The 71,009-nt window shown below is 36.8% G+C and overlaps 7 protein-coding genes across 8 annotated transcripts; 4 read left to right on the plus strand and 3 right to left on the minus strand.

Moving 5' to 3' along the window:
• Positions 1-5,086: 5,086 nt before the first annotated feature.
• On the minus strand, positions 5,087-10,672 carry LOC132293765 (glutamate receptor 3.2-like). 2 transcript variants are annotated; one of them, XM_059791377.1, is made up of 7 exons: positions 10,205-10,672; positions 9,244-9,528; positions 7,751-9,093; positions 7,369-7,646; positions 7,011-7,042; positions 6,515-6,909; positions 5,087-5,842 (listed from the first exon to the last, which is right to left on the minus strand). In XM_059791377.1, exons 2-7 carry the CDS (start codon positions 9,491-9,493, stop codon positions 5,357-5,359), a joined length of 2,784 nt encoding a protein of 927 aa, XP_059647360.1. In that variant the 5' UTR covers positions 9,494-9,528; positions 10,205-10,672; the 3' UTR covers positions 5,087-5,356. The 2 variants fall into 2 exon arrangements, with proteins under 2 accessions (XP_059647360.1, XP_059647361.1); XM_059791378.1 differs by lacking the exon at positions 10,205-10,672 and having other exon boundaries at positions 7,751-9,139; positions 9,244-9,365.
• A 407-nt stretch (positions 10,673-11,079) lies between these two features.
• On the minus strand, positions 11,080-15,672 carry LOC132293766 (probable anion transporter 5). The gene is made up of 3 exons (XM_059791379.1): positions 15,149-15,672; positions 14,861-15,003; positions 11,080-13,182 (listed from the first exon to the last, which is right to left on the minus strand). The coding sequence occupies exon 3, from the start codon at positions 13,041-13,043 to the stop codon at positions 11,715-11,717; it is 1,329 nt and encodes a 442-aa protein (XP_059647362.1). The 5' UTR covers positions 13,044-13,182; positions 14,861-15,003; positions 15,149-15,672; the 3' UTR covers positions 11,080-11,714.
• A 3,004-nt stretch (positions 15,673-18,676) lies between these two features.
• Positions 18,677-32,971, plus strand: LOC132293767 (protein NUCLEOLAR COMPLEX ASSOCIATED 4). The gene is made up of 15 exons (XM_059791380.1): positions 18,677-19,156; positions 19,245-19,337; positions 19,436-19,509; positions 19,895-19,956; positions 20,109-20,160; positions 20,986-21,086; positions 23,485-23,576; positions 23,735-23,836; positions 24,617-24,675; positions 24,771-24,945; positions 25,726-25,899; positions 26,957-27,113; positions 31,397-31,454; positions 31,565-31,670; positions 32,478-32,971. The coding sequence occupies exons 1-15, from the start codon at positions 18,794-18,796 to the stop codon at positions 32,682-32,684; spliced, it is 1,875 nt and encodes a 624-aa protein (XP_059647363.1). The 5' UTR covers positions 18,677-18,793; the 3' UTR covers positions 32,685-32,971.
• A 767-nt stretch (positions 32,972-33,738) lies between these two features.
• Positions 33,739-35,957, plus strand: LOC132285527 (tetraketide alpha-pyrone reductase 1). The gene is made up of 6 exons (XM_059787720.1): positions 33,739-33,865; positions 34,014-34,186; positions 34,746-34,934; positions 35,139-35,301; positions 35,406-35,598; positions 35,784-35,957. Exons 1-6 carry the CDS (start codon positions 33,739-33,741, stop codon positions 35,923-35,925), a joined length of 987 nt encoding a protein of 328 aa, XP_059643703.1. The 3' UTR covers positions 35,926-35,957.
• A 671-nt stretch (positions 35,958-36,628) lies between these two features.
• On the plus strand, positions 36,629-39,860 carry LOC132293768 (uncharacterized). The gene is made up of 2 exons (XM_059791381.1): positions 36,629-38,644; positions 38,747-39,860. The coding sequence occupies exons 1-2, from the start codon at positions 37,310-37,312 to the stop codon at positions 39,560-39,562; spliced, it is 2,151 nt and encodes a 716-aa protein (XP_059647364.1). The 5' UTR covers positions 36,629-37,309; the 3' UTR covers positions 39,563-39,860.
• A 10,192-nt stretch (positions 39,861-50,052) lies between these two features.
• On the minus strand, positions 50,053-57,165 carry LOC132293769 (alpha-1,3-mannosyl-glycoprotein 2-beta-N-acetylglucosaminyltransferase-like). Its single transcript, XM_059791382.1, has 16 exons — positions 56,951-57,165; positions 56,570-56,623; positions 55,912-55,988; positions 55,773-55,818; positions 55,582-55,644; positions 54,584-54,650; positions 54,438-54,506; positions 54,268-54,337; positions 54,082-54,143; positions 53,306-53,396; positions 53,116-53,209; positions 51,773-51,835; positions 51,641-51,679; positions 51,386-51,556; positions 50,581-50,708; positions 50,053-50,397 (listed from the first exon to the last, which is right to left on the minus strand). The coding sequence occupies exons 1-15, from the start codon at positions 57,017-57,019 to the stop codon at positions 50,592-50,594; spliced, it is 1,152 nt and encodes a 383-aa protein (XP_059647365.1). The 5' UTR covers positions 57,020-57,165; the 3' UTR covers positions 50,053-50,397; positions 50,581-50,591.
• Positions 57,166-65,276: 8,111 nt separating this feature from the next.
• On the plus strand, positions 65,277-67,010 carry LOC132293770 (protein EXORDIUM-like 5). Its single transcript, XM_059791383.1, has one exon. The coding sequence runs from the start codon at positions 65,475-65,477 to the stop codon at positions 66,510-66,512; it is 1,038 nt and encodes a 345-aa protein (XP_059647366.1). The 5' UTR covers positions 65,277-65,474; the 3' UTR covers positions 66,513-67,010.
• The last annotated feature ends 3,999 nt before the right edge of the window (positions 67,011-71,009 follow it).

Here is a 71,009-nt window from a genome sequence, read left to right on the forward strand (position 1 = left end):
TATAACAGATATTGTTGGGATTTTATAGCAATGATGTCTAGGATATATATGAGTCTCAAGAGGGTTGGTTGGGTTGTGGTTGTGGTTGACGTGTAATTTTAAATATATATAGTTGCATGCTGTAAGGAGTGGAGGAAGTTCTAACTACTGGGTTATTTTCACCAGTTAAATGGGCTAGTATATTGTACCATTGGGGACTTATATGAGGTACAGTTTGACTTCTCTGTGTTATACTATATCAAGCACAGGTTTTAAGTTGGAGGATTAAAAGGACGTCATATGATGCAAACATAAATTTTATGCCGTCAGGGGGTTAAGGAGGTTTACATTACTAGTATTTGTTTTAATGATTTAAATGAACTAGTATGAGGGTATGGTTTGGGTTGAATGGTATATTGTGCTCGGTTCATAAGTCTGATAATCATTATACCCTGCTATGGTTGTTAATTGATGAACTGATTTAGTTTCTGTTTTGTCAATTGGATGGATGTGGATAATTTAAATTGTTTAACAGTACTATAACAATTTAATAGGAGTTTTATGATTATAATCATATACTGGATGCATAATAGGATCTTAATAATACCTGTTTTCTATTATGCTGGTTCATGGATATACTTGATGTTCTAATGAATGTGCATCACTGGTGGATTATTTGCATTATATGTACCGGTATGGGACGGTGACATATCAGGGATGGATTAGATCAAAAAGCTAAGTCCTACCCCTTCATACATATGGAATGGATTAACTAAAATAGTTAAATCCTACATGGATGCATGTCCTGTCAACTAAAACAGTTGAACGATATAACGGATGTTTGTTTTATCTTTCTGTATTAGGAAGGAATTTATATATATATTTATGGTGCCGTGATACGAGCTTGAGTCTCTTGATCACGGTTAGGGTGCATATATTGCAAAGGTTAGATAGCTAGATATAGCTAATGTTCCCTGGTAGGTCTAGGTACTTGGCCGCTGAAAAGCGTGTTTTATATATCACCTTCTACCCAGGCTGAACTATGTTATAGGCTAGTGAGCATCCTATAGTGTGTGTATATATATATAGACTATTGTAGATATTGCCGAGTTATCAAGGATGTATCTGCGTATCGGGTTTATGTACGGATTGTAGTAGATTGAAACTTGCATGTGGGCCTGACCCACTTCTTTTTTTTTCAGGTATTCGCCAGTACCAGGCTTAGAGTTTGATCGTGTTGATGCAGATACAGACACTCACTCTTCCGGTTACATAGGATTTCCTTTCTATTTTGGTTTTGGATTTTAATTCTGTAAATTTATTTAAAGTTTTGGAATTAGGGGTCCACTAGGTGGATTCCCGAGTTGTATGGATTTAAATTATATTAATTTATTATTTAAGGTTCGAGAATTTTCATTTTAGTTTCTTTCAGCTCATTATTATTTTATTCTTAATTCAGTTTTATTCTTACTTGGTTACATATTAATTGTCTGATATCCCTCGGATCTGTGCTCGGACTTGATCACCCGTGGCTCTAGAATCGAGGGGTATCACATTCATGTTGCCTAGGGTTGCAACTCCTCAAGGTTGGTTGAGTTGGAGGGTTTAATTAGGGGTGCACAAAAGCACCGGAACCGGGACTGTGAGAACCGGAACCGTTTTTTTTTTGTTCTCACGATTCCAGTTCCGATTCCGGTTCCGAAATTAGGAACTATTAACATAATGTTCCGATCCCGGTTCCAGTCCGTGGGAACCGAAACTGTATATATATATATATATATATATATAAAGTAACTATACTAACTTAATAGGCTAAAAACGTAACCAAATAGTACTCTAAGTCTCTAAACACAGTAAACACTGATCAGGTAGCCACGTGGTCCTAAGCTAACCACAAAAGAAAAAGTGAAAAACTTAAATAAAACATTACTTTTTCAGTTTTTGCCCTAAGCTTCAAACTTCAGTCATAGCCTCCAGCCTCCTCTCATCACCTAAACCCTCGCCTCCTCTGAGTCTTCTCACCAGCCATCGCCCTCGCCTCCTCTCATCGGCACTCGCCCTCGCCCTCGCCATCGCCTCCTCTTCAGATTAAGTCTCATCTCAAGCTTCAGACTTCAGATCAAGCTTGATATATATATATTTTTTGATAAGTCTTTTTTGTACACCTGGAGTAACTTCTGCGGCTAGCTACACATCACTGTTTGGTGTGTGTTTGTGTGTGTGTTTGGATCATATAAAAAACAAACATATTTCAGCCACTACATGAATAGCTTTCCCAATGAGATTGAGGAAAAAATCTCAAGCTTGATATAAGTCTCATCTCAAGCTTCAGACTTCAGTCCTCGCCTACATCTTCAGATCTTCATCCTCACTAGTCACTCCTCATCTTCTCTTCAGATCTTCATTAAGAGTCGGTTCCACCCTATACGGTTCCGATTCCGGTTCCAACCGAAATCGTGAGAACCAGAACCGTGTGCACCCCTAAGTTTAATCTTAATTAGGGTGACAAAATTCCATTTGAATGGTTAACATAATTCAAACATAAGTTAATAGTTTTATATTCATCTGAATCATGTTTGTATCAACCTATTTAATTTATTTAATTAATCACATCGTGCGTTTTGGTGCTCAACAATAACCTAATTAGACTCTTCTAATTAATTGTGTTATATTCATCAACTAACCCGTAAACTATTTTGATTCAATTACTATAGATATTTTTATTATTTCTGCAAAGTTTATCGATGTTTCAGGATACCTAAGACCTTCCCCTCACATAATCAAACCCTTAACTCATAAATCTCGATGATGTAGACTTACAAAAAAAAAAAAAAAAAAAAAAAGAAGAAGAAGAAACTATCAAAAATGATCTTTTAAAAAATCATATTGAGAAACACTTCAAAGATTGTATCTAGGTGTGTTATGTTACCTTTAAAACAATTTTCTAACAAAGAACAAGTTAAAGGTTTTTGTTAAAAAAAAATAAAATTCCTTCAAAAATAATTTTTTTTTTTTAGATGTTATTATCATGAAAAATGCAAAATTATCTGCATTAGGATTTCAACTATAATATATAAATTATATTACTGTAGTAAAAGAACAAAGTGCCTCAAATTTTTTATTGTCCTGTCTGGATTAAGGTTTTATTTTGTCACAGTTCAATTGGAGTATTATTTATTTATTTATTTAACAATGGTTAAATCATGGACTGTGGTTGTCTCATCCAGTCTTTTTATTTTTATTTTTTATAGTATCAATGGATGACCAAAAGACCCTAATCTTATAAATTGCACCTATTGAGTGTGAAACATTCAACAACTCAAATTTTATTAGTAGTCGAAGGATTATATTTGTTGGTTTATACATGTATTAATTCAAGTGGTAGGCAAAATTATGGGCATTTTAGAATGGGAGACTAGTGATACTTGCTAGGAAATTTTATAGAAATTCATTCATATATAAAGATATTAATTTAAGAATTCTCATTTTATAAATTGACATGTTCAACAAATATATAAGTTGCAATATGATGTCAAAAGATAATACTAACGGAAATTACAATACTCTCAATAATCAAATAAATAATACTATAATCTAAATAAAAAGAAGTACACCACTTTTTCATAATGAATAAGTAGAATAAATATCATTTAGAGTGAAAGAATTAAAATAAACTGTATACAATCAATTTCAAAAAATAATATTGATATATTAAATAAATGATACAAATATACTGAATTTAAACACAATAAAAATATGATTATAATCATATAAATAAAGTAAAATTATATTAGATAAGAGTAAGGAAGAATAAGCCTTTGAAATTGAGAGACGTGTTATGCATGGTTTTAAAGTCAATACTTTCGCCTAACGAATGTTGAAGACAACAAGAGCGGAGTCAAGAGTTTATTTCAAATGTGCATTGCACTTTGAAATATATGTAAATTATATCTTGACGTGCCAAGAGTGCTTTAATGGATCCGAATCCCCTATGAAGAAGGGTTGAGAGTAATCCATGCCAACAGTGGACCCCACCCATCCCAGCCCCTCCCTGTCCAATTCTTGTTCTTTGATATCCGTGGCGCATCAACAAAATAAGGGACTGCAGATCATGTCAACCGGCATAACTTTAAGCCATGGCCATCCACTACTTACTCAAAAATCAACAGCTCTATTTTCAATTGACAATATGAAAGCACCACTGAGACGTACCTTTTTGTGCTCCCTACCATCACCAACGTACTCTCCAAATTTTGACTCTTTAAATTTGTCACATTATGATTTTGTAGGGTTATGACAACGTTTTGAATTTAAAACTACATCAGTATTTTCGACTTTTCAAATTTTGATTAGGGAAAGCATCACAATGTTCCGATTTTGTTCTCTAAAAATAATATTTTTTTTAATGGTTATATATATATATATATATATAACTTTTTCGGCAAATAGTGCCTAACTACTCTTATTTCAATCAAGTCCAGAAAAAAATTTAAAATCAACTTTTTTTTGTCAATAAAATCGTTTACACACTATTTGTATCAGCCAAACAGTGCCTAAGAGTTGTTATTCAGTCAAGTGCAAACAAAAAAAAAAATGCCAAAAAAATTTTAGGTTACAATATGGCCAAACATGCCCTTAAGACCGTTGCCCAAATTCAAATTTTGGACCCCTGAAAAACATAAAGTGCCTGCTCTTTAAAAACGAAGAGCCCCAACAGTCAAAATTTTGGAGCCCACTTTTCAAGAGCCCATTCGACCTCTGTGGCTCTCCAAATTTGGACTGCACGGTTTGCAAGAGCCTATTGTACTGTTATTAGTGTTATGACCGTTTTACTGCACTTCTGTTCTTACTGCATTACTGCATTGTAATGTGACATCATATATGCAAAACAACCATTTTTCTTAACATAATAAAATATCCCAATATTGTAGTAAAGTGACCACATTTGTGTGATTTACTTTTTGTAAAGTTTAAGCAAATAAACATTATTGAATGAGATTTACACTTTTTTTTTTTTTTTTTTTTGTGTTCCTTAAACAGCTGCTATTAAATCTGTTATTAGTGAGATCTTAAACTAAAATTACAAGAGAAATTGAACAATATAATATAAGATTGCTGTCAGACATTTGTCTTAATACTTTATTCTATATATAATTTGTACATTATCCATAGTGTTGTATATCGACAACCAAATCAGTCGAAACACAATCATCTTGAGTGAAAATTGAGACATTCTCTTTTCTTCAGTAAAAAAACAGCTCATTAACAATTAGCAGCAGCTCAAAATTGCCAAATGTTTGTCAAGTGACAAGTGAATTTTTTTGAGAGATAAATAGGCACACATTGCTATAATTCACAGGGGTCAAAACTAGACTTGTTAATGAAATGAAGTATCATCATTATGCCTCACCTCAGAAATGTCAATCTCTGTTCTTTTAGATCCATTCATTGATTCGTGTTCCTTACCATAAACACTTGATGACATTTCAGTATGTTTTCTCTTCAACTTTCTATTAGATACCTCTTCCTTCTCGTCGGCGAATGATAAGAATGTTTGGATTCGTGCAGGGCGTGTATGGCCACGGATAGAACGATCAGATAGTTCAGGAAGATGCCTGCTGAACTCGCGTAGCATCAAGTACAAATATATAAGGAGAGCGAGAAAGCATGCAATGCCAGAAATGAGAAAAAGCCCCCAGAAGCTCCTTAAATGAAGCTGGTCTGATTCAAGCTGAGAGCTCTCCGAACTACAAGCTTCTCCCTTCAGCCACTTGTCATGTATTTTTTGAAGGTCACCGTTCTCTGATAGTGTGAGGATGGCGGTTGACATGTCAACGGCTAATGGAGAGTCTTTTGGAAATGCCTAATATGAAAAATAAGAATGAGAAAATCATCAGAAGAGTTATCCCACTGCACAAAACCAGAAAAATGGATAACAGAGCAACTCCATATAGATAACTAGACAAATGGTGTTATTTTGGCATATTAAGAGTTTGTCTAAAAGAAATCACTAGTGACAACTATAATCGATCAGCATCCAAACAGAACAAAGACATTAAATCTTAAACAAGCTACTTGGTTTTCGAACTTTAAAGTAACCATTTTTTAGCTGCTTCTGAAAAAGAACCTAGTACCAACTTCTTGGGGAAACCAGCAATGCTCAAACTGCTTGAAGCTAACATGATTTAGGAACTGAGAGTCAACAAAATTCCCTACCAAAAATGCTAAGGTTCTTTGTAAGACCAAGGGTGTTGGGAGGAGCAAATTGAATACAAATCTAACCTTTGGCATTATTTGCACAAAGTGGCTGCCAACTAAATCTACGTTCTCACGATAACATTCCATGCTATTACACTTGGTTCTTGTTTGTCTATAAATTTTAGCCATTTCAGAAATATTTCCCCCCAATGTAGGCTTCGTGCCAATTGAATTGAGTCATCTGATAATTTCTGACTATTGAGTTTGTTAACTTTGATTCATTAGATAACTCAGACAAGAAGATTTTCAACTAATGGTTTACAGTTGAGATACTCACAAATCCCCAACCACTTTTAGTGAACTCTTGACCAACAATTGTGAACTTGCAGTAGTTTGCGAGGAAAAGGTTGACATATGCTTTTTCATCAACCACAGCTGCTACGGTTCCTTTCTCAAGGGCAAAAGCATATTCTTCTGGTGAGCCAAGAGCAACAAGTCTAGATTTCGCAATATTGAGTTCTTTGCTTAAATAGTTTTCAGCAAAAGACCCTATCTGGAACCCAATCCGATCATTGCTTGTTATCAAGCTTTCAATTCCTTTGATGGGTGAGGATAGCTGTTGCACCGTGAGGATTGATGTCAAGCTTGCAGTATAGCTTGAGTTTATTATTAAAACCACAAAAAGCCAAATAAGTAGCACCATGCGACCAAGTGCGCTCACTGTGTTTTCTCCTGAAAATTCGAAGCACCCTTTTGTTAGTGCCACTGGCTTAGTCTATTGCTGAATTTCTTGAAATGAAATAGTCAAGGTGGTTGTGGTGGTGGATACTTACTGTGGGAAAAAAACATGGTTGAGAAGCTAAACCTGCAAGGAGAAGAGAACAAAGGAAGACGAGGAGTTACGAGGAAGCACAGGCAAGTAGCTTTAAACATGGCCACGGATATAAAACAGACTAGAATTTTGAATAAATGGATTGTCGTATCAACATTATTTCTCTAATGATTTTACTTGTAACTCTGAAATAATATAATAGGCCAACAGCCTTCTACTAGTAAGTAGTAACCACAATTTAGGTCATTATATTGAAATAACACACTTATAGTTCTTTCAAGTGAGAATCATAGCTTGAAGCATAAAATGTAATATATATGTGTGTGTGTAGGTGACTGAATGATGTATCAAGTACTAACCACAGGATTGTAACGAACTGTTTCTTAGGTGGCCCCCGGAATTCATCATTTGTTCTGTGTTCTAGAATCCAAACCACTGCCCCCATTATAAGGAAAAAAGCTGCTGTGACTCCCCACATTAACGGAGTGAATGGCCGCAAGAAAGCCCAAGCACTAGAGTTCTGCTTCTTGACTGGAGTCACTATAACTAGCCCTGACTCTATGTATGGCTGAGTAAAATCGACAACCTTTGTCCGGTTTGTGACGATCGCAATGTCACCAACGGCAGCATCAAAGGCCTACAATCATTAGAGATCATATACCGTTGTGTCTTAATAAAAGAATCATTAGAGATCATATAGCTTTGTATCTTTACTACAAGTATTAGTATCTGTTTACTCACATTGGATGCAACCATATTTACAAGTTCACTGTAGCTTGGATTCTTGCGACCATCTCCAAACAGAATAAACTTAAAAGGAACCGCATACGGAAGGAACTTTATGGCAGCAAGGAAAACGTCTATGCTATACCCTTGGATCATATCAGTATCTTTGACCCGTGAGACAAAAGCTTGATAACTAACTCGGTTCGGAACTCCAATTTTTAACTGCCTCCCATTGTTTGGAAAAACCCACCCGCGAGGCTGAATTGTTGTTTCTCCAGGCCATATCACACTATGAAGTTGTTGGTTTGAAGTTGACCGGTTGGGTGGTTTGGCATAAAGTCTCTCTGGGGGCACAACTGATAGCCCCGAATAGTTAGACCAGTATCCTATCTGCCGGAATCCAGTTCCAATTACATTAATAACATCATAGGAAGGATGTATCATAGATCTGTCTGGATTGAATCCAATAGGACCAGTTAGACCTGTCATATTGATTTTCAACATGTTGCTAAGCAACTGCTTCCCCCCATCAAAAATTTTCAATGCACCAAGATTCAGATTTCCTTTCCCTAGACCACTTAAAGTTGAATCATTGGAGAATGAGATAGTGCCACCATGATCCAAAAACGCTTTAATTGCAGTAGCAATAATCCAAACAGTATCATAAGCATATAGTCCATAAGGGTTCAAACCGACAGAGCCATTACTCAACCTGTTCCACCTAGATAAGAAAGCATTTTTCCTTTCTGAGTTGGGTGTATGGGGACGAAGAGCGAGAACTCCTTGGATAGAGTTGGCAATCTTTGGAGAAATTGGTGCAGTAGAATCTAGGACAGTGGATAGCCAAGTAGTAGCAATCCACACATATCCATTCTCCATCATTTCGAGATACTGAGCCACGTCAAAAACCAAAAGACCTGTTTTGGAGTAAGTGTTTAGAACAATGACTCGAGATTCCTCCAATCTAACCTTAATTAACTCATTCATGACCTCGTCTCGGGTCGCTTTAGGGTCAGGGGGAAGTACTGCTTTATAAGAAATTTTACACCGTCTCTCTGCCAGTCTATCACCTAGTGCAAATATACCATTTCGGCTTTGATCATCATCAGTGTAAACTGCAATTACGTCTCTATAACCAAAATAACTGACCATATCTGCAATTGCAGCCATCTGGAATTGGTCATTGGGTGCTGTTTGGATAAAATAAGGGTACTGGAGAGAAGAAAGGGAGGGGTCTAGAGCAGTGAATGACAACAGTGGGATATGGAGCTCATTTGCAAGATGTGAGAGTACATGGGCCATCATGGAATGTTGAGGGCCAACAATAGCAACAGTATTAGTCCCCATGTATTGTAATGCTGTGAGTCACAAATGAAGAAATTGGAATGATAAGAACCAGATCATCTAATCAAGAAAATGAACATTTGAAATATGATAAGAGGGCAATAGGACAGTAACAAAAACAAAGGGAGAATCCTTGGAGCCAATAAAATGGAACACAAAGTTACCCCCAATGATGCCGAGAAATCCACTGTAGTTGGAATCGTGCATAGAGAGAGCCAGTTTTCGACCACCAAGAATGGTAGGATCAGAATTGATATCTTCCACAGCAGCTTTCATGGCAATCCTTGCAACTTTCCCATTGATAGTGCTAAATGTGAAGATAGCTCCAATGTTCACCACTTCAGGTTCCGAAACCCCTTCTGAGAATGCTCCAACAAAGAGAATAGATATAGGCACCAGCAAAATCAAACTCATGATGAAATCAGAAGATTAACCCTGCCACCCTGCTTCTGAAATGAACAGAACACAGAAACAAAGAGAATGAAAAGAAAACTCAAATCCAAACACAATGTTTACTGGAAAAACTCAAATTGATGAATTCTAAATACCAAAAAGAATAAATACTCGATATTGAAACACCAATTAAAGTTCTAACACAAGAAGACAAGAAACAGAAGAATTATAGTGTTAGCTGGAAAAACTCAAATGAATAAATACTGAAATACCCAAAACAATGAATACTCAATATTGAAACTCCAATTAAAGTTTCAACACAAGAAAGCAAGAATAACAGAATAATTAGTAGCAGTTGATGAGAATTTTAAATCCAAAAGAACCAAGCAGACCAAAAAGCCAAAATATGTCCAACTGAAACATCATCATTTTTACAAACAAGAGTTACCCATTAAAGTTAAAAACCACAGGGAGTGAATTTCAGCTTTTTTTTTTTACATAATTGAAAGAAAATTATAATGGAACCGTGGCATAGCAGCAAGGCACTCAACCACCCATTTTAGGTAAAAGGGTGAATCAATGAAGAACAAGTGCTACAAAGACTGAAAAAGAAACATAATTAAAAAAAAAAAAAAAAAAAAAAAAAAAAAGAAGAAAAAAAAAGCAAAAGCAAAAAGAGAAACTCATACAGAAAAGATCAAGTTTCACATGTTAGGGAAAGAAACCACTTACTCAGCAATGATCACTAGCCCTTTTTATATTATGAGAATCCTTCATGACAGAGAAAGAGAACAACTTGGTAAGTTGGGTTTCCTGTTTCTACTACTATAATGGCGTTGAAATCACAGAGATGATGAAAGAGAAAGCAAGTACAGTAGGGGTTAGAAAGGGCACTATTGAACACATGGTTGTAACAAACCACAATATCTGAGCAACAGAACTGATATTTACTAGTAACAACTTGCTTTTATCATAAGATATTCTAATATTATCTCAATAATATACTAATTTTTATCATAATCACCAGCAAAATATGTATTTTATAGAATATATATTTAAACAGAAGAATTACACATCAGTGTATCTTTCTTTTTCTTTTTCCTTTTTAATACGGTAATGTCAGGGAAAATGTTGGGAGTGGTTGGAATATGTAGAGTAATAAATGGAAATGGAATTAAAGTATATAACGAGGATTTATAAATATCTTGGTTTCATCATCCTGAGGTAGGCCATGGATTGATATTTCCTTGATGAATGGATGGCAACTATGGCCAATTGGGTTTTTGCTTGTCTTTCATTGGTTGGATTAGAAATTGTTATTAGAGAGAGATACAGCAACCTTTAAAAGGTTAAAAGTCTCATTCAGGCTTGGTTGGTGAAAGATCAGAAACAACAAATTGTATCCATGTGACAAGCAAATAACTTCTTTAATGGTGTCTTAGCCTAATAAGGTTAACAATGTCATTTGTTAAAGAGTGGCCCTACCTGTCAATTTGCAAAAAATAAGTATCCTAAGTCCATGGTGATAGCAACTCAGTGTTAGATTTGCTAACTTGAGTGCTCTCGCAAAAGTAGGTTGCTGCAAGTGGATCAAATAACACCAACTCTGGTAGGCCACCACTAATTATTTTATCTCTCTAAAGGTTAGAAACATCATTAGTTACTCATAATCCAAAAATCAACATAATTTAAGATGACATCATTCATAAATTCCTCCCGATATTACAAATTAAAATCAAATGTTCCATGATAACGAAAAAGAATTACAGTTCTATGTCAACATGCTTGAAGATAACACCTGGAAAGCCAGAAAGCACTCAGATAGATTTCCTGTACCATCTTAAAGGCCATAGGGCATCACAATCAACATTAACATTTCAACAAGGTTCACAGCTATGCCATTGGTGCCCAAGAATGTCTGTAAAGTCAGTCAGTGGAACCCAAACATCTCAATGATACAATCCTCCATGTGTCGGAACAAAAACCTGACCCATGGTATATATAAGAACGAGCAGCGACCTTTGGCCAATGCGCAACAACAATCAAACAACTATTTTGAAATATCTATCCAAATATGCGGACCACTTTAAATCTTTCTCCCTCAAAAAACCTGAATATATAGTCCTGTTGGGGAAGGGTGATATCAGAGGTCTCTAACAAAACAGGTATGCCTCTTAAATTGTCTATGAGTCAGAACATTGATGAGCCTTGATAAGCCATGGCACATTCACACTACGCTCACCTAGTCAAAAACCCTCTCCCCGGTTGCAAATAGTAAAAACAAGAAAGAACCGAAAATGCAGAGCAAGCCTGGTATTAAAAACACAGCTCTCCAGGTTTCTGGACTTGTAATATCCGAATTAGCAGTTCTAGCAGCTTCAAGAAGCTTGCCCGTAAGGTCAACCCCAATAATGCCAGCCAATGTACCAGCTGTATTAGAAACTCCCATCACGATTCCAGCATACCTCGGAGCGATATCCATGTGATTCACAGCAAACCCAGCTCTCCCTAGTGCCAAGAAACCAAGGGCCACAGAAGAACAAAACACAGTTCCACCAGACGTCCTGAATAGGGGAAGTGTCATCAATGCAATCGAAGCCACTATGAATCCGACAGTGTTCAAGAACTTTCTGGTTTTAGTTACAGATAAGATTCTCCTGGTGATCAAGTAATCCGCAACCACCCCACCAATATTTGAAAATATGAACATGTTGAGATAAGGTATCATCTTAGAAGAACCCATTTCCTGTAGACTAAGCTGGAGACTCTGTTCAAAGTATGTGGGCAACCAATTCATTAGCACATATAAGGCATAATGAAAAGTGAAATTATTCACCACAATTGCCCAAACTGGCAAGCTGAGAATAATTCTCTTCCATGGAATTTTGGCAGGTTTGCCGGAGTGTCCTCCATTCTCCACCTTTACCTTCTGACTCCCCTTGATTGGCAACAAAGATTCCCCAAACCCAGCAGCAGTTGCTTTTGCATGCTCAGAACGAGGTGGGTCACTGGCATATTTGACCCAAAGAAGAGACCACATGGCACCTAAAGCCGCTTCTGCAAGAAATATAGATTGGGGACCCCTGAACTTCACCAGACTTGGTAGGAAAAGCATACCGGCAGCTGCACCTAGATACATTCCGGATGTCGTAAGAGAAACAGATCTTGACCTTTCATGCGGCGGGACCCACTGTGCTAGGACTGTGTGGATGGAGGGGAAGATGAACCCTTGTGCCACTCCAACAAGCAAGCGAGCTAATACCAAAGTCATGACTTTGTTTGGGTCCAGTGGTGCTAAAGCACAAGTTAGAGACCATAATACAAATGAGAGGAGGAGAACACGCCTCCCCCCTATTCTCTGAGCTACCCATCCTCCAGGCACCTGTGAACAGGCATACCCATAATAGAATGTTGAGAGTATAGTGCCTTTGCTTGATTGATTTACCCCAGCAGCATCAGCAGCAACCGTATACGCAATCGAGAAGCCCAAGCGTTCTATATAGCATACACACGTGCAGATGAAGGTTAGAATGACAATCACATAGCGCTTTGGAAAATTCATCCCCCTCATGCTTCGTTTATATTTTTATGTATAAAAATCATAATCCACGTCACTTTGTTGATTTTCTTCTGATGAGCCCACTTTCTCACACTTTTTTGGTGTAAGTCACTTCCTGGCGCTTCTTTTTCTTCAACCTGTACTGCCAAAGCTGGAGAAACCAAGACAAATAAAGGTCAATAGAATTTTTTACTCATGCTTTTCACATACACAAGAAGATGGACAACGCAAAATTAACTTGCGAACCAGTTTAAAAGTATTGAAAAGGCATGTCTATTACAAAGAGCTATGACTCTAATGTAGAGTAGGTCCAGGAGGTATATAGTAGATGCCACAGGCAGGAAGGAGGAACCAACCAAAACATGCAAATAGTTTATTACATCACATGATTTTGAAATTTCTTTCGGATTAACAAGATATACATGAAATGGTCCAAGAAGTGTCATGTACAAACAGACTTTATAACCAAAAGATGGATTCTAATTTGTTGCATTCTTGGAGAGAAGTCATACGGTGTGCTTAGTACTGCATTACTGGCAAAACTTAAGTGGAATGAGGGCTTCTGAGAGGCACCATGACAACATATTACCCCAGATTAATTGTGGGAAACTTCTCATCGGTTATGTCGATTGTCTTTATTTATCATTTATTCTTGCATTAATTTGCAGTTGCTTTATATTAATTAGGGTAAAAACATTCATATTTTTTATAGTCTTTGAAAGATTTATATATATTGTATCATTATTATGCACCACGTGTTATGAGAAGCTGTGTCACCAAGGTATTAAGAATGATAATGTTTTATAATCCTTAGATGCAGATAGAAGGAGTAGCTAAATGGATCTGACATATCCATGAGGTAGCAGTCTACTGTGGCCTTTATATACAGTTTAGGCTCCCTGAAAACCTACAACCAACCCAAGCATCGCATAGTTCTCTTATGTTCTTAACATAGCATATTAGTAAAATCCCTTTCCCTAAAACAAGAATTCATTTAGGTTGGGGGCATTGCCCAAGTGGTAAAGAGTCAGGTCTTAAGTGCCCCCCACCCTATGCGCCTAGGTTCGAATCCCCTTCCTCCAAACCCTCTCCCAGGTTTGAATCCCGTTCCCGCTAACCCTCTAACCCTTCCCCCATAACTCTCTAACCATTCCAGGTAAAAAATATAAGTAAAACAAGAATTCATTTAATTATCACAATGCACTTTTCGTCGAACACAAAATTAGCGCACAACTTGTGATTTGATAAAGAAAAACATAAATGAAATAAACTAAAACAAAATTATGAATAGATGAGAAAAAACACAAAATTAGTGTTGTGCGGGCCATTCCATACACCTGCTACACAAAAAATGCGGGAATCTAAATTTATTCTAAATTGTTTTTCCCCTCTTAACTGTTATTCACACTGAAGATCCATATTATGTGTGTGTGTGAATTAGAATGTCAATTAGTTACATGAATCAGTCCAATTACTCTACAGCAAGTCCATGATGCATTTCCCACAAATCCATTTTGTCTAAAATTTGAAGGCAAAACGAAGTGCAAACTATGGTAAATTTAGTGTTTATACTGGTTTCAATGAAAATCAAGTACGATTAAAATATGGTTTGCCTGCTAAAAAATTGCATCATGAAAAGCTAGCAACAACTTCGACATGTCATAATAACTCAAAAAAAAAAAAATTAAATAATACAAAAAAATCTTCTGGGCCGTTTGGTAAACATATTATAGGCGTTTCTATATAGATAGAAATTAATCAACAATAATACTAATAAATGCACGTACCATAGAAGACACAGATGCATAAAATGACAATCCAAACCTTACCTAAATGACCGTGTTGAGAAATTGTTCCTCGTTGGATTCTGTGTAAGAACTTCGACGAGGTTGACCTCACTTTGTAGTTGAAGCACATTGTCGCGAGAGAGTTAAAGCACGTCACCAGATGGGATCGATTATGACAGGCGTTTCTGGTGAAGCCAAATGAAGTCAACGAATTAGGTGAGTTGGCTCAATTAAAGTTTGACACATGTCCATCGTATAACACTTAAAATAAAAAATAAAAATAAATAAAAAACGGGGGTTAAACCAGAATAATCAATCGAAGCCACTCACAGTTTCGCCGTCGACGGTTTTCGTGGATCGTTCATCACCGGCGGGGATGAACTGTGATCTCTCCCTTCTCTGCTATGTTACCCGCACATTTGGTCTGAATAGTGAATTCAATTGGATGATTTTAGACCAGTGCATACAAATTTTTTTTTCTTTGTCTTTTCTGTTACAAGGTTGTCTTGTTGTATAAACTGCGCGTGTACACATACCCCACGTTGAATGTAGTTGATGCAAAGTTAAGGCCACAATCTTAATTTAACTTCAGTAATTAATAGATTAAACTCAAAAATCAGAGCATCAGTGGGGGAAGATGGAGAGGATTTTAGAGAAAGAAGGAAATGCAGAACATTGCAGGGTTAGGGTTTGGGAATGGAGGAGATGAAAAGTAGTGGAAATGGTGGAGGTAGGGGGCGAAGGAAATTAGGGTTTGGGACGGAGGCAGGGAAGAAAGAGCTTTGGAACATGACAAGTGGAGAGATTATGCAGGAGCTCAGTATTTCACATTGATCCCTCTCTCAGTTTCATAATTGGAGTTATCGTTTTGAGATTCTGATATCAAATCAACAGGAAAATTTTCATAGAATGTCACTTTTACCCTTTTTAATGTATAAAATGACATTTTTAATCACCATACAAGACAAAACTATAAAGTAACATGTGGTAGGAGATCAGTGGAATAGTCAGACATAGAGGGTTCTGTGAAATATTAACAAATCTCTCTAACTTATCCTTTTATTTTTAATTTTTTTTAAGCATGTTTATATTTTGTTGGGCTACCGCCAATCAATTAGGATCCAATTGGGCTATTCGACAGTGTAGGACACCCTCGTCATATTTGTGATACAATTTTGTTAAGACATATTATGTTTAATAAAAAATATTTACTTTCTTTTTATAAAAAAACAAATTAAAATTGTTCTGTAATATTTTCTTATAGATGTACCATTAAAAAAATAAAATAGAAAATTTATAAGAAAATTATGCTTGATGAGTTATCAGTATTAGTTTTAATTTTTATATTAAGGTGTATATTTCTCTTAAATTTATGTTCAGGAGGCACTTTTATCATTATAACGTTACTTTACAATAAATTTGATGGTTAGAGGATTCTTTTTTTTTTTTTTTTTTTTTTAATGAGTTTTTTTTTTTTGCAAAATTTGAAAGTGGAGGAGGACTTTACACAATTTCTCCAAAATATTTTTATTTCATAATTATCATTAAAAAATGTGATCTTACCCATTTTTGAATAGTAATTGTGCCATATTTTAGGACAAACTGTAATTTTATTTATTATTTTTTTTTTTGGCGATGCAACACCAGCTCAAATATATTTTAAAGTTGGTACAACTTACCGCAGGATCAGTCATGGGAAGAAGTCACAAAGAGCCATGCCCTACTGGTCTTCGCTTCTATTAACTAGGTCTAAATGTGTTTTGAGCACTTTGCCGCCTTTGGGTTCGAGTTTTAAAGAGGTAAAAGTAGGTGGGCATGGAGTGTGCATGTCAATGAACATAAAAATTAAGGTAAAGTATACTATTACCCTCTCAACTTTGTTAAAAGGATACACATATTACACATATGAAACTTAGCTTGTTTTGGGACAAAAATATTCCCTTGTTATATTTGACAGCCAAACAGAGCCTTAAAATGTGTGAAAAGTCTAATTTGCCCTACATTATTTGATTAATTTTAATAGTAAAATATCAAAAATAATTAAATGACCTAATTGCCTTTCTCCTTTCTCTCTATACACCTCTCTATACACCGATATAGCAAATATATATATATACTCGCAACCGTGAAATTGTCCGACAAGGCTCTATTAGGCGGTGATGAACACGGTGGAGCCGTGGAGGTGACATGCTTGGCGATGATGAACCCACCCACGATGGAGCCGTGGAGGTGATCTGCTTGGCGATGATGAACCCACCCACGGTAGAGATGCTCTGCTTGGCGGCGGCAAAAATTATTACGTGTGTGTGTGTATATATATATAATATATACATAAATTTGTTGCAATGTCCAAATACCAAGTACTGTCTCGATCCACAACCAGAGAGCAGAGAGTTCACGACGATGTAAGGATTAGGTCGGTGAGGAACGACGGTGAATAGCTCGGGCGTGGATGGTTCCGTTATGGAGATGGCAGCATGGGCCGGCGAGCAAGGAGGCTTCGGACGGTGGTGTGAACTTAGCCGCGATGGGGTGGTTCGCGGCGTGATGGTAGCGGCAAGATCGGCCGGTGGAGGGCTTAGTCGTGATGGTCAGGCGATGGAAGGGTCGGCTGTGGAGAGGTCGGCAAGTGAGGGGAACAACCGGTAAGCTTGGAATTGAATCGGCAGTGTTTATAATGGTTATGCCTGGCGGTGAAGTGACGGCAGCAGTAATTAGCTACGACGCTGGACAAGTTCGGCTGTGAGATTGCGGCTTTAGATGATGGCGGGTAGCGGGACTGAACAGCGGGACGTTGATGGGCTCGGTACGGCTGTGGATAAGTCGGCTGACTCGGCCGTGAATGACTCGCGGCGGTGAGGTTGTGGCTTCGCTCGGAACGGCGAGGTCAGCTGAGATGGAGCGACGGCAACGGTGGGCGACGGGCTGTGGAGAGGAGTTTGATATATATATATAAGGCTGCAAAAATTATTATATTACTTTAAAAAAATCATGTGTTTAAGACGAAGATGGGAGAAGGAAGAAGGATTAGTTTGTAAGTAAAGGTTAAAAATGTAATTTCAACTTTCAAATTGGTCAGTATAAAGGGCAAAGGGCAAAAATGTTAATTCATTACCATTAGGTGTTTTTGGTATCTGTATGAAACTTGAGGGGGTGTCTTTGTCTCAAAATAGACCATCTGAATGTCCTTATGACAAACCTCAGGGGGTGTTAGTGTACTTTATCCTAAAAATTAAGTATTTTTTTATATATATATTTTCAGGAGATGAAATAATCTGAAGTATGGTTAGGAAGAAGTTTTTTTTTTTTTTTTTTTTTTTTTTTTTTTTTTTCAGATTTAAAGGGTTTTTTTTTTTATTTTTTTATTTAAGTTTCTTAAAATTATTAGATATTAAAAGCGTTGCATAACTGGGAAGAGGTTAAGAACAGTTATATGTGTGGATTTACACTTAAATGTGTAAACCTTTGGAATGTAGACGCATTATAAAAATTATGAATAAATGAGTTTTTGCAAAGTAAATAGTATGGGTTCTGATAGATGGCACGAGAATCTCTAACTAAAATGGAAAAGTGCTCGTAAGATTATAATTAAGAAATTTTAGAAGTTAAATTAGTAAATACAGAGTTAAAATTTAGCATACTAAAATTTATTAGAGGTACTAACCCACTGAATTATTAAGTAATTAATAAAATAAAAAATAGATAAAATACTAGTGTTTTTGTCATCTTGAAGGAAAAAATAAATTTTTATTTATTTATTTATTTTCTTTATCAACTAATCCACTCGAGGACAACGTGACTCGTGGCAGGAAAAATAATCAAAAACGGACTGGGGTAGGATAACCTGCGTGCCAAACAGACCACAATAGACGTTTCCCTAACGACTCTCTCTTACGTGATATTACCTCCGTTTCTCAGTGCCTCTCTTCCCTCCAAGTCGGCTGTGGTCTTCGTCTTCGTAAATCCAATTCAGCCATGGCGTCCATTCCAGTCAAGAAACAGAAGAAGAGAGAGAAATACAGTCTCGCAGAACTGAAAGCCCTAGGCCACCAACTTCTCTCTTCTAGGGCACACATCAACAACCTCCCTATCCTCCTCACCTTCGTCTCCCCTACCTCTCCCCCTCACTACACACTCGAATCTTTGCTATCTTTACAGTCATTCTTCACTCCTCTCCTCCCCCAACTCCCTCCCTCTTCCGCCTCTAAACTTTCCTCCCAAGTTTCACAGAATGACCCCGAATTCATCTACCGAACTTGGGTCCGTTCCAAGTTCGACGACCTCATCAGAAAACTCATCGATATTGCCGTATCTCCGGATTCTGAAGAAGCTCTCAGAGTAATATTGCCTTTTATTTCAATTTATCTTATATATACACACATCATTATTCTCGTTAATATGTATGCGTTTGGTTTCATTTGATTAGGAAGTTGTGTTGGACACAATAATGGAGTTTGTAAAGGTTGGGAATGGGGGAAGGTTTCACTCTGCTATATATCACAGGTTGATTCAGAGTATTGTAAGTAGTTTATACACTGCTTTTGAATTTACAGACCAAAATTCTGTACTTTTTTGCTGTATATAATATAATCATGTTTGCTATCTTTTGGCTTGTAGGTTCACTCTGCGTTGGAGATTGATATATTTTTAGATTTTCTTGCGTCGAAGTATTTCAAGTACATTGATGTCCGGTATAATCACAGTCTTTACAATGATTTTCAATATTTTTTTGCCTAATCTTGTAAGTATTTGATTTGGCAGCTTTGGATTTTTTTTTAATTGTTTTTTGGGTCAATCTACGTGTGGTCAGTTTCACATTTTTGAGGATCATAATATGTTATTTCAATTTACCAGGCATGTTGCGTCTTGGTGTCATTTGTCACCAATTTGCAGCCTTTCCTTTGATAACTTTTATTTAGAAATTATATTCTAGATATTTAAATTATATATCTTGTGTTCTTATTTTTATTCTAATTTTTGAAAAGTAATGAGGGGCAAATTGTGCTTATAATTGTTTTACTTTCCAAACAATTTGTTGGATGATTTCTTTATTGAATCTCTAACTTCCTGGTACAGTTATTTTACTTACATCACTCTGGAAAAGCTAGCTCGAACTTTGGAGACAGAAGAAACATCTGGTATTTATTCTGCAAGCTTCTTGTTAGTTTTGATTCATATTGTATTATGGCATTGTCTATTGAGCATTCAAGGCTCAATCAACTTTTCCCTGGTATTCGTACTTGTGTGTGTGTGTGTTTTAGTTGGTTTACCCATTTGTTTCCCCCATTAGGCAACAGCATTGCAAATGTGGATGGCACTAACGAAAGTCAATCAAGAGCAAGGTTAGTTTAATCTGTATAACTATTCCTTTCCTTGTAGACCAGTCTCTTAAACTTCTCTGTCCATTTTGTAATCAAAATGTTTGCTGGATGAGAAATGAACAATACGAGTATTACTTCCCAGCTTGATATATTATGAATTTATGATGGGGTAAATTTGTAGATATCATTTAATTGTTTTATGGTGTTCTTTGTAGTATTCAATTCTCCTGTTTCCTTTAATTGTTTTATGGTAAATTTGTATAAGCACTTCAGTGTCGAGGTCAAAATAGTGTCATTGAATAAGAATGGTATTAGAACTGAAAAATCATGCAGTGCAGATGATGGTACCTTGATCAGTGATGTGGAGGTCAGCAGCCAATTTTTAAAAAACGTCAGCTCTGTGTAGTTTCAAACTTTATATCATTGGCCATTACACCATCCCGATAAATCACGTCTCATAACAAGAAACTATGCAATTTGCGCTATGATATGCTTCCATGTTGACCTTTGACTCTTTCATATCCTATATGCATGTGCCACTTGCTCCCATTGATGGCATTGTCGTTTTTTTTTTTTGTTTTTTTTGCGCGCGCGCGTGTCCTGGACATGTTTCAGTAAATATAGATGTTTGAAAGATATTTGATAGTAATGTAGTAGATGCCATGATTTTACTTATCAAAAAAAAAAAAAAAAAATGTTGTAGATGCCATGATTTACTGATTTAATAATTTTTTAGGTGTTGCATAAAAGATTTTATAATTCAATATTCTATGTGGACTTTATTCATGTTGAAAATTTCTTCCAATGAAGCTATGATAGGACTGAAATTCTGCTGTTTTATTGCAGCATAGAGCGTTCTATTCATAAGATATACCGTATTTTATTACACATCCCCACTCTTGAAGGCCTGGATGAAAAAGCTAACTATGAAATGTGGAATGAGTCAGGTGAATAATTGCTTATGTTTAACATCGAATATCATAATGATCTTTTTGCTTTTTATTTATGACCCCAATTCTACTTATCAAAAAAAAAAAATGACCCCAATTCCCATTTTTTAGTTTATTATTATTATTATTTTTTCACCATGCATCAAAACTGCATCGATTCTGGCCTCTAGCATGTAGTTATATGGCTACAGGGTCATTGTCTTTCTATTTGAATTTTGCATGCACAAGGCAAGGTCTATTTAAATGTGATGGTGATGATTTGTTTAGGTCTGGGACATTAAGCAGAGATATTTTCTTTTACAGTCAGCTGTTTAATAATTAATTATCAGGTGATACTAATTTTTTTATTTTATTTTTATTTTATATTTTAGAATCCTTAAGTTTCTCCAAACTTTATAGATACAAGATCGGCTATTTGTATCTTTTGATTTACAACATTTTCTTAGAGAATGCGTATCTTATGTATAATAAATGAACTCTTCTGGCAAAAGGAAAAACTAAAATATTTTATATTTTAAATTAAACCATCAAAGTGTTTTTGAGACAGGCTAATCACCCTATGAATTTAATAGGTTTAGTATCGCATTGTCCAAACTATGGCATATGCTAGAGTATTATCGAATTTTCTTTTACATAAGTCTTTTAATCTCTCTCTATATTCTACAATGTAGTAGTTTTTAGATATTAATTGCTAAACAATAGACTTATTAATCATCCCCCATGGAACCAAGTTGGTTCCTCCAAAATTATCAATTATCAGAAGTGGTAAGTAAATAATTATAAGATGATCATCCACATTTTATTTTGAGGCTATTGGCCTGCCGTATGGTTTCTCATGAATGGAGAAAACTTTAAACTTACAATATAAGCAAAATTTTCTGTGTCATATTATGTTAAAATGGTGTATACTTGTATGCATGTCAGTGTATGTAAATAATGCATGTGTATGCATACATGTGTGTGTTTATGTGTATGTTTTTCTGTACGTATGAAACATTTGCTATGATTAACCCCAAGGGGTTGGCTCAAGTGGATAAGTGTTACAAGTGGGACTTGTCCCGTGTTGGATTTGGATGGCGGTTGAAGTGTGTATAAATGGGTAGGTATGCAGTACTACCCAACAACTTGAGCTTTTGAGTAAATGGGTAAACGCCCACTTGTTATAGTTGGTATCAGAGCCAAACCCAGTCCTTAATCAGGTGTCACGCTAAGCTCCCGACCCAAAGGGCGTCCGGGTCTGACCCCGTGTAGGCAGGGTAACGAGGGCGTTGCGCGGGTTTGGTTGGGGGAGAATGTTACAAGTGGGACTTGTCCTACATCAAATTTGGATGGGGGTTGAAGTGTGTATAAATGGGTGGGTATGCAACACTATCTAACAACTTGAGCTTTTGGGTAAATGGGCAAGCGCCCACCCGCTACAATAAGTCACTTGACTCTAGTGCCTCAAGAAGCATCAAGTCTAAGGTTCGACTCCTATTGGGTGCAAACAATTCCTTGGAGGGAGGGCGGGAGGGGTTGAGTACCAACTAGGAAAGAAAAAAAAAACATTTCTATGATTTTAAAATTTCACACTATGCTTGGATGTCACGGAGGGAAAGGAAAAGGAATGATACAATTAGTTATTACAGAAAAAAGAGAATGGAGGATAATGATAGCCCTTATTCTTGCTTGGATAATTAGAAGGGAAAGGATACTGGTTACACCACCTCTTGATTGAGAAAGATTGAGGAAAGACAACAAAGGAATGGATGTTTTCTTGCATGAATAATAGGGGAGAAATGTAAAGCCTTTTTTTTTTTTTTTTTAATAATAATAATAATTATAAAATAAGGGGAAACGAGTAATTGCTAACTCCCTTTATCCTTACCCTTCTTTTCCTCCTACATTTTTTATGGAACGCAGGAGCAGGGTTCTAGGGGTTAAGAATACATTCCATTTTTCTTAATTTCCCTCTTTACTTTCTATCTAAACTTGTTGTAATTTTCCCCTCCATTTTATTTCTTTTACTGTCTAAATCCCTCAATCCAAGTGGACTGTAAACGTAATGAGGATTTTGAGGCTCAAGCCTCATGTCATGAGGTTTATATTTTACTTCGTTTGATGATTTTATCATCTTATGCTTCAAAGCTGTCCTTTAAGTTTTTTATATACATGTTTAAATTTCTTTAATCCCAACTCTTTTTTTTTTGTCCCTTTCCTTTTCTTTTTCTGGTGGTGGTGGAGTGTCAGTGTTTTTTTTTTTTGGGGGGGGGGGGGGGGGTGTCTGAGGCTCAATCCCAAAATTTTGTTTTGTTTTTTTTTTTTTTTCATTTTCCCCTTCTGCTTAGTTGATATGCTATTTTTATGGTTAACTGGTATGCAGTATGTTATGTTTGCTTGTTTCTGTATGGATTAGGAACTTTTACTAAAGAAGGTGATAAGAAAGAGCATTCTAGGTTTCTGAAAGCAGAAGATAACCAGAAGAAGACAGAAAAATCTCGTAATAAAGTAAGTTGTTATTATTAATTTATTTCTAGTCTCTCTCTCTTTATTTATCCTTTTATTTTTTTTTATTTTTTACTTGTGCATCTAATTTGTCCTCGTATGTATATTCTGTTCTTACCTTAATTTGCAGTATTTATGTTTTAGGATTTTATCTTCTTCAGGTATTTTCTGCATCTAATGTTGCCAAACGGATGAAATTGAAGTTTACTAATGCATGGATATCATTTCTTAGGTTATCGCTTCCTCTTGATGTATACAAGGAGGTAATCTCACAGCTTTACTCAATTATATTGTATGTCAGTATTGGTTGGATTACTGTGCGATTATTGCTTTGATTGAGTTCACCAATGTTCTACCGTGCGTGACTTCTGATATTTGCTTCTATATATTTTAAATTTTATCACGTTCCAGTTTTTCTTAAACAAACTCATGATTGGATATGATCTGATTTACAGACATCAATTGACTTTAAAGTTGACTTCTGTAGATACTCCGTCCAAAATATAGGCTGTGACTTAAGCCCCATCTCGATAGTTCACATTTCACAGCATAGGTCTAACTGCCTCTTCATATAATGCTCTGATACGTAGCTTTTCTCTGTTCTTTTGAGTTACCCAGTTTTATTTTGTTTCTTTGAATATCTTTTCATTGTTTTGTTACCATGCTTTTCTATTAATATTTGGGATAGTGGTTGATTTAGGGTTCATCTTGTGAAGTAAGGAGTGCAAATCTTTGTGCAAAACTCTAGGGTACTGTCAGCTAATTGTACCGTTACCATATCTTCTCACTCCATCATTTCTTGATGGGGTGTGTGGTTCTTTTATCTTTTTAATTGTACTATTCTTTGTTGTATACCTGTTAATTTTTGATCCAAACGTTAAGATATGCAAGTCATGTTACCATTTTCGTTAGTACCAAATTGTTTTTAATTTTTATTCAAATCCTTGTCTTTGCTTTCTTTTTTCTTATATATATATATAGAATTATTATTTTGGTTGTGTATGCTATGTGCTTCCTTGACATGCCTGTCTTCTGATACTCAGGTTCTTGTTAGTCTCCACCAGGCAGTTATTCCTTATATGTCTAAACCAATCATGTTATGGTGAGTCCAAAACTGTGATTTTATTTTATTTTATTATTATTATTTTTTTTGTAGACTTCATTCCTTTTTGAACTTAACAACTTATCTTTGTGCAGTGATTTTCTGACAAGATCCTATGATATTGGCGGTGTTATCAGTGTCATGGCTCTTAGCGGCCTGTACATTCTTATGACACAACATAATTTGGAGTATCCTAACTTCTATGAAAAACTATATGCGCTGTTGGTGCCCTCTATCTTTATGGCAAAGTACCGTGCAAAATTTTTTGAGGTAAAATGAGAACAGTTCATCACTAGTTATTTTGTGAAGTTAAGATTTTAGGTCAAATGTGGCTCTTGTTCCACGAATCTGAATATGAACATGTAATTGTTAAGAGTTTGATTTGAAGTAAACGTCTCTATTTTTCAGACTGGTGACATCCAACAAACATTTATCCATCATATTTAAACTTTCTGCTTAAGCAACAATTTTTTTTTCATGGAAATCATATTTTCTGGCCTTAAAATATTGACTATATTTGGATGGGCCTAGCAAATGACTTTTTATGCTTATCAGTATTATTTTAACTTTAGGGGATATGGTACCATCATTTATGTTATGAGAATGGCCAACATGAACGGGATTAAGGCAAGGATGATGATGATGGTGATGATTTATGTTATGAGAATGTTCGTGGCATGTACGATCAAGTTTTTATAATTTAGATTTGGGTTAACTTCTGTCACTGGGGAAGTGAAATGAATTTGTGGAACTTTTAAGGAAGTTTAAAGTGGAGTATAAGGTGCAAGTATATTGTTCTATCTTTCCTTCTTTATAACTTTTTTCAGTCCTTGTTACTCAGTTACTTGGTGTGATGCACCATTGCCATGAAATTGCTGGTGTGGCCAGGGCACAGGGTGTAAAGCCACATTCATGGACTAAAAAGAATAAAAAAGGGAAAAAATAAAACTGAAATCAGGAATAGGTGTTCCATTTTTAGGGAATATTTAGCGTATAAGTTTTTAGGGTTTACTGGTTAATTTCTAAGACTTTGCAAATTGTCATCTGCAGCTTCTTGATTCTTGCCTGAAATCGCCACTTCTTCCAGCATATGTGGCTGCTGCTTTTGCTAAGAAATTGAGCAGACTGGCACTTTCAGTCCCTCCTTCAGGAGCACTGATCATTATTGCATTAATTCACAACATTTTGCGGAGACATCCTTCAATCAATTTTCTGGTGCATCAGGTAGCAATTATATTTTGAGTGCTTGTTTTATGTAACTATTATACATAAAGTCTTGGCATGATATACTTTGCAGTTTGCACTAAATGAAGATGGGAGTCTTTTTGATATTTAGGCATGTGGTTTTCCTTGGTTGTGCTTCCATACACATCATTTCATTCCTTTCCTTTACCCTTTTTTTTTTTTTGGTTTTCCAAATGTTTTAGGACAAACATAAAATTACCGCACATATTTTCCTACTAACATATTAGCATTATATACAAGTTGATAGTTGATGCTATTTTTGTACTTGGGTGATTGATGGAAAGGTTAAAAAGAAAAATGATTTCACTGTCTATTGTCCAAGGAAAATCACATGTTTTGGATTCTGTTACAAAGCATGAATTTTGGCATGAGGAAAGAAACATGATGGGTTCTAGGGAAGAACAGAGCATCAGCTTGATGTGTTGATGTGATCTACATATATAATGGACTGGAAACTGTCATGAGAATTATTTAAAGTTTGGCATATTGATTTGTAATAAAAATAGTTTCCTACTGAGGCCCTTTTTTCCTTGTTATGAACAACTAATGGTATTAGGTATCATTGTATCTTGATTTTGTCGTGGCATGCGGTGCTAGGCGTTTTTTATGTCAAAACCGTGGTGATATATTACTTAGTAATGGGTTTCCATATGAGCAGGGATAATATGGAATATATTGAATTTTATTCTCCAAACATTTAATTGATGGTGAAATAACACCCAAAAATTGGAAAATGTTCTCTTAAATGACAATTTAATGCGGAGGAGATTGGTCAAAGAATAGCATCAAGACAATGAATTGAGAAGTGTATATAGAGTGCAATGTTTATGGTACAGGAAATGATCACCCCCTGGCCCCCAAAAAAGAAAGAAGAGATTGGTATCCATATATATTTTGATTATGGTTCATGACACTAAATATCATAGCTCCATCGTACATATTTTTATTATGGTTAATCCAGTGCAGAACACTATTTTGATCCGATACCGGCATGTTCATACATTTTCTAGAGCATAAATTTTATATATTTATGCAGGATGGTGTTGGAGCTGCCGCAGATGATTCAGGAGCAGGAGAGGAGCATGGTGATGGTGCAGAGGACTCCTGTACCAACGTAGAAATGGCTATTAAAATGCCAGGTGTTGATCATTTTAACAATGAGGAAAGTGATCCTGTAAAGAGTAATGCCATGAGTAAGTTTCCGCTCCAAAAATTCTTCTTGTCAGCTTTTGTTGAGCTTTTTAATAAAAACTGAAATTTAGCTTTTTTTTTGGAACCGGAAGTTTTTTTCATGCCATGACAAGAAGAATAGCAAAGCAAATGAAGCATGTGGTTCTGTCAGATCGTCTACATCTCCCTTTTCGTTCTGGCATAGTTAATTTGGTCATGTTTCCATTTAATAAAAGATTGATTTGAGCTTTGAGAAACTCAATAGGACTGTCCTACACTGCCACGATTCTCAGTTGATTAAACTATTATAAGATGGATTTGAGCTTTGAGAAACTCAATGATTCTAGTCTTAGAAAACTTGGAATGATGCTGCCTCTGAATTTTCTAGGTGCACAAGGGTCATGGAGAAGTTGCAGCTTTAGGGATTTCAATAAGTGGAAGAACGGGGTTAGGCTTCCTAGATTCGGAGGTCATTATTTGTTATTCATTCGGATATGAGGGGAACCGGTTAGTGGAGATTCCCCTGCAGAGAACCGGATGAGGGTAGACCTTCACATCCAGTTCGGAGGGCGGGGATATCCCGACTCTACTATATCCTGTCACAGTCAAATGGCTTGCGGATTCCACAATTACCTATTTATAGGGAGGGGGGGTATTTTCTTGATCGCTTTCTTGAAGAAGTTCAGGAATCTTTTTTTTTTAAGGCTTGACAAGGAATAGTCATTGAATGGAACAATTGAACTGAACGACGCTAAGGTTATTCCGTCTTCATCAGCCCATTGAAGTAATCAGCTGCCCTGCTAACTCATATTGGTTTGACTTTTGAGTTTGTGGCATAGATATGATGCACTAGGGACACTAGGGTAGAGTTCTTCTCCTCCAGCCATTCAGGAATGGAGACACGCAACAATATCTAGAAGTTCTGGACGAACAGAGCCTACTCGACAAAGGACATTTAAGTAAAGAATTTATAGCACGTGCAAGCTTAAGCTGTCTCCCACTTGTCCACATCAATCCAGTAGTTTGTTCCTTTATACAACAGGACCTTCACATCCGGTTCGGAGGGCAGGGATATCCCGACCCTACTATCATTATGCCTTTGCACTGTTTCTTGGTTCAACTCTATTTGTGACCTTTTCTCATAGAGACATGACTTGTAATTAAAAGAAATGGAAAAAGAGAATTCATGTTGCCAACCCTGTTGGGCTAAAGGCAAGGTTGATATTGTTATTTTGTTGGGTAGGATAAATTTTAAGGTAATTATCTGTTATTTGGGTTCTGTCGGGCTTATAAATAGGTACTCCTTGGGAGAAAAATATACACTTTAAAGATAAATGAATATAGTTCAATATTTGATAGAACTCTTTGTCCCTCTTTATTTTATCTTTCTTTCTTCTTTTCTTCCCCTTTTTAATCCCTCTCTAGTGCTCTCTCTCTATGTGTGTGTGTGTGTGTGGATATTGAGATGCTTAAAAGTAGCTTGTGCACCCTCCCACTCATTTTCTTTCTCCTATTTCTCTCTTTTTTTATTTCATTTTTCCCCATTTACATCATACATTATTTTTGGAAACATAAAAAAGAAAATTAGCATGGCTTACCATCCACCTCGTACTTGCACTAAAACCTCAATTTTGTGCTCTCTTCATCCATCAGTTTGACAAAGGAAATCATTAATATACTTTAGCACTGAACAGCCATCAAATTTAATCAGAAACGAAAAACTTTCTTCGGTCTCAAAATTCATTTGAAAAGGCGTTAAATTTTCATGCAATCTTTGTGTTTGTACCATAGTGGGGAAGTAGGATTTTTTTCATGAAATGATCATATTGATTTTTTTGGATTTTTTTTTTGAAGAATGACCTTCGCTTAGGATAAAAGAAATGGAAATTTGAGTGGAAAATTGTGACAAAGAAAGTCTAGTATACATTTAAATTGTGACAGTGAAAGTCTTAGTATACATTATGCGTGCATATGTGGACGTGACCTAGATGTCCCAGTTTAGACCCATTGCATTGATCCCCCGGTACCGTCCCTACCTGAGGCCAGGGTCTTATTTGCCAGAGTCACCAGCAACAGCCACCGACACTCCTGTTGAGTCTTCCTCTTTCTCATCTGCATCTTTTGCAAGGTCTCCAACAAACCCTCATCCCCTCTATCCATTACTACACTCCCGGCCAGGAAGAAAGTGTCTGGGAACGGCAAGAAAAGATGCCCCAAAACCCTCAATGAAAGTACTCATGCTTGGGTAGCACCAGGCCCCAGAACCTTTGCATCCAACCGTGCCATCACTGTCGTTTGAAGCCCAGGGGATGAACGTCATTGTTCCAAACCTTTGAATCTTCTAAAGACTAGCATTTTCCTAAACCTGTTTTTGCAACTCCAAAATTTTGAACCTTCTAGTGGCAAGCATTTTAACAAACTTGCTTTAATCTGAACAACCATTCCTGACTGTGGATATAAGAGCAAAGCTGCTGAGGGCATTCCATGCAGCGTATCATCTGGATAATCTGGAATTTGTTGTGGCCTGAAAGCCCGAAGAAATGCATGGTAAAGAAGGTGCAAATAAAGATATGTCAAAGAGGCTTATTACTTTCCAAACAGATCCTACTACATTTATATATAAATGCTGGTTTATCAAGAATACACAAGAAAAGCACTTCAAATTGTTGGTTAATAATAGTCTTTTATATTTGGCAGCTAAAGGGTTGTTCAAAGGATGGAGTTTTCTCTTGCATTTGGAGAAGTATGAGAGAAAGAGAGGATTGTATTAGTTATGGTAGAAAAAAGAGGATGATGTTAACCCATTGTGTTTGAAAAATGAAGAAAAATACAATGGTAATCCTTCGTTGTGTTTGGAAAAGATAGTGGAGAAAAAAGAAACGAATTAGTATTTTATTTTGAGAGTGATAAGGGGAAAAAAGGAATTCACACTTTTTTAGGAATACAGTTTAAGTAACTAATCACTAACTATACTTTTCTTTCCTTTCAAATCCTCCCTTAAGTTCTTCCTCATCTCTCCTCATCCTCTCCTTTTCCCCTTGTTTTTAAAATAAACACAAGATCAGATCGCCCTCCTTTTCCTTTTCTTTCCTCTAACTCCAGCACTCCAAATGCATGAGGGTTTGTTAAGGGAGTAAGATGGGGTATGGTTTTGGGTTATTGTGAGGCAAGGCAAAGTTTTGGGGCTATGAACAATAACCAAGTACACTAATTCTGTTTCTTTTATGTTTTGGTGAATTTGGTACTAAATTAGGATTATTAAGTTTGTGAAACGGAGTGATTAATAAAGTTTTATTATTGGTAAGAAGAGGAGTGCAGAAATTTAAGACGAGGGGAAGAAGTTCGACATCACAACTAAGATTAGTAGTTCAGTAGATAATCTGAAGGGGGCATTACAAATTCCATCTGTTTCTAAATGTATTTGATCTTTATTTGACTGCAAGCATTATATCATTATATTTGAACTTTTTGATTATCCTGATTCTAATACAGGTTTGAGTGCATATTTATAGACTTAAAAGACTTTGATGATTGAAACCAATACAAACATGCTAAAGTTTACAAATAAAACCCTGATACTCTCACTTAAGCTAAAATATGATCCATGGAACCTTCCTGTAGCCCATTTTCAGCAAATACTGAAATTGTCAAAATACCTTTTTAACTCCCAAAACATAAGAGAACATACTAGAAACCGAACACAAGTTTCCTGATGTAAAATAAACATGAAATAGGACTATTGAGGCTAACATTCATAAGGGTCCCAAGTTGGTGTTAATGATATAATAGCTTCAAGAAAAATATTCGCACTCTGAAGGTGAAAAATCAACCATACAGGCCACTTGTGGATGAAGAAGACCAGCTAGATAGTGAAGGATTAATTATTGAAATCAAATTACTGGTAATGAGCTAACATTCAATCTGTATGCGACGCATTCCATAAAAAAGACTGGAAAGAAAAATTTAGATTTTGTAAGCTGTGCTGAACATTATCTATCTTTGTTTCCTGATAGTCTGGTCTACACAGTGCCTTTGCTGCTCTTGTTCTTCTCCTTCATTTGCTGAGTACAGTTGGTTTGATGACTTAATGTATCTTTGTTTTAACTTTTTTATTTGTATGTTTCGATTTTGAATTTAATTTATTTACTTTAATTTGAAAAAAGAAAAAATGAATTAAGTTTGTTTCATGCTAGCATGCTCTCGTACACTCTCAATGTGGAAAATATCTTTATAATTTTTTTTCCCTAAATGATGGAAATCTTCTTTATAAATTTAACTATTATGTATTAATAAAACACTTCAACAGGAAGTTCTCTATGGGAGATTGATACCCTCCGTCACCACTACTGCCCACCGGTTTCAAGGTACTCACTCACCTGATCATCTCTGTCTGACACCTGTGTGTGCATTTCTATTATAGAACATTTTTTTATGTCCTTTAATATTTACAATGCCTGTTTTCGTGCCTCACCAGGTTTATTTTGTCACTGGAGAATGATTTGACAGTCAGAAGCAAAACCACTGAAGTCACAGTCAAGGATTTCAGTTCTGGTTCATATGCCACAATATTTAGAGAGGAGGTAATATTACATCTGTTTACAGAAAACCTGGTCATACTTCATTAGCTTTACGGATGTAAATGAAAAATACAAATCTTGCTGTTTTTTATTGCATTGATAAATTTATGTTTGATTATATTCTTGGTAATTTGAATACCATTTCTGTTGAATTGCTGTGGGTATGACTATTATAAGTTATATTTAAGCTATATTTTTTTATTCATCTAGGCATAATTGTTGGCCAATATTTTATATTATTATTATTATTAGTAGTAGCAGTAGTATTAAGTCAGAATGTATTAAACCACATAAACAAAATTATAGCACAAATAATGAGGGCATACCCTTATATTACAACTGAGAAAGACCATTTCCAGTATCCATAAATGATAAAGAACAAAATTAAGGACGGCTTGCCAATTATGGGCACATAGCCTGTGAACCATATGGTAACAAACAAATTTAATACAGAACACCCATTTTCCCCTGCATCATCTCAGGAACTGAATAATGCCATAATAAAACCAGATTATGCAACTGATTTACTGAATTATTTGATTCATTATGTAAATCTGTAAGATGAATTACACAAATTTTCACATATTTTGTATTATTTTTCCTTGTAGCATATTCACATCTGAATCGCTTGTGATAAAAAATTGAAAAAGGCTGCATAGTTTGATGTTCTCTGAATTTGAGTGTTGGCTTCTTGTTCTATATGACATGCCAGAGGCATAATGAAATATTTTTGTAGTTTTTATAATGGTAGAAACAGAGTTTTCAGCATTTGATGTATAAAATTTGTTTCAATTTTGTCTTTGATTGTAGATTGGACGGAGGGTAAAACAGGTACCACTTGCATTCTACAAGGCAACTCCGACCTCCCTGTTCTCCGAATCTGATTTTGCTGGCTGGACTTTTAAATGTCAAGACAATGAAGAGCCTGTTAATAGGAGTGAAGATGACAGGATTATAGATTTATCTGAAGTACATGGTCATGATTCCGCAAAAAGACAGCGAGTAGAGAGCTCATGAGTGCTCTCCCGTGGTCAAATTTTGACTAATTTTCCTGTATTTTGTAACTTATATGATGCAAAAGGCGTTTTTCTTCTTATTTTCCTTTCCTTCTTTTTATTTTTATTTTTATATTTTATATTTTATTTTTTACCCTACCATATTTAAATACACTACTTGTCATGCCAAATGTAATTGTAACTTGAAATTGCAATTATTTGTTGTAGGTTACATTTGGTAGTATAGAATGTGCACTTTAAATTTGAAATGGAAGGAAAAGTGGTTTAATTTTGGGGTTTTGATTCCAATTCCAAGTTTAGTTTACATATGCAAAATTCCTAAATTTGTTGGTTTTAGAATAGTATAATCCTGGTGCAAAGTTGCAGCAGCTTAGTTATGTGCGTGTTTGATCAGTGTTGTAGAACTCAGAAAACAATTGTATTGAATTTAAAATGTTGGATTCACTAGAATTTGGTTTCAACTCTGTTTCAACTGGTGGTATCACGGAATTATGTTGGGTTTGGCACTAGGACTGCAAGTAAATCTGAGAAGACTGCAAATTTCTTCTCAAGCTTCAAGTCTAAATTGTGAATATTCTTCATCAAATCTGTCAAGACTTGAATAGTGATAAATTCGTCCATCAGGAGTAGAAGGCAATAGAGCTCACGATTCACAAATTGACGTGCTGGGCTGAACAGTCTCGGATTATGTAAATATATATGTATATATATATACACACACGCACGAATAAAATGGTAAAACAATAGCCAAATTTACTGCTGGTATGGCCGTCGTGCCAACTTATTAATCCAGCACACTTTGCTGAATTGCCTACTTCTAACCTTAAGTAAGTCTTTTTTAGAATAATAGCTCACCCATCTCTCTTTGTACTTGTTTTAAAAAGACATAAAAACAGAACACAAGCAATACATGACTTACCTTCTCCACATCCTTCCTCCAACTACTACCAAGCAGATGGCCAAAGACCATGTTCATATATACATATTACAGTTGTGTATATATATGTTGGATGTAGCTTTTCTTCAAACTAGGCTGAAACTTGAGCCAAAAAAACATGCATCAAAAGTTTGAATCCAAAGGCAAAGTTTGCGTCACTGGTGCAGCTGGTTTTCTTGCTTCCTGGTTGATCAGGCGACTCCTCTTGTCCGGTTATCATGTCATAGGCACAGTTAGGGACCCAGGTCTCTCTCTCCCCCCCTTCTATATATATACACACACACACGTCAAAATGCATGAATCTGCAGGCAGCATATTACATGTCTACTCTAGTATGTCTGGTTCTATGCATTTTATTTGCATGTAAACTAAACTGTTGTTAAAAATGGGCAGGAAATAATAAGAAATTATCGCACCTATGGAGTCTGGAAGGAGCAAAAGAGAGGCTGCAATTGGTGAAGGCCGATCTAATGGAAGAGGGAAGCTTTGATGATGCAATCATGGGTTGTGAAGGCGTCTTCCACACTGCTTCGCCTGTGCTGAGATGGCTTTCGTCTGATCCAAAGGCAAGTCTTAATCCATTAGTGTTCCTAAACTACTGCAATGAACTTTTTTCTACAGTAGACCATAAAAAGTTGCATAAACATACATAGTTGTATATGTGTAGTTAAAAAGAATATCTACAATGTTTCAATCCTCATTAGTTTTGGAAACGAAGCTCTACTGGAAAATGCAGTGAAAAACTATATTATATCTTTTGGTGATTTTTCATTATGGTGTTAATGTGTAAATGGTTATGCACCATGTTTTTGGTACATTTATCTTTTGAAACAGGACACCTGATTCTGAGCTTGAATTTGTATACAATACTAACATATGTCTTTTTTCAATTGCAATACAATGTCTAGCTTTTTAAACACAAATTCATAAACAACTTTTGGTGATGTTAATTTTTGAAAAAAAAACTTTTGGTGATGTTTTAGTGTAGTGTTAAGCATGAAAAATGAAAGTGTTTGGTACATTTATCTTTTGAAACAGGACTTGTATTTTCAGCATAGCATAATGAGTACACTAAAAATTGAAGATGAACACCAACTAATAGATTTCTTCCCCATATTGCAATAGGCTGAAATCTTGACCCCTGCAATTGAGGGTACATTGAATGTGATGCGTTCATGTAAGAAGAATCCATCACTAAAACGCATTGTACTCACCTCATCTTCTTCAACGGTAAGGGCAAGAGATGATCTCAACCCGAATGTGCCTCTGGACGAGTCATCTTGGAGCTCTGTGGAAATTTGTGAGAGACTCAAGGTACTGCACTATGCTATGATACCACCAAGCCTTTAGCATGGGTGGTATCTCCTCTACCTCCCAAAGTAAACACTGAGACTTCAAACCTCACTTTCGGATTGAAATGGTCCAGAATCCCAATTTTGATATAGGTATGCAGATTTGGAGCTATTTATCCTCTACCGCGCACTCAAACTCTGTGTTTTTTTTCTTCTTATGTTTAAGATATGGTATGCTTTATCGAAGACCTTAGCTGAAAGAGCAGCATGGGAGTTCTGCAAGCACAACAACATTGACCTAGTGACCATTCTTCCCTCATTTGTTATTGGACCTAGTTTGTCACCTGATTTATGTACCACTGCATCTGATGTCCTTGGCTTGCTTAAAGGTACATATTTTCACTCTCCTTATTATCCAACTACTAGTTCACACATTGCAACTCTTTTTTTAAGTAATTGGTTGTATATTTCTGCTGTTTCTTTGAATCAATAGGGAAAACTGAGAAATTCCACTGGAATGGAAGGATGGGATATGTTCATATTGACGACGTCGCGCTCTCCCACATCCTTGTTTACGAGCATGAAAATGCTTATGGAAGGTACCTCTGCAGTTCAAAAGTTGTCGATAATAATGAGCTAGTAGAAATGCTATCGGCGCGCTATCCAAATTTTCCTATCCCCAAGAGGTTAGTATCTAAGCAATGATCTAAATTTTGATGGTTGAGTGCCTCCCATTCTCATTCTTACACTTTTCTCAGCTATTCACATCAGACATATAATTTTTTATGAAAAGATTCATGTGTTTGTGTGTGTGTACATGGACTATCACAATTTTAGTTATTTACTGATTCTGAAATGTGGACTATTTCAGGTTCGAGCCACTTGATAGGCCACATTATGATTTTGACACCTCTAAGCTAAAGAGTTTAGGATTCAAGTTCAAGAGTATTGAGGAGATGTTTGATGATTGTGTTGCATCTTTGATCGAACAAGGCCATCTTTCTTCAGCCTAGCTACAACAACTAAGTGAATCATATATATATGTTTTAAGTTGAACCTTAAAGTTTACTTTGTGTCTTTTTCTTAATCTAACTTTATGCGACTGATATATATAGCCACCACATTTATTGCATGAATGTGGGAAAATTAAAGTTCACTATATATTTTTATGGATTTATGGGTGACAAAAGGAAGAAATAAACCATATGTATAGGATCAAAAAAAAAAAAGTAATCAGAAAAATATTGGGAAAATTACATATACATGAAGTTAGGGAACCTTTTTTACAGTCACATGAAGTCAATCTTTTCAAATTTTAAGTGATTTCTTCAAAATTGCTGAGGTGAACATGAATAAACGCTGGATTATTTTGAATTACTGTTTCATATAAAGAAAATAGTAGTATTATAGTTTCATCACTGGATTATAATGATTATTGTGGCTATATATACACTACAACAAATTAGGGTTTTAGCTACGAAAAATTTCGTATCCTACGGAAAAACGACACCAGTAAGTTCCACAATCTCACCCAACCATCATCAGATACAATAGTGAAACATCATTATACCTATTCTTAAAGCATTATCAACTAAAAGATAGTAATTAGCCAAAAATCAAGAAGAAACACAGCACACGATTTGAACAAACAATGGAGACAAATGAAGAAAGAAGTAGCAACAACAATCACAATTACAACAACAGTGGTGAAGATGCAAGAAACTCCTTCTATTCTTTCTCTCTCTAGAATTCTTACACCTCAACCCGAATCAAGATCCCTCTCCTCTTCATTCCAACTCCTATTTATAGATATTTACAAGATATTTACAAGATATTTACTAATTGCTGGACCTGGGCCTATTCCTCAGTAAGCCCTGGTCACTCTTGATGGGCTTACTCCCGCTCGGCCCATATGGCAGTGTCTTTTTATGGGCTGACCCAGCTGTTCGGACTGAAGGTTGTGTTTTGCGAGTCGGACCTGGCCCATGTCATCCAGGGCCTCCTCAACTGCCCCCATAATTGCCCCTTATTTAATAAGGGGTAATTATTGATGGCGTCTCATCATGACGCTGACGGCTCGAGATAACCACGTGGGGGAGCGAACGGTCAGATCCAGAATCAATGTTCCGGGGTTCGAGGGATTTCTTGCCTTCCCGACGCTTCGGCCCTCGGGCCCCCTTGCCTATATAATGCTCTCGAATTCCACTTCACTTCCCTTTACCGTCTCCATCATCAGCCAAATCTCCCTCTTTCTAGAACTGTGCTAAGCCTTTTCCGGTGAAATCCTTCGAGAGTCATTCTCCCAGCGATCTTGCAGTCCTCCGAGGTTAGTTTCGTTCTTTTTACTTTCGGCAGGCTTCCATTTTCCCTCTTTTAGATTCTTCTTGCACTTCCACCATGGTTGTAGATCTGGGTGTCCTTCGTATGAGACTTAGGCTTCCTGACAACATCGTAGTTAGGGTTTGCCCCCAAGACGTTAATATTACGACCGGCGCCGGCCTCCTGCCCGGCGAAGTCTTATTCACAAACCTTCAACTGAATGTTGTTAGGTTCCCTCTGCACCCTTTCTTTAGTTACGTCTTCAACAGATTGGGGATATCCCCTCTGCAGGTCAACCCCAACTTCTTTAGGATCATATCTGTTATGCTCTTATTGATGCGTGACAGAAATCTGGACCTTGACCTCATAGACCTCCTTCTGTGCTATAAGGTCAGTAAGATCCGTACTAACGAGCCCTTCTACCACCTCTACCCGTTCGAGAAGATGTCCATATGCACTGACACAATAAAATCTGAAAAGGGTTGGAGGGATAGCATAGTGGGTATTAGTGGGGCTTGGTCTTCGCCGGCTGCAGAGGATTACCCTATCCCGAGCGCCTTTGGTGTCTGCTCTGTCTCCTCCTATAAAAAATTCAAATCCCATAAACACGACTGCCCCTGTGAAACATGCGTTCCTCGTTTTTGCACTTACTTATGCCGCTCCTTGGGAATACCTTGTGATGACTTGAGCTACAGTGTTTGCAGGGATAGGACCAACTACTTGAAGAGATACGTTCTGAACGATATTCCTTCCTGCTCAGATCTCCTCACTTCAGACAACCTCTTCGCGCTCTCATCACTCGGCTACAATATGAGCAGACTGCAGATTCCCTCTTTTGGCAGGAGGAAAAATACTCCCCCAGTCATTCCTGCTGCTGGGGCGACCTCCTCTCCAGCGTCGGCTTCTTCTTCAGCCACCATATCTGACACTGCCCCGAGCGCAGTGGCTACTAACCCTGCTGCCAGCGCCCCTGCGGCCAACCAGAACGCGCCCTCCCCAGCTACCATAGCTCCTGCTGCTGCGGGGGGCGGTCGGGACAAAGAGCGAGGCAAAAGGCCTCATCCTGACAGTGAAATCGACCCTGAGGAGGAGCCTCTTATTAGAAGGACCCGAGTCTCTGGGCCGGGTACTCTCTTGCACCGAGCGATCAGAGCTCCTTCTCACTCTGGGCCTCCTGCAGCTGGTGGCTCTGCTTCTGCTTCAGGCCCCCCTTCTATCCCCAGCTTGCCGCCATGGGCCCCTCGGTACACTCGAACGGATGGGACGTTCGTGAAACCGAACGAGACCATGCTGAAGGATGGCCAGACCGCTATGGCCTACTACAGGAGCATGTGGACTCCGAAGGACATTGAGGCGGCAAAGGGCCTTTCCCAGAAGGACGTGTTCAGTCGCTTTCCCCAATCTGCTATGGAGGTGACTTTTATTTTCTAACTCATGAATTCTCTTATATTACTTGGTCTTGCCTTCTCCCGTTCTGACTATCGGTTTAACCGTTCTTATTGTGTACCTATGCAGACATTGTTTGGGATGATGGCCATGCAGAAGCAGGTGGAAATGGGGAACGCCAGGGCCCGAAAGTATTCTGACAGCCTGGAGGTGGCTAATAAAGAGAACGACCTCCTTGCCATGAAGAATACCGAGGCGCTGGTTCGGCTTGACAAAGCCGAGCAAGAGAGAGATGTCCTGAAAAAGGAGAATGATTCCCTTCAGGATGAGAAGGACGCCCTCCAGCTCGAGAAGAGCGTCTGGCAGACTGAGCAGGAATCACTCAGAGAAGAGAAGGCAGAACTCCAACGTCTTCTAGCTGATGAACAGTCTGCTCGGATGGCTTTTGAAAAAAGAGCTCTGGACGAGCGTACCGCTCTGATCGACGTTATCAGCAGAGTGGGTGGTGGGATGCTAGCCCTTCATGCTCGGTTCTCCAGGGTCGGTGCTCTTCGGTATGCTCAAGGATTCCGGGAAGGCTTCGCCGACCGGGTTCCGGATGAGGGACAGACCAGCTCCACTCCGGATGAGGTAGACAAGGATCTGGGGATCGAGCCTCTGGGGGTTTATGTCGACCCAGAACCCACCGAAGCGGAGCGTATATTTGATGAGTGCCAGGACATCGCATCCTCAAGGATCATCACAGCTCCTCCTGCCACTCTGCCACTGACCGCTCCCCAATCGTCGACCGTGGCTCCCTCTGTAGCCACTGCTGACGCTGAACCCCAGCCGAACGACTCAGTTATTCACCTGGATTCCCCACCTCATGAAGGTGAGGCGGCTGATGGGGCCGAGGAGGCGAGTCGGCAGGACCAGGATGCTGTTGGTACTGAGGCGTCTAGCTAGGGCTCCTTCGAATTCTTCCAGTTCATATCTTCTTGTAATGATGGACACCTCTCTTTTGTAAACTAAATGTTCAATATTAATGAAATGGCCGAACTCTTTTTCTCTATGTGGTGTGCTCTGTTCAACTTATCTTCAGTACATATATATCTTTTCTCTCTTTTTCTTTTTATATTAGTTTTGCTGTGTGTTTGTACGGCAAGTGCCTGGCGCTCGGCTAGAATGCCACTTGCCACTTGGCTTTAAATTTTTAGCAAGTGTCTGGCGTTCGGCTTATAGTGCCAGCTGCCACTTATCTTGCTTAAGTGCCTGGCGCTCGGCTAGAATGCCACTTGCCACTTGGCTTTCAATTTTTAGCAAGTGTCTGGCGTTCGGCTTATAGTGCCAGCTGCCACTTATCTTGCTTAAGTGCCTGGCGCTCGGCTAGAATGCCACTTGCCACTTGGCTTTCAATTTTTAGCAAGTGTCTGGCGTTCGGCTTATAGTGCCAGCTGCCACTTATCTTGCTTAAGTGCCTGGCGCTCGGCTAGAATGCCACTTGCCACTTGGCTTTCAATTTTTAGCAAGTGTCTGGCGTTCGGCTTATAGTGCCAGCTGCCACTTATCTTGCTTAAGTGCCTGGCGCTCGGCTAGAATGCCACTTGCCACTTGGCTTTCAATTTTTAGCAAGTGTCTGGCGTTCGGCTTATAGTGCCAGCTGCCACTTATCTTGCTTAAGTGCCTGGCGCTCGGCTAGAATGCCACTTGCCACTTGGCTTTCAATTTTTAGCAAGTGTCTGGCGTTCGGCTTATAGTGCCAGCTGCCACTTATCTTGCTTAAGTGCCTGGCGCTCGGCTAGAATGCCACTTGCCACTTGGCTTTCAATTTTTAGCAAGTGTCTGGCGTTCGGCTTATAGTGCCAGCTGCCACTTATCTTGCTTAAGTGCCTGGCGCTCGGCTAGAATGCCACTTGCCACTTGGCTTTCAATTTTTATAGTAGACCATTGGAAAAGAAAATTCTTCTCTTCTTTTTTTGTAAACTCCGGTAACTTGCTCATTCATATGTATTTGATTAACAACAAATAACATCCAATTAAAACCAGAACTTAGCTTCTATTGATAGTACCTCTTCAGAGACGTGGCGTTCCAGGGCTTGTTGACCAACTTTCCCGCCATGGTTTCCAACGTATATGCCCCTTTGCCAATGACTTCTGCAATTCTGTACGGGCCTTCCCAGGGTGGCATCATTTTTTTGACCATCCCCACCTTTCTTTTCAGAACCAGATCGCCCGGGGCAAAATCCCTGTGTTTTACTCTCTTATTGTGACTATTCGCCAGCACTTGCTGATACGATGCTAGCCTTATAGCCGCTGCGTCCCTCCTTTCGTCTATCATGTCGAGGTTCAATCTTAACATCTTGTCGTTCTGATCTCGACTCCATGCTAAGCTTCTGATAGTGGGGACTAAATGCTCAACCGGTATAACTGCTTCGGTACCATACGCCATCGCGAACGGGCTCTCCCCAGTCGGCCGCCTTGGGGTGGTTCTGTAAGCCCATAGAACGTTCGGGAGTTCTTCCAACCACTTCCCCTTATGATCTTCCAGCTTCTTCTTAATGCAGGCGAAAATGGTTCTGTTTGTGATTTCTGCTTGTCCGTTAGCCTGAGGATGACTTACTGCAGCCAACTTCTGGTTGATTCCATACTCCTCCAGCAGCTTTCTTACTTGCCTGCTGTCGAGGTTTGTGCCATTGTCCATGACTATTGTTCTGGGAACACCGAAGCGGCAGATAATGTTGTTCCAGATAAATCGTCTCACCTGAGTCTGAGTCACGCTAGGATACGGTTCTGCCTCCACCCATTTAGTGAAATAATCCGTGGCCAGTAACACATACTTGTTCTGAGCTCTTGCAGTTGGCAGAGGACCGACCACATCCATCCCCCATTGCGCGAAAGGCCACGGCGAGGCCATTACGTGCAATTCTTCAGGTGGTTGGTGGATCATTGGTCCATATCGTTGGCACTTATCACACCTTCGAGAGAACTCCTCCGCATCTCTTGACATGTTTGGCCAAAAATACCCTTGTGTCATTGCTTTATGCGCTAACGATCTTCCCCCAGAATGATTGCCACACACACCCTCATGAATAGCTCGCAATACCTGCTGCGATTCCGCGGGGGTGACACATTTCAAGTATGGGCCAGAATAGGACCTTCTGTACAGCTGGTTCCGCACGATGGCGTACTTGGCAGCATTCTTTTTGAGTTTCCTAGCTTCATCCCTTTGCATAGGCAAAACGCCATCTCGAATATAGGTAATGATTGGGTCAATCCAACTCGGTTCATACGGTATGACGTTGACTTGCCAAGGGTCCGAGACCATCGGTTCTTCGAAAATGGACGGCTGGGTCACTATTCCCACTGGAATCACCCTCGCCAATGTTTCACCACAACTTGAAGCACTGCATGCTAAACGGTCTGCATCTGCATTCTGTTCCCTCGGCAACTGTATGAATTCAATCTTTGCAAAGTCCTTGGCTCTACGCAGAACGGCAGAACGGTATGCCCCCATCATGTCATCCTTGGTTGCGTACTCACCATTTACCTGCCGAACAATCAGCTGCGAGTCACTATACACTGTCAAACTTTTGATCTGTAGCTCTTTGGCCAACTTTAATCCATTTAGCAACGCCTCGTATTCCGCTTCATTATTGGTGGCTCGGAACTCAAGTCGGAGTGCTTGGCTCAAGGAAGTACCTTCTGGGGTTTGCAGTTTGATCCCAATTCCAGCCCCCGTCGGGTTAGAGGAGCCATCCACAAAAAGTTTCCAAGAGCCGCTTCTAAGGTCCTCTTCCGTATCTTCGGCATCACATTCTAGTAGGAAATCGGCCACCGCTTGCCCTTTAATAGCTGTTCTCGGCTCGTACGTTATGTCAAATGAACTCAACTCTATGGCCCACTTTGTCATTCTGCCCGAGAGCTCTGGCTTGTGCATGAGCGTTCTGATTGGGAAAGTTGTTAGAACAGCTATGGAGTGGGATTCAAAATAATGCCTTAACTTTCTTTTTGCATTTACAAGTGCAAGTACCACCCGTTCGGCCTTTGAGTATCTTTTTTCTGCCTCCATCAGTGTCTTGCTTACATAAAATACTGGGTATTGCACCCCTTCCTTGCAACGAATCAGAACGGCACTCGTCGCGACACCAGATACTCCAAGATATAGAAATAACTTTTCTTCCGGTTCTGGGGCTGACAGGACTGGCGGATTCTGCATATATTGCTTCAAATGAGTCAATGCCTGTCGTTGCTCATCCCCCCAGACCTGCCTTCCATGGCTCCGAATCGTGTCAAAGAATGGTTTGCAGTGGTCTGACAACTTTGAAATAAATCGACTTAATGCAGCTATTCGTCCTGTTAGGGCTTGCACCTCTCTGATCGTCTTTGGCTCGGCATTCTTAATCAAAGCCTCTGCTTGAGCGGGGCTAACTTCGATGCCCCTGCGGTTGACCACGTGTCCCAGAAACTGCCCGGAACTCACACCGAACGAGCACTTGGTCGGATTGAGCCTCATCCCATATCGCTTTAGTACATCAAATACCTCTTGCAGATGCTTCAGATGATCATCCTTTTTCCTACTTTTCACCACCATGTCATCAATATAGGCTTCGACAATCTTACCCATTTGATTCTTAAAAACTTTGCTGACAAGTCGTTGATAAGTTGCTCCCGCATTCTTTAATCCAAAAGGCATAACCTTGTAGCAGTACGTTCCTCGCTCGGTGACAAAAGAAGTTTTTTCTTCATCTGCGGGGTCCATAGGAATCTGATTATAACCTGAATATGCGTCCAGAAAGGTTAAACGCTCATACCCCGTGGTGGCATCCACCATTTGATCAATCTTAGGCAACGGGAAACTGTCCTTCGGGCAGGCTTTGTTTAAATTGGTGAAATCAATGCATACGCGCCATTTCCCATTTTTCTTCTGCACCACAACGACGTTGGACAACCACTCAGGGTAGTGCACCTCTCTGATAAATCCCGCATCAAGCAGCCTATCAACTTCTTCCGTTATGATCTGATTACGTTCTGGAGCAAATCTTCGCTGCTTCTGTTTCACTGGTTTGAAATTAGGATTGACATTCAGGGAATGACAGGAGACGGAAGGACTAATTCCAGGCATGTCGAGATGACTCCATGCAAATACGTCGACATTGTGGGATAAGAAATCCACTAGCTCTTGCTGCTCTTCTCTGGTCAATCTTATACCCACTCTGGTAGTTCGTTCTGGCCTGGACTGATCGATCTGCACATCCAGAAGGGGCTCCTCGGTCAAGTCGGCTGACTCCTCCACCCTATTCTGCTCGAGTGGAGGTTCCTGTAATTGCTATCTGGGGCTTGTCGACCGGACGGGCGCCTTTCCCTTCCCTGCATGCTTTAGTGTGACGGAATAACACTCTTTGGCTGCGACCTGATCCCCCCGAATGTCTATCACTTTATCTCCATCGGGCCCGAGGCACCTCATGACCTGATGCAGAGTTGAGGGTACACCTCGGACTCTGTGAATCCATCCTCTTCCCATCAGGAGATTATACGAGGGGTGAATTTCCACAACCACAAAAGTTTCCATAAGAGCTCGCTCTGCAGCTTGAACTTCTACTTCCACCATCCCGACGGGTTCCACCCTCTTCCCATCGAACCCTAACAAGGGATTTCCGGTGGGCTTGAGCCTCTCTGGTTTAATGTCGAGCCTGTCAAATGTGTCCCTTGGCATAACATTCGCACTGCTCCCAGGATCGATCAGAACTCTGCGCACCAAGCACTCTGCCACTGTCAAACTGACTACCAACGGGTCGTCATGAGGCAGTTGGACACGCTGCAGGTCTGTCCAGTCGAACTTTATCTGCATTGACGGGCTCTGTTGGTGTAGAGTGGTCACATTGCCGACCCTTTTCTTCATCTGTGCCTGCCGCAGGCGCACCCGTAGCAGCTCATCTGGCTCTTCACTAGGCTCGGGTCGACCATGGATAGCATTGATTATACGAACTGGTTGCGAATTGTGGGAGCTCTGTTTATGACTCCTTTTTATTTGTTCCACTGGTCGATTCTGCTCCATCGCCGAGCCTTGAACATAACTCGCAAACTCCCCTCTAGCTATCAACATCTCCACTTGCCTCCTCAGGTTCCTGCATTCGTTAGTCTGATGTCCGAAATCAGAATGAAAAGCACAATGTTTAGTTTGATCCCTCTGTTCGAGGGGTTGTCTAATTGGCAGTGGTGGATGAAACTTGTCCTTGTTCTCCTGATATAACCTCGCCAGAGTGACCTTCAGCGGAGTAATCAACTCTTCCTCCCTGGACCTTTTTTCGGCCTTCCAAGTGGTCTGACGTTGCGGCTGAGCCTGCTTCTGCCTGATCTTTGCCTTGGACTTTTCCTCGGTCGACACAAACGACGTTGTCCGAGCATTAGCTGCCTCCTCTTCTTCGAGGCGCACAAAGCCATCGGCTCTCTCATTGAGTTCGTCCATGGTAGCTGGCGTATTCACTACCAGACTGGTGTGAAACGGAGTTCCGCGTGTCATGGCTAACTTGAAGGCTTGAACTGCCGTAGTAGGATGGCATTCGATTACCATACTCTTAGTGAGATTAAACCTGGTAAGAAAGGCCTGGAGCCGTTCATCCTTGTGTTGCCGCATCGTGAACAGGCTCGAGATGTCCTTCGGCGGGCGTTTGTTCCCGTAGTACTGGCTTATGAACCGATCGCACAGGTCCCTGAAACTGCCAATGGAGCTCCTAGGCAAGTTTTTGAACCAGCTGAGCGCCGGTCCGGCCAAACTTGTAGGAAAGCATTTGCACATTAAAGAGTCGTTTTCCGTGTTCAGGGCCATTTTCAACTGGATATGATACACATGATCGATCGGATCGGTTGTTCCGTCAAACAGAATAAAGACTGGCATAGCAAACTTCCTTGGATGCGGCGCATTCAAGATCTCGTCGGTGAATGGTGAATCCACCGTCCGAGCTGCGGATCGGAGAGCTTCATTCTCTCTCTGGAGTCCGGCGGTAGCTCTGTGAGTTACGGTTCTGCCCTCCGAACCGTGATGAGTGACAGTAACCATGGAGGGCCGGTAAGACGGATCGAACGACCGTTCCTCTATGAACTCTCTCTGCCAAGGCGACGCTACTCGACGGCGATCTACCTCCATCACTTCCTCTCGGTCAAACCTTTCCCGCTGCGGATCAACGTGAGTCGAGCCTTCGTGATCTTCAACTCGACGAACATTTGGCGGCGAATTGTCCATCATCCTTTCATCACGGTGGTGAGCTGACTGATTGTTCTCGTTCTGATCGCCTTGTTGCGCGATACTAGATGGAACACCTCCTTCTCCGACCGGAAGCGGATGCGAGACTGCGGGTATTTGCCGATGCTGCAATCCAGCTTTCAATTCTGCATTTTCTTTTCTGAGAGCTTCAATCAAATTCATCAACTCTTCAAGCTTTGTTTGCTGGACAGCCTCCATCGGATTGGAGCTTTCACCTATCATTATTCCCGAACGGAGTAAAGGCATTAATCTCAAGCTCGCGAGTAGATCTAAGCTTCGTGAGTAGGAATTTTTAGATCTGGCTTCTAATTCTCCGAATTATGCTCACTGTTTACAAGATCTGAATTGCCTGGACTCTAAATCCGTCAGATCCTGTCACAATCGAGCAACTCGCGGTTGCGTAGATCTGAAGTCACTCCTGCCAAAGCTTCAAGAATCGTAATTCCTCCAGAGTAGGTCACAATCGCTCAGATCTGGATTCAAATCCGCAAGATCGAGTCTCGATCAACCGAATTGGTTTGAATCCATTCCATCCTCCTCATTGATCAACCAAACTTTTATGCGTTTCCCACAGACGGCGCCAATTGAAGATGCAAGAAACTCCTTCTATTCTTTCTCTCTCTAGAATTCTTACACCTCAACCCGAATCAAGATCCCTCTCCTCTTCATTCCAACTCCTATTTATAGATATTTACAAGATATTTACAAGATATTTACTAATTGCTGGACCTGGGCCTATTCCTCAGTAAGCCCTGGTCACTCTTGATGGGCTTACTCCCGCTCGGCCCATATGGCAGTGTCTTTTTATGGGCTGACCCAGCTGTTCGGACTGAAGGTTGTGTTTTGCGAGTCGGACCTGGCCCATGTCATCCAGGGCCTCCTCAAGTGGTGACAACAAAACAACAATAAAAACAAAAGCAAGCTATATAAAAGCAAATGGGATTTCATTCTCACCTTGAATATATATATTATCGAAATATAAATAAATCAGTTCTAAACACAAATGGGAATTCTAGGAGAACCTTTTTCTGCAAAAACAAGCTCACTAGTTCATCACAAAGGAGCACCAGAAAAAAGATTTTCAGTTCCAACCAACTAGACTCTTGACATGAGTGATCTTCTGAGCAGGATAATAAAAATATTTTCCCTCTTTACTACTCCTACACACAATAGCTTTCAACTCCTTACTCCTCAAGTTGTACAAGTACCACCCTCTTCCCTCTAAAAACCCCATGTTATCCGGATCATGTCGAATCATCATCAATCCTCCGTCATTCCCCATAATTTGAATTGGGAAAAACGATTCACTCAGTAAGAAACTCGACAGACTGGTAGGCCGACCAACAATCGAAAGAAGACATATTTTGTGTTTCATAACCCAAATATGATTACCTAAATCCTCCAACATCCATAGCTCCAATTCCATATCAGTGGCCGGATTCGAGAAGCAGAGCGATCCCTTCATCTCCAACAAGTTGCAGTTCATCAGTAGGTGAGTAGAATCCGTTTTCGGTTGACACGGCAAGCTTAGTCTCTGCATAAATTCCTCTTCAGCAATGTCCACCGACTGTATAAAAGCCATTAGAGGAGTATCAATTCTCTCAATATCGTAGGTGTATGCCAACCAAAACAACAACCCATTCACAGTGATTGGCTTGCAAATAGCTTGCATGAAAAATGTTGATGGATTGATCAACTCCCTCCATTCACAGCCCCGATCACTGTCGTCTACACTAATGACGGTGATCTTCTCAAGAATCCTACGTATATCATCACTAAAAACCACAACCTTATATTTCCGAATCGAAGCATCATGGACAATCGAAAAATTGCAACCAATCATGCTCAGGTTTGAATTTGGCGGCAAAAACTTTTGGCTACCGGTAACGGGATTATAAACACACAGTTTCACTACTTCTTCAGCATGACCACCACCTTTTTTTATGGGGTGAGAGAAAGTGAGAGCTTCAAGAAGTAATAAACCATCGGTGGAGGCAACAAAACTGGAGTAACCTTTGGGGAAAGTTACAGCCAAATCTATGGAGTCTGTGTCTTGGAAATCCCAAAGAAACGAGCCGGCGGACATTAAATCTGTGATGATGATTGCAGGGTTGGGTTTCCATGTGTGAAGATGAGAGCTGATAAATTCAGGATGAGAGATGATGGTTTTCCACAACTTGCATACTATTTTGAATCTAACAAGTGATTCAGCTGGTACTCTTGTTAGTATCTCATAGATGATGACTCTAGGGAGTGAATTGAAGTTGTTTTTTCTCATGGTGCTTTGCAATTTCTGGCCTAGATTACTAACTCTGTATCCCACAACATTCAAACCAATATAAATAAATATTAATCGTGTGGATTGAGATAAAGTTTCGGAGTTTTGATATAATATAATTTTTGTGTTTTAATGTATATAGGTACATAAGTTGATGCCAACTTATGAAAGGACTCTATGAATGTGGAACTCTAATCTATGTGGTCTTCTTTTAATTATTATCACATTCATGTGATTTGATGTTGTAGATGTTGCATGCACTTGTGACTTGTATTTGGCTTGTTTGCGTACATTTCTTCTCTTTATTTACACAACTTACCTATTTCTTCAAATATATATACTTGACTTGATCCAAGAAAAATACACTAGTTCAAAACTTAAAATTTACATTTTCTATGAAATTTTGAGCATCATGTAAACTATCATGACTACTAGGCAAACTATTTAATTACCCAAAATAATTGAATAAATTCAGTCATTCTCTCTGTATTATTTATTTATTACTTTTCTAATTTTGTAGTTACTATGCATGTGGGATTTGAACGAATCATATCGACGGTTAGTGGGGTCACCAACTCTGTAGTGACTAGTTAAGTACTTAGGGCATAGTTTTATTCTCTTCATCCATATCTTTATTTTCAAATTGTCACTTTGGCAAAGTCTTCTAAATAATTTCACTTCCTTTTCTTCTAAGCATAATTAAGTCCTAAGATTATCATTTTTTCTTTTATTTAATTAATCAACCACTATACACTCTCGTTTCCTATCTTATATATATATATATATATTTTATAACTAATATTATTATTTTATCTGGAACTAAAATAAAATTTTATGACATATATATTATTATGAAAAAAATTCGTGAGGTCAGCAATCATCATAAAACAATAGAAAGAGAACAAGATGAGTTCAGATTAGCCCCCCAGTTTCCTCTAAAAGTTGAAAGAAAGTCCAAGGAAAATTATAGTAACGGGCATACCGAGAAGATATTGAGTAAGCCATGGGCATACCACGTCGTTGGTATGCCCAACCCTTCTACTCAAGCTTATATGGTTCGCAATTAATAAAATTCTTATTTTTTAGTGTTTAGTGAAGACAATGAATATCAAAACTTAATACAAAAAAATACTCATCAATTTTTGACAAATTATTTTAACTTCCGCCAATCGACCTAGATGGTCGCCAAACACTCAAAAATACAAAAAATTAAAAATATTTTACCTGAAAAAATAAAAATCTTATTTAAGAAAAATATTTTATATCAAAACAAACGGAACCTAAAGCCCGATGTTTGGATTGCATAGATGGAGAATGGACTCACTTTTGATTTGTTTTGTTCTGTTGTTTGATCCGAGTTTTCATGGGGTTGAAATCCTCCTCGCAGGCTTGTGCCTTTGCATTTTAAGTGCACGTCTTTTCTCTCTTCATTTGATCTCCTTTCTATTTTTCTTTGCCTCATCACTACATTCTATTTCCATTCCAGGCTTCCTTTGAGGGGTCTATGTATTTTCCCTAATAGTTCGTGTTCTCCTTCATTCATTAATCACTGGCCTCGTTATGGCTTCATTATAGAACTTTCAAAAAGTCGGTTGATCACTCCAGAGTTTCTTCATGGCTTTCGAGCGAAGGTATATTTGGTAGGAGACAAAGGCAATTGTCAAATAGGAGCTAACCTACCTGCACAACATGACTGAAATTACAAGGCCATAACACAACAAAAGAAAGGTTTTTAGACCAAACACCAGAACTTCATTCATTCTCCAACAGCAGAGTCTACAGCCATCTAGATTCTCAAATCCACCTGAAAAACAGACGGAGCAAACATAGAAAATCCATTTCTACACCCATTACATATACCAAAGACCTCTTGCATTGAAATGCCTGTGTATTAGAAAACTAAAACGGAAAAAAACAGAGAATAAACCACACCTTGGATTCATTCACTATCACAAGAATTATTCACTTGTAGCTACAATGTAACTGAAGATAGATGTTGAACACAACAAATATTAATGTTTTTTCTTGCCACTCAATAAGAATAACAACTAGTATACAAAGATGTGGCATTTGTTACATTTATGTGGTTATAGCTACAGAACCTTGTATCAAGAAACTGACTGTAAAATGGAAGACTTATCTAGATGTCTGGAATTTGATATTATAATTGGAGTGGGAGTTGCCATTGATCTTCAAAAACATTTCTCTTTCAAACGAGCCTCATTCAAAAACCAAGGTGGAGAATGTATTCTCTTTCAATCTCTGTTAACAAGAGAGAGATATTCAGAGCTATCAGTTCACAAAGCCTTTCTCCTATGATGAGTTTTACCGAAATAGAAGCTACAGGTGGCATTTCTTGTTCCTGTTCTAAAGTACCAATTCTATGCTACAAAAGATGATGACATGAAGTTGCAGTACACATACAAACGGCATGCTGTCACTAACCTCGTTCGGTATTAAGCATGTTCAATGCCAAGCTGTTGGAGAGATTCTGGGCCAACGAGGAATACACGTCTTCGGGTTTGGTATCGGAAAACTACTACTCCTTTATATGCTGTCCTTGGCACACCATCCTGGGAAGGGAATGAAATAAAAACAGAAGCAAGATGCTTTGGAAGGAGATTCACATAAGCAATTTCAGACTTATAAATAATGGCAGCCAAGTATGAGGAAGATACTTGATCACTGTTAAATCATCAAGAATGAATGCTGCTTCCCAAAGGAAGGTCAAGGGTTCGAGCCTCAGTGGAGGCATGTGCATGTGAGTACCGACAAAGGAAAAAAAAAAAAAAAAAATGAATGAATGCTGCTTCTTTAAACCCTGTCAAAAACGCCATCTTGCCCTAAGATTCAGGCATTCAAGGGTACAGAACTAAAGCCATGCTTAATTTGTTTTTCTTAATTTAATTTACAAAAAGAGTTGATTCTTAAACCAAAATGCTATTATTAGTATGAATGTGAAAAAAGGCAGAATAGGTGCTACTAATAGTTTTTAAAGAACCAGAAAACAAGGAAATGCATAAACTACCAACAAAACACTTTCCCAGATGTATCAATAAAATAGTGAGTACCAAGTATGGCATTCAAAAATAGTAACTCAAGTCTATCTTTAGAGAGCTCAATGCACTTCCATTGAGTACTGAAGCAAAAGGACTCGTCCCATACCCAGAAAATAACTTTCAAAGTAAAACCACCCAGTTTGTAATTTCAGTCTTAGAGGACAGATATGCAAATAATGAAATTGAACTACCTTCCATTCTTCAAAAATGCCAAATGAGCGTGCAATTTGTTCAAAATCTGGCGGGTCTTCATACATAATGCGTACATCGCCATCTATATTATATTCCTTCAGGACAGCCTCAGCTCCATACACAGGTTGTGCCCTCCTAACCATGTTGGCAAAGTGCAGCACATACTTGTCCTAAGAAGCACAACCCATTCGGTTGATAAAAGTACATATATACTTAGTTCATCTTAAATGATCACTTTGAAATGCATCTTTTACCTCCATCAGGTAGCTCAGATCCATAGACTTCCAATCAACCTTTCAGCAAAAGCAAAAAATTGATAATATAGTATGAGATATGCGGAAACTATTACCAAATGGAAAATTTGTAAGAGAGAAATAATCACATGCCTGTACATCATTCAGCTTAATAGGTTCAAGATATTGTTTGAAGAACTGTCCAAAGCTAGAGCCCTGCAGGGAAATCACAATAAGATACAAAGAAGCAAGATTTTAAGGAAACCCAATCATAAGGACATGCCATGGAATTATTGTCAAAGTTAAATCTCAAGACTCCCAGTGAAGCACCAAAAAAAAAAAAAAAAAAAAAAAAAAACAAGATGATTAGTTTATATTTTCGTTAGATTGGATGTCAGGAAAAGAATGAATGAGGCAGAAGTAAGTCTGAGTGTCACACACACACAGTTTGTAAGCCCACATAAACCACTGTAGTGAAAAATTAAGTGGTGTGTACCATAGAACTTTGTTGGCCTACCAGTAAAACCATAGTTACAAGAAAAAGAAGTGAAACTAGAACACATGATTCAAATATTACCATATATAGCAGATTCAAAAGTGAAGTTTGTCAGGAAACTTTAGTAAAATCAACAACAAATAGTAGTGAAATTGCAGGGGGCGAATTGCAGTGTAAACTTAAAGACCAACTAACACGACCAGACTAAAATGTGGGAAAATTATTTAGTCTTCATAAGCAGAAACAAAAAACAAAAAAGATTATGTGAATCAAATCTATAACAAGTTTCCCTGCAATTCCCAGAGATTTAGAATATTCCTTTTTTTTTTCCTTTTTCTTTTTTTCAATAAGTAATATTCCCATTCTAAAATTGCTTGCATACACTCAGAGATATATGTTGAACCATGGAGGAAAATCAATGACACCATTTAAAAAAATTCGAAAAAAGAAAAAAAAAATGACATACACAACTGCAATATTTTGACATTGATACCAAGAAGTGTCGAGAACTTACAAATGACAGATATTTCAATCAAAAGCTCAAGTCACCTCAAGAAAATCAACATTAACCAGCATCAACATTATAAAACCACAATTTCAAGGGAAAGAAAAAAATTGCTACCATGACAGGAATAAAACAACTAAACGAATATATAACTCTTGGTGCATCATGTATGCAGCGAATACAAGGCTGGCTTTCGGAATACAGATTTTTAGTCATATCAATGAAGATTACCTTTCGCTTGAAGTACAGGGAAAATAAAAAAACCAACTCTAAGAATTTTTTTGGTGATGAAGATAACAAAATATTATGTTTCTGAGTACACATTTTATTCCATGAAACAGGAAACCATCAATGGAGGGGATGAGAAGCATCACAACCATATAGATAAGTAATATTAATGGTATAAGCAAGCCTGTACAAAACACAGTAAAGTAACCCTAAGATTGAGTGAATTGTGAACAAGATCTATCCTTATACTAACTTTGACTTACGTACATGCTCGCCGAAATTATATGTTCTGCACACTTCTGGTCGAATAAACTGGCGACCTTTGTGATTCTCTTTTAACCTCAACCAATCATCCCAGTAAGTGAAACTTTTGTCAAGGAACATGTTTAAAGGAGACACATCAGAACAATATCTAAGTTTTAAAAACAAACAAAAATGCACAAAACCACAAGGATATGCCTTTGGCCACTTCGGAGATAGTTCCTCCCAAATAGATTTAGACAGCATCCAGCCAAGTCCAGGAAAAAAGTCCGAGCGATAAAGTACATCTGCAGGGTGTACCACGTAGCAGATCAGAGAATAGTTCTCATTGCTTTGTCTTAGATACTTTTCTTTATATTTTGTCCAACCTCTGCCAAGGAATTATACACATCAGCAGACTGAAGTTGCATATATTAATCTCCTAATAGAAAGTATAAAATACAAATGCGAACAAGCTAAGAACCATGTCTATGAAATGAGCATGTATCAAACTATAACAAAATGCATCTATGAAAGGTTACCATTCGCAAAAGCACTGCTTAGGGACACATGGAGACATCCAGTTGAGATGATTTGACCATGCAACTACCTAAATGCCTCATGCTCAACTCACCAGAGAAAGGAACCCCATGTATAGAGGAGCATGAAGTTGAATATTTGAAGTCAACCCAACCTATTGCTTATGCCCCCAAGTAGTTAGGTATATGTTAGGCAAGTTGAGAATTCAGGCATAATTGCATTAGCTGGAGAAAATAACACTTATCCAATCATTTCTGCAATGTCCCACCCAAAATTAAAGGAAATTTTTTTATGGCATCTTGAGAAGAACAATGGAAGCACTAAGCAGTAATCACTTCAGAGTTACTGCAGTGACTATTACTAACCGAAACCAGTATGCAAGTTTATCAGTTAGCTTTAATTTTGTTCTATAATAATAACTATGATATATTGAGAAAAGTTAAAGGAACTTACAAGGATCCTGCACAAACTGCTTTTGTCCATTGTCATTCCATGAGGAAACAGCCATAATGGACCTATACGGTTCCATCAGCCAAAAAGAAAAAGAAAAAACTCATTCAAAACTAGTGCAGCCTTGATCTTGAACTTCGAAAAAGCAAAATGTAGCTAGAAGAGCTTGAGTTTTGATATAGGACTCACTTGTCACTCTCGAGGAGTGCGGCTGCAGCCTCAAAATAGTCAAAAAAATCTGGGGCGATTTCCATATCATCTGCTATCCATGAAGATATCCTCAGAACATTGCTTTGCATTTTAAAGCAGAAACAAGATAGAAGAAAGTGAAAAGGATACAAAAGCAAGACTAATTGCACCTTCAAGTATGATAACCCGACTAAAATTATGCCTATTAAACAATTGATCCAATGCCCACTTGTAATGACCTACAAAACAATGGCGTGTTTAATTTCGAAACTTGAGGAAGCAAAAGCAAAAAGAAAAAATCAAAAGCAATCCATACGAGCAATCTTGTAGTATGCAATCAACTCCCCAGGCCTTTCAGTTTTCACTGGTTCATCATCTAAATGCTGCAACAAACTGAAGTTAGACTGGTGGCCCAGATTCTCAATTTGTGCCAACCATCTTTAAACAAATATTTAGAACATGAGTCACATTTTTGGATCAAATTAAATTAAGCAAATCCAATTCTTTGCATAGATAAAAATCGTAAGGTCAGCTTTGAAAGGCTTTCAGGTTTCTGACCCAAGCTCAAAGGCAACGGCAAGACAGAGTGAGGCATAAGAGGGTTGGCAGCCAAGATATGAGGCTTCCATTAGGATACAGGCACAGCGGTATGGTAAACAAGTATAATCTATGATGAATCATGGGTGCTTTCTAGCCTCATATTTCCTTAAATTAAACATAGATAATCTACACATCAATCTCAAATTGCCAAATTGGTTTATAGCAATTAAAAAAGCATGCAGCCAGCAGAATGCACCAAGAAATAAATCAGTACTTAAATCTTTTCTAGCAAACACAAAAGGCATTTGATGCTCGCATTTTTTTTCATGATTATTCCCCAATCTTTTCTCTATATTTTATGTTTCATATATTTCAAAGAACAGTTCTTAGAATTGAATGGTTGAGATATTCAGGTTCTAAGTTTTGATTCTTATGAGACATCTCACAGGAGAACCAAATGCTAAAATTTCTTAGTTCCAGACAAGAAGATCAGAAGAAACCATATGAAATGTAGGACACTTAACAATCGTTTCCACTGTCAGAATCTTGTTAACATGACATCTGAATTCGAAATGTTGACACCGACTCCAAGATATCTTCCTAATGGTAAGTAATCGTCCATATTTGACATCATATGAAGTGGTTAGCCCGGTTCTTTTACTTTTAAAGTTCCTAGGATTCATGCATTTTGCCTCTCATTTCTGTCCCATGGTGAGTAATAGACTTCTCAGAAGAATGTGGTATCAAATTACCCGGAAAGAAAAAAAAAATTACCTGCATATAGGTAAGCTGATCATAACTTAAAGCCTTATTTTTGACAATCTGATCCGTACCATCCTGAAAAAAATAGCTACCAACATTAGCTTTCTTGTCCTTCAGCCTTAATATCATTCAAAAGAGATACTTATATCAATAAGCCAAATCTAAATAATTTTAGCAAAAGGAATTCCTAAGAGTGTAGGTACCTGGGACACAAAAAGGGGATACTGTAAAGCAACAGCGCGTTGGTGTCTGGTTCAAATAATTATGCCACAGTGGATCAGATGAAAATATGTGAATCTGAAGTAAAAGCACTAGAAAAATGGTCATGAACTTAAGACATACTTTAGGATAGAATTGATGGTCCTCTCAAGATAATCAGCACGATTGCAAGCCATAATCACAACAGCAGCCACTGGCACCTAATAAACATATAAAATTAGAACAGGGAAAAAGAAAATGCGAAATCCTACATTTCATCCCCCAAAAATGCTGAATTGAGCAAGGAAAATGGTCTCCATAGAGTTTTTTTTTATTTATTATTATTCTAAAAATAGAAGTATGAAAAGAATTAATCAAAAACCTAAAGGAAAAGAATTTTCATATCAGAGATAATTCCATCAATCCTCTTTTATTAGTTAAAAGAGGAACTGAAATTCCATGTGAAAGTAGGATATCATGTTTCAATCAATTTTACAAAAACTTGTTACAATTGACCATATTGTAGATTAAAGTGCACTACTGTGCACAACCACAATCCATCTTCCATACGACAAGCTTATTCCAACTATAATATTTCGTCCATATAATAGCATGAAAAACAGAGAGAAACATATATAATCCGGAAAGTTTTACTTTGTAGCAACATTTTTAATGATATGTGCCCACAAAAAGATTTATAAGCAACATTATAACAATAAGATTGATAGGAAAAAATTTATTTCATATACTCAAAATAGGAACATTAAATGTTGGCAAAGAAATGGAAGGCTAAAATACATACTGCAGTAGCGAGAGGATAAGTAGGATATTCTGGTTGTGTAGCCAAAAGCCGCATCTGAGATAAAAAGAATTCAATTATTAAACTAGAAAAAGCAATATCATGATATCATTTAATCTGCAAAATAATATATGAAATTAAATTAAGAGAGATCACGTTTCCTTCTGATTTATTGAAAACTGAATAAGTATGCCGCCAAACACAGAAAGATCTTCATATGGCAACGGATCATTGTTTCAGGCCAGTATTTCAATTCCTAATAAAGAAATTTGCACACACACACACACACACACACACACACACACACACCCACGTTTATGGATTAGTGTTTGTGCATGTTTATATAAGCCGGTTAGGGTTTCAAACAGAATGGAAGAAAGTAACCTGAATGTAGATGAACGCGAACCCCAGGGCGAGGAGAAGAAATCGATAAGCGCAATAACATTTCGCCATTCCTTTTACTTTGTTTTCATAAATTGATGTGAAAATTTGTGAAGATGAAGAATCGAGATGTGAATTTATCGATGTACGACTAATATCCTCGTTGCAAACAAAAAACACAACTAAATATGCTCGGATTCTTCTTCTAGTCTTGGTCAAGAATGTTGACTCTAAACTGCGGTCAGTTTAGGTTCGTAAGTTTGGTTGGTTTGTAATTTTAAAAATAGTTTTAATAATTTTAAAAATAAAAAATTATTTTATAAAAGATATTTTTTAAAAATTAAACCAAACAAAATTTTTTATATTTGAAAATAAAAATTATTGTCACAGTTACAAATAAAAGCAACCCATTACGGAGTACAAGAAGGGCTGCAAGTTGGGCTTGCCCAACCTAGCCCAGTTAATACAAAAATATAAAATTTATCTTATTTTATTTTAAATATAAAAGTAAAAAAAATGTTTTTTCTTTTTTATCAATTATTAAATAAAATTTGTTTTTAAATCACTCCCAATAAAACTCTAAGGCAATCCAATCCGTGTACATGAAAGTAATTGTAAACACAAACCGTCGTTGGTGGAGAACAAATCGGAGAGAGAGGGGGAGGGAAAGCAGCAACCACCTCACTGCTATTACCATTTATAGTCTCTTCAATCACATGTATAGATATAAATATATATATATATATATATATATATATATATATATATGTTGTTTCTCTCTTTACCATTTCTCCCTTCAATCACATAAACAGATATAAATATATATATATATATGTGTGTGTCAAAGACCAATTAGGGTTTTAGTAAAAGATGTAGACACTTCACATGTATCCCTTCAATCACATAAACAGATATAAATATATATGTGTGTGTGTGTCAAAGACCAATTAGGGTTTTAGTAAAAGATGTAGACACTTCACATGTATAAATACATACATACATATATATATATATATATATAAGATTTGGAAGGAAAGAAAAAAGGAAAAAAAAAAAAAAAAATTGGAAGGTGAAAAAACGAAATGGAAGTTTTTTCAAATTTTCCAGAAATTTTTAATTCATTAATAATTTTTTTAAAATCTTATCAAACTATTAGTATTGCGGCTATGAAGTATTCAATTATTTTTTCAACTCTAATTTTATTTTTTCAACTCTAATTTTATTTTTTATTTTTATTTGTTATTAAATAAATTTTTATTTTAAAATTATTCCGGCTGGCAATTCTTTGATACTGGTTTTGTATTTGTCTCTCTCTCTCTCTCTCTCTCTCTCACACACACACACACACATATATATCAATGACCAATTAATGCAGACACTTCACATATATAGATACATAGCAAATATTTGGAAGCTGAAAAAAAAAAAAAATTTGAAAGTTTTTTTTTTTGGGAGTTGGGTTCGGGTTGAGCTCAAGCCCAACCCGAATTATCTAGGCTTTGAAAGATCCCAATCCGATTTAGGCTAGATTTGTGAATTTAAAAATCCAAGTCCCAAATATTTTGGGTTGGGCGCGGGTTGGCTAGCCCAAGTTGCACCCCAGCATATTACGTTTTTTTTTTTTTTTCAGTTGAACTCTCGACCTTCTATTTTAAAATGTGGATACGCTTGGGGTATTTGTCCCACATCGAATCTGGATGGAAAGTGACAGGGGTATAAATAGATGTGTATGTAACACTACTCAAGCATTCACCCGTTATAATTAGTATTAGAGCCAAACCTCCTTGATCAGGTGGCTCGAGGGAAAATGTTACAAGGGCCCCATCAAATTTGGATGGAAAGTAAAAAAATGTATAAATTGGTGGGTATGTAACCGGTTGCAACTAAGCTCTTTAAAGGTGCCACCACTCTTTTGTAGGGTCATTTTTATTATAAAAATTATAAAAGAATAATGATAAAGAGTTAACAAATCTGATTATAAAAGTATAAAAGTATAAGTTAATTTTATTGTGACCTCAGAAAATATTAATAATATTACGATAACATTACCCGACTCAAATAATTTACTTGAAGATGTCAAACATTTTAACTTACTCCAAAGTCAAAACCAAAAGGCCGTCTTCTCTCCTTCACAAATATTTTTTTTTTCTTCAGAAAAAGTACTAATTGGAGAATTTGCCTCTAGCTATTACTATTACTTATTAAGGCGTGACTTAAAGAAGCGATCTTTTTGAAATAGAGCATCTATATTGTACTGCAAAGAATTTTAATTCTATTTGAATTATTTGTTATAAGACATATTGGAGTATTCTTTTAAAGAAGCCATAAGAAATCTTGTTGCGTATTAAATTGGAATATAGGGTGTAGAACAAACCTTTATGCCCCAAAATATGAACTTTCATTTTCAAATTAAGTCGCAGCACATGTGGTGACAAATATGACTACATACATTGTCATTAACAATGGTGGTTCTTGGTAGTTGCATGAATGTTGACACTTCCATAACACAGGATATGTTGATGCAAATTTTTGTTGTGAGTCGCGACCTGCAAGGAAGTGAAAAGGAAAGGCACGTGTATGGTACCGACCTAAAGATCTCCGACGGTCAAGATAGAGTCAAATCAAAAAAAGAAATATTTCTTCTAAATGTTTTTTTTTTGTATACTTTTGATTTGACGGACCCTTTTATAGGAAAGTGGTCTCCAGATAATTATATTAGTTAACATATATATTTGTGTATTTGTATGTATAATAGATACTTAGCAAATTAATGGAATTAGATAGACGCATTGAAGTTCCTATAAAATGAGGCATGGAAGGGATGAAAAAGTTTTTCAGAGATATGAAAGAAGCCTTTTCTTTTTGGTAAATAAGTTATAAAAGAAGTTTTGAGCTTATATTATTCAACGAAGTTGAACTTTTTGAGATATAATCTTCCGGTGATTCTAGATAGTGTAGTAGTAAAGCAACAATCTGATTTTAAGTTCAAATTCTATTTGATTCAGTTTCTAAACTCTAATGTTGACTACAGCATTTTCAGCTCCACTAGTGATTTTTTTTTAGGACTGTCCATTAGAAGTAATTTTCCTTAAATATCTATTTCCACTATATTTGTGACCTCAGCTGTAACAATTCCTCAAATAGGTCAATGCTAGTAGTCCATTTTTCTCTCCATATCCATCACATTACCCAATCCATCCAGACTGTTAATTAAAATTCATATTTGTAACAACAAATAACTGCATTGTTTAATTTCACCCATTTGATTTGAGTGACAATGACGTAGTCACATTTAAATAATTTATTGATATATATACATTTTCGTTCAGTTATTCTTTGATGTGTAGAGAACAATATACGCAACTTCTATTTCAGTTGTTGGATTTCATTCAATGATTGAAATTAAAAACAATTATATTATTTGTTTTTGGTTTTTTGAATACTCCAAAACCACTCAATTTGAGTGTTTTAACTTCTAATAAGGATAAGGATGTATTAATAATAAAATAAATAAATAAATACTTCCACTAAAATCGTTTGGATATTAAACAGTGAAAATCGTTTGGATATTAAATAGTGAGAGTAGTAGAGTCCTTTTATTACGGAAAGGAAAAATAAAAAATAAATAAATCTCTTCGTAAGCTTACATTTTTTTTTTTTTTTTCTAGCTCTTTTCTCTCTATTTATAATTACTAAGTCCTTCCATATTATAAAAAACAAAAAAAAAAACCATCCTTAACGAAATTGAAAGGAGAAATTTTTTTTCGCTAAGCCTCTCTTCTTCTTGTACTGGGTAGTCCTTCCATAAAAGTTAATATTTTGAAGAAAGAACTCTTAAAAAAAACTGACTACAACTTGTTACTTTGCAATTCGGTAACAAAGTTTTGAACTACGAATAAAATACAATAGTATGTCCATTAAAATTTTGATGAAACCTAATTTGAATAAGCCAATGACATTTTTTTTTAATTATTCCACAATATGTACAGAAATACGGGAAAAAATAAATGCTAGGATTGAAGAAAAAAAAATTAATTGTATAATAATGAAACAATCCTCATCTAAATTATTTAATAATATATTAACACCCGTAAAATTTAGCTTATTAGAAGGTGTTTTATTTTATTTAAAATATTTAAATTGAGTGGTTTTGGAGTCTTAAAATACCATAAATATACCATAAATAATAAATATACTTGTTTTCAATTTCAGTCATTGGTCCAATGACTAAAATAAAAGTCACATATATTGCTCCCTGCATACCAAGGAGTAACTGAACGGGACTGTATATATATAAATATATATTATTGAGATATATTGATCAAGCAATGACAATGAAATTAATTCCCGAACAACTTGAACTGTTGGTTTGAAATAAATTGTAGTCAAAACAGAAACAAATTATATGTGATCTTGAAGAAATTAGTGTCATGACAGTGACTATACCAAAGAAATAGACCGACATTATGGTTGATTGAAAAAGAATTAACTTCGAACATTCACATTCAGATGGCAAATCAACCATTGATAGCCTCAAACCATCAAAATTCCATTTTTTAATAAATCTGAACGAATTAACTTGTTAAAAAACATGAATTCTTAAACTAAAACCACCTAATTAATATTGTGATTTTGGGAATTTAACCAGTATTGGATAATTTAAATACTCTATGATTTCGCTTTGTTATCGAATTAAAATAGAGTGATGTTTTATATGATCACAAATTTAACGAAACTAAAAACCTAATAAAATTGGATTGAAAATCTCTTGTAACTTACTGACAGGAAAAAAAAAAAAAAAAAAAAAAACTTTTAATGTGACATTAATCTAATTCTTCTCTTTGACTATCAAATTAATTATAAATTAAATTAATAGATAAATATATATATTTATCTCAGCAAGAAAATAGCATAAGTCAAATGCTCCAATTCCCCGGCACTCATGAGATCTAGAGAAAAATGATCCAACAAACATGCATTAGCTTTGATTAAGTGGTACTTTAATATAATGGCCTTGCATGGGCTTGGGTATTGTTGTGACCTTTGCCCAAACAATGGTCATCATATTCTCTATTAATGGCCAAAGTGTGTGTGTGTATATATATATATAGTACTATATGATATATATATATATATATGTACTATATGATAAGACCAATAAATCAGTCATAATATCTTATTATTCAGCCATGTTATGTTTCTTATATAGTTATGAGTTATGTCGTGTATTAAATGGCTCATGGCTCCTTTAATTAACTAGGTCCATCTTACATTTGTGGTAATCTAAAGATAGTACATATGAGCTTATATTGAAGTTTAGGTAGCTTCTTATCTAACTAAGAATTTTTTTTTTTTTTTTTTTAACCAAACGGAACAAAACTAACAAGAATATATAAAGGCAAGATATACTTGTAAAATACAATTCCTCTCCTGTACAAAAATGTGTACCGTGTTCTTCTTTGCAATTAAATAAAGGGTAAATTAGTAAATTAAGCACACGTCTCCTCTAGTTTTGCTTTCTTTTAACACTCACCTCTCCAGTGTTTTGACATATTTCCATGACTTCCTCTAGTTTCACATTTGTAACAAATATCTCCTAACGGTCAACAATAGTCCATGCTGACGTGGCCAAATTTAAAGATTTATGTGACAAGAATACCTTAGATATTTTTCGGTCTTAAGTTATGTTAACATAATAATAAGAGTAGAAGTGGAGATGGCAAATTCTCCATTCTCGGCGGGTCTTCGTTTCGTTTAGGGCATGTTTGGAAATCTTTTTATGCAAATGGAAATGGGGATAATTTTTAAAAACTCGGTAGAGGTGGGGATAAGGTAAACCCGTCCCTTTTCGCGCGTTTAGGATGTACATTTACTAAAATACCCTTATATATTATGATATATTACTAAATTATATTAAATATATATAAACATATTCCTAAAAATAAGAAAATTTATTTGTTAAAAAAATTATAGTGTATATTAAACGAGAATGGAGATTGCGGGCTGGGGATGGGGAATGGAGGGCGGGGGACGGGTATGGGGATTGAAGTGAAATTTTAAATGGGGTTGGGAGTGGGGATGGGGATGAATAAAATTATAGGAGATAGAAATGGAGAATGAGATCCCCGCCTCGCCCTATTGTTATCCCTAAGTATAAAAGTAATTTTACATGGTAAACTTTCAAATTCCTCAATCAAGAGGAGGTACCTATATTATGTCAAAACACGAAGAGTTAAGACAAGTGTAACAAATCTAGCTACAAAATATAAATTTAACCAACCAAAATTAGAGAAGAGGTAAGTATATAATTTATCTTTAAATAAAAATGTAAAATCACAACACATTAAATTGAAAGCATAACATCATTATGTTTTTTTGCTTCAGATAGTGTACTGTAGCGAAATAAAAGCACAAAACGCACTTGATAACGTTTGCTACGATTTAAATAGTACCAAAACATTTTTAAAAAAAGGGCCAAAACCCAAAACACTAATTAAACCACCGTTAAAAAAATAATAATAATAAATCTAAAATGACCCTTTTAAGTAGCCATTCAAATTTTCAAACTTGTAACATTTTTTTTCCAAATGTGTTTCCAGTTTTTGCTTTCAAAAATATTGCAACATCACCAAACATGCCTCAGAATAGTATTAAACATTGCTGACTCTAGTCAAAGCACAAAGCAATGTAGTTACCAAACTTGCCCTAAATATGTAACAACTATTAAAATAAAATTGTTATATTATTGATTTAATGAATAATTAGACTTACCACCCATTAGTTGCTAAAATAACAGGATCTCCCCTCTAATTTCAAACATAATGCCCAGTTTTTTATGCTGATGTCATGCTTAAAATTTATTTTAAATTCAAAATTTATTCTTTAGAAAGTTTGAAAATATATTTTTGCCTATATTGTAATAGTAAATAAAATAAAGTATAATAGATATAATTGTCATTTTATATTAGACGGAAGAGGAAAGTATTATTTTAAAAATTATAGAAAAAAAATCATGTTATCTAAAAAATTTAAAGAGGATTTTAAGTATAATTATTCCTTAATTTAAATGAAATTGCAGTGTTACATCTCAACGTGCGATGAATTTTTTTTTTTTTTCAAAGGCACAAAGGTCTAAAGTCAAGATGGCAATATAAAAGTATAAAGTCAAGTCAAAAAAAACGTATAAATCTTGAAGTAAAGCAAATAAATGAATAATAGACTCCTAATTTATGGAGGAACATATCTTAACACTCTTCAAATGAAACAACCATAAGATGGAAGTTAACCACTGCTGTGTTAGAGCCTAGAGCCTACAACCCTATAAACGACAGCGACTTAATGTGCTTCACACACGCACTGTTAACAAATCCCACTAGTCACAAATACAGTAGTAGGTTCTTAGATTTGTAATTGTTAGTCATGGTGATACTGTCATAATCACCCAATGGAGCCCAATCCATCACCACCTTCTAGTCCGGGCCATGCCCACTTCCCACAACGAGAGGGTCAACCATTATAGGCTAACCTAACCTATGCTATAGGATTAACCCCACATCGGTCACTGTTTGAATAGAGGAGAATAGGTGGATGATTATTTCATATGTGTAATTATCGGGTTCGAGCCCTGCCCTTTCTCCATTCCCTTTAATCACTAATTAATAATATTTTTGTTATAAAATAAAAATAAAAAAATCATTTCTTGCGTATTTTTAAAATAGGAGGAAAAATACTTTAATGCCAGGTGGATATCCACAAAATTATATTTTTATTTTTGGTTGACGAACATTATGACATAATTGGTTGATTTTCGTAATATATATATAAATATATATATATAATTGGTTGATGACATTATGTTATAATATTGAAAAGAATAATGATTTCAAAAAAAATTTCTCATGAAAAGAGTCGTGAACTCTTCATATTTATACACTGAACTAAAATAATTATTATTTCTTTTTAGATATACGTAAATTTAAACAGGCCATTTAATACATGTTTTAAAAGAGTTTTCACGTAAAGTATTACTCTTAAATAATATTTTTTTAAAGAAAGAATATGAAAGTTTGTAATTACACTTTTATTTGTTGCATCAATTAATTGCAAATTAAATATGAATTTAATCTTATAAGTCATCAAACAAAACTATCATTATATTATTTTTCTCTCCACTGTGAAAAATACTATAGTCGATGAAATTTGAATTTGTTCAAATAGATGTATCAATTTTATTTCAAAAATGGAAGTGCAAGAAGTGTCATTCCAGTCATTAAACTGTACTTAAAGGTGATTCCCAGTTTTTGAGAAAGAAACAAAAAAAAACAAAGGAGAGAGAACTGGAAGAATAGAACAGTGCCCTTCCTAATGGCAGCTGTCTCCAGCCCATTTCCCTCCCAAACACTCCCTCTCTCTCCTCTCTCTCCACTCTCTCTTTATAACTCCCCCCAGATCACTCTTTCTTCATCTCACAACTCCCCATTTCCATTTCCATTTCCATTTCCCTACCAGGCTCCCCCAAACCCCAAAAATGTCACTTCCCCTTCTCTTCTCCCTCTTCTTGTTCCTCTTCATTTCTCTCTCCACCTCTGCTACACCCACATCTCAACCCCTAGACCTTGAACCCCACTACTTCAACCCCAAACTTCCACCCAAAGCTCTCTCCTCCTCCAAGAAATTCGAGGGTTCATCAAACCTCGTCAACCTCCGCTACCACATGGGTCCAGTCCTCTCCTCGCCGATCAACATCTACCTCATCTGGTACGGGAAATGGTCTGCACCCCAGAAGCTCCTCATTAAGGACTTCCTCCTCTCCATCTCCACCGCCAACCACCGCGCCGCCCGCTCCCCCTCCGTCGCCGACTGGTGGTCCACCGTCTCGTTATACACCGACCAGACCGGCGCCAACATCTCCCGCTCCGTCCTCGTCGCCGGCGAGTACTCCGACCACAGGTATTCCCACGGGACCCACCTCACCCGACTCTCTATTCAAGAGGTCATCGCCTCCGCCGTCCGATCGAAGCCCTTCCCCGTCGATCACAAAAACGGGATCTACCTCATCCTAACCTCCGTGGACGTGACCGTACAGGATTTCTGCCGAGCGGTGTGTGGATTCCACTACTTCACGTTCCCATCCATGGTAGGGTACACCCTACCCTACGCATGGGTCGGGAACTCGGGTAAGCAGTGCCCCGAGGTGTGTGCCTACCCGTTTGCCGTGCCCGCTTACATGGGGGGTGGCGGGCCCGGAGCGCTGGCCCCACCGAATGCTGACGTGGGCGTGGACGGTATGATCAGTGTGATCGCTCATGAGCTTGCTGAGCTGGCGTCGAACCCGCTGGTGAACGCGTGGTACGCCGGCGAGGATCCGACGGCGCCGACAGAGATTGGCGATCTGTGTGAGGGGTTGTACGGTACCGGAGGTGGGGGAGGGTATATTGGGCAAGTGATGAGGGATGGAAAGGGAAGGACTTTCAATTTGAATGGAAGGAGGGGAAGGAAGTTCTTGGTGCAGTGGATTTGGAGCCCCGTGTTGAACGCTTGTGCTGGTCCAAATGCTATGGACTGAAAATCGTTTTTTATTTCCACTCTCTCTCTTTTCCTTTCTTGCTACTTTGGTGAACGGAAGTGGGGGTGGTACAGAGGGAAATGTGGAGGAATGGATATGAGGGGTTTTCTTTCTTTCTTTCTTTCTTTACTTTTTTGTTTTTGTTTTTTTGTTTTTGTTTTTGGCTTAGATTCTTACTTTATTTTATTTATTATTTTGATTTTTGTTAGATGTATAAAGAGATAAATTGCTAGTTTACTAGTCTATTTTAAACTGGTTATATAATATATTCCATCTGTTGTGTTTTATTATGGGTTATTAATAAAACTTGGCTGAAGGAGGATGGAGTTTTCTTTATGGAAAATTATTTGAATTTGGATTCAGACGAGGGGTTGATTGAAATGAGAAATAATATGGACTTCTATTTATATACTCCGTATGTATTTATATTTTTTGGTTCATTGTAAATAAACTCTCAAAAAGATTTGAACGTTTCATTTTTTCTTTGTTCTTTCGAAATTAGAGATCACTGTACTACATGTTTTGTGATACTTTGCAAGAGAGAAGAAAAAAAGAATTGAGTAATTTCCTAAACAGAACACTATGATTGTGGACATGTATACATTACACATATTGGAGTAATACACCTGTTTTTAGAAATATATTTTTTGCTGGTGCCTTGAAATATAAAATGATGTTAATAATTACTGATTTTTTTTTTTTGACAGAATAATTACTGATAAGGTGAAATATGGAATTAACAAAGCATTGCATCAAAACTGCATATATCATGGGTGAATGATAATGTTTAGGTCTTAACGTACTGTTTCAATAAGCAGATTTTGGTCAGCAATAGAATCCAAAAGAAATTGCCTTACTAACATTTTGAATCACCCACAAATTACATATGTTATTGAAGTTTAAATGATGATTTTTCGTCTCTTAAGAATTAAATTTAGTTCAACGCAAAACGACCTTTAATCAAATTAAAGATGTCCAAATTTAAGTTATTCGTATGACTTAATTTTATCGCGCTCTCAAATACTCATTATTTATGACTTAATTTTATCGGACTTACACTTTCACTCTCGAATTTACTCTTACTCACATTTTCATTTTTATGTGACTAAGTTCTATAAAGGGTACTCTTTATTTAATAAGCTATTAGGATTATCAAAGTAACTATTTTCTAATTAACATATAAATATATAGGCTGCTTTAAGACACCTTGACAAAATGTGACGTGAAAGTTGTATTAGTAGTGGACAGTTTATGAATCAACGTACTAGTTCAGTTTAACAATTTTATTTCTTTACAAACAAGTTGGCAGAAAAAGTAATGATAATTATGGTGATTGTAATTATAGTACATTATTAACTTTATGATTACTCAATAATGATGGAATATTAATGTCTGAAAACAAAACAACAAATTAAAATTTGTATCGGGTGAACTGGTGAGTTACAGAAGAAACTGAAGACACGAAGGGACCAACTGACGACCCAAGGGATCATTGAATCCATTATTGAAGCACAGCTAATATAGGGACCCACAAAAGTAGCAGCACGAGAGATAAAATTATGATGATGGGCTTGCCTCTGATATTTCTCATGCCCTCCATTCCTACAAAAAGATCTCCCCATTACTTGTGGTGGGCCCTACTTTTTAGGCGGTGGAAAAGTTGCTGAAATATCTATCATGCCTGCTCCGGCTGGCTACCACAATTGAAGTACGAGGGGGAAAAAACAGAAAGAATATTATTAATCTCCTTTCAGTAATTAAGAATTGCAATGAAATGAAATGATTATTTGTGTAATAATTCAGTTGTGACAATAAAATAGGATTGCTAATTTAATTATTATTTTTTTTGACTCATTTTTGTTTTAAATTATATACTCTCTTCTCTTCTATCCAAAATAAATATTCAATTCAGAATTGTGACTTATATTTTTTAAAATGAATATTTATATTTGGACGAAAGTTTTGTTATTTTTAAAGACTCCTAACTTTTTAACAAATACAAGCTAAGTTACATAAAGTGAAAGTAAGAGCAAATGTGAAAAGTGAGAGCGACAGAATTAAGTAATAAATAGTAAAAATTTAAGTTAAAATCGGAACGCGTTTGAAATAAGAAAGCGACACTCGTTAAGAAGGATCGTGTAACTTATAATATAAGTTTCCTTTTAAAAGTTTCAAAATATTATTATCAGAGTACTATTTTTAAAAAAAAAATTCAAAAGGCATCAATAATTTGTAATTATTAAAAATTAACATTGGTTCTACTAAGAAACGTTTTTCTTTTTGACACTAAAAAAAAGAAAAAGAAAAGAAGGGACCATTTACCCTTCTGTAGCTTTTTTTATATATATATTTTTCCCGCCTCATGTTTTCTGCACGGATATTCTCTCTCTTTGTTCTCTTCTCTCTTGTGTCTTTTTCCAATTCACTGAATCCAAACACAGCCCAACAGGATCCATGTTTTAAAACCAATGCTACCAAACCCTGGGTGACCACTAATTTCTTGTCGTTTAGCTTCTAGTAAAAAGTGATAATAGGAATTTTCCTCAAATATATGTGTGTGTATGTGTGTGTGTGTGTGTGTGTGTATATATATCTAGAGAGAGTGAGAGAGAGAGAAATAGGCTCTACAAGTTTAAGTCTCACCTACAAATTTTAAAGGTTTCACACCTACTGGTGTACTGACTACTGACAAATTTAACAGCTTAGGATATTTTCAAACATGTGCACATGAGGGTTGGACCATCCACATTTTCGTAAAAGCTAATATAGTAACTTTCCCACGAACTTTCGAGTAAAACTTAGTTAAAACTTAAAATACAATATTTGCTATTTTTTTTTTTTTTTTTGCATTGTACATATATAAATATAAAAAAAATTCCTTTTTACACCGTCACATTAATAGTTGTCTGCACAAATACTATGTTAAACTATTGAATTTGTAGGCAATCTTAGCTTTTGGAAGCAAATCTCCACCTACAACTAAAAAGCAAAAGCAAAAGCAAGTAGAAACTCATGTACTAGAAAAGCTAATGATTTTATAAGTCAAAGTTTATAATAATTTAATAGATAAATGAAGTGAATTAGCCTCAATTAGGTGATGTCATCAATGAAATAGAACTTTGCCTCCTACTATGTAGGGAATACATTTGAAATAACTTGTTGCACCATATGGTTTGTCAAAATCAAAACCATGTTACTTTGATTTTGATTTAAAACTAATAAAATAGTGAGAGATCGAATGTAGTTATTAAAAGCACAAAAAGGTAATAGTGCTTCTTTTACATAACCAAGTGTAAACTTTTAGTTCTTTTGAGAAAAATATAATAGTAGCATATTTATATTTAAGAATTGTGTGGTCGGTGACTTATAAAATGATATTGGAAACTAAACTCTAGTTACAACTTAGAAGACGAGTCTATAAAAAACTTTGTCGGTAAAAAAACTACAAGGTAATTGCGTGCTTGTTTGTTGCCGGAGAAAGCTGAAAATAGCCTAGATATCATACATATATTTGTAATAAATAATGGGAGAATTACGCTTTTATCTATGTCCTATCGTATCATTTTAAGTGCTTTTAAAAAATTTTAAAAAAATTTGATATTGGCGTTCCAATATTCTCCTCAGGCATTCCAATTACATTTTTAATTAATTAAAAATTTTAAATATCTCTTTTCTTTTTTTTAATTTTCATCTTCTTCCTCACTTTATTAGAAAGCCAAACATATCTAAACCACTAATCTTTTCCTCTTTGATCAACTCATTCATCTTTCATTCTTTTCTTCTTCATCTACGAGACTTGTCGATATAATTTTTGTTTGAACCAACCAACATTAGACTCTTGAGAGGAAATAAATAAATAAATTCAAGTTTTCAAAGGTTAAGGTAGTTGACAAGAAGAAAATGAAGAAATATCAATTGATTGATGAAAAAGTTTAGTGATTTAGGGTTTGCTCGGTTTGTAACTTTAAAAATAGTTCTTAAGAATTTAGAGAATATAAAATTATTTTCAGAGAATTATAAAAGACAATTTTCTAAAAACAGGCTTTTTTATAATCGAGTTTTCAAAAAATAATTTTCAGGAAACAGAACCAACTAGAGTTTTGTGTACAACTTTCTGAAAACAAAAAATTATTCTCAGGATTACAAATCAAACATATCCTTAAATATGTTTGGTTATTATTATATGGCCACGAAGAAAAGAAATCAAAAATAATAGAAAAGGGTATTTCTATCCTTTTTATTAACTAAAAATATAGTTTGAGTGCCTAAGGAGAGTTTGGGAGTGCCAATATTAACTCTAAAAAAAATCATATCATTTTTAAACAATCCATAAGGTATTTGTAACGTTTTATTATTATATCATTTTAAAAAGCTCATATATCAAGTAAATTGTAATCAAGGTTTTGTTTGTTTGAATGTAAAATATTTTTAAATATATATATATTTTATTTTCTGGTGTTTGATAATTATAAAATATTTACAAAGAAACAAAATATT

Source organism: Cornus florida, unplaced genomic scaffold (assembly GCF_030987335.1).
Source record: "Cornus florida cultivar Cherokee Brave unplaced genomic scaffold, ASM3098733v1 CherokeeBrave_3.0.0_Hap2_Chr02, whole genome shotgun sequence".
Lineage (NCBI taxonomy): Eukaryota > Viridiplantae > Streptophyta > Magnoliopsida > Cornales > Cornaceae > Cornus > Cornus florida.

Bases quoted from the DNA above. Each gene is read 5' to 3' on its own strand.
- LOC132293765 (XM_059791377.1), bottom strand. From the start codon at position 9,493: ATGAGTTTGATTTTGCTGGTGCCTATATCTATTCTCTTTGTTGGAGCA. The intron at 9,094-9,243 runs GTAACTTTGTGT...TGTGACTCACAG, and splicing joins ATTTCTCGGCATCATTGGGG to CATTACAATACATGGGGACT. The intron at 6,910-7,010 runs GTAAGTATCCAC...TCGAATTTTCAG, and splicing joins AACCATGTTTTTTTCCCACA to GAGAAAACACAGTGAGCGCA.
- LOC132293766 (XM_059791379.1), bottom strand. From the start codon at position 13,043: ATGAGGGGGATGAATTTTCCAAAGCGCTATGTGATTGTCATTCTAACC.
- LOC132293767 (XM_059791380.1), top strand. From the start codon at position 18,794: ATGGCGTCCATTCCAGTCAAGAAACAGAAGAAGAGAGAGAAATACAGT. The intron at 24,676-24,770 runs GTGAGTCCAAAA...ATCTTTGTGCAG, and splicing joins TCTAAACCAATCATGTTATG to TGATTTTCTGACAAGATCCT. The intron at 24,946-25,725 runs GTAAAATGAGAA...TGTCATCTGCAG, and splicing joins ACCGTGCAAAATTTTTTGAG to CTTCTTGATTCTTGCCTGAA.
- LOC132285527 (XM_059787720.1), top strand. From the start codon at position 33,739: ATGCATCAAAAGTTTGAATCCAAAGGCAAAGTTTGCGTCACTGGTGCA. The intron at 34,187-34,745 runs GCAAGTCTTAAT...ATATTGCAATAG, and splicing joins GGCTTTCGTCTGATCCAAAG to GCTGAAATCTTGACCCCTGC. The intron at 35,302-35,405 runs GTACATATTTTC...TTGAATCAATAG, and splicing joins TGTCCTTGGCTTGCTTAAAG to GGAAAACTGAGAAATTCCAC.
- LOC132293768 (XM_059791381.1), top strand. From the start codon at position 37,310: ATGGTTGTAGATCTGGGTGTCCTTCGTATGAGACTTAGGCTTCCTGAC. The intron at 38,645-38,746 runs GTGACTTTTATT...GTACCTATGCAG, and splicing joins TTCCCCAATCTGCTATGGAG to ACATTGTTTGGGATGATGGC.
- LOC132293769 (XM_059791382.1), bottom strand. From the start codon at position 57,019: ATGGCGAAATGTTATTGCGCTTATCGATTTCTTCTCCTCGCCCTGGGG. The intron at 53,397-54,081 runs GTAAGTTCCTTT...TACACCCTGCAG, and splicing joins GCAGTTTGTGCAGGATCCTT to ATGTACTTTATCGCTCGGAC. The intron at 53,210-53,305 runs ATATCCTTGTGG...CAAAAGTTTCAC, and splicing joins TCTCCGAAGTGGCCAAAGGC to TTACTGGGATGATTGGTTGA.
- LOC132293770 (XM_059791383.1), top strand. From the start codon at position 65,475: ATGTCACTTCCCCTTCTCTTCTCCCTCTTCTTGTTCCTCTTCATTTCT.